This window comes from Typopeltis vanoorti, chromosome 1 (genome assembly GCF_054136105.1).
Source record: "Typopeltis vanoorti isolate ZY-2024b chromosome 1, IOZ_Tvanoo_1.0, whole genome shotgun sequence".
NCBI classification, from domain to species: domain Eukaryota; kingdom Metazoa; phylum Arthropoda; class Arachnida; order Uropygi; family Thelyphonidae; genus Typopeltis; species Typopeltis vanoorti.
Genome location: NC_143549.1, coordinates 165,319,464 through 165,391,552, shown reverse-complemented (window position 1 = coordinate 165,391,552; position 72,089 = coordinate 165,319,464). Strand labels below are relative to the sequence as shown.

At 33.5% G+C, this 72,089-nt stretch overlaps 1 protein-coding gene and 1 non-coding gene across 2 annotated transcripts; one reads left to right on the top strand and one right to left on the bottom strand.

Moving 5' to 3' along the window:
* The first annotated feature begins 22,557 nt into the window (after window positions 1-22,557).
* On the top strand, window positions 22,558-56,105 carry LOC150110604 (hephaestin-like protein). Its single transcript, XM_090402563.1, has 9 exons — window positions 22,558-22,618; window positions 23,061-23,232; window positions 29,877-30,124; window positions 30,332-30,484; window positions 35,711-35,923; window positions 40,062-40,299; window positions 47,335-47,798; window positions 50,592-50,750; window positions 55,501-56,105. Exons 1-9 carry the CDS (start codon window positions 22,558-22,560, stop codon window positions 55,797-55,799), a joined length of 2,007 nt encoding a protein of 668 aa, XP_090258689.1. The 3' UTR covers window positions 55,800-56,105.
* On the bottom strand, window positions 35,244-35,316 carry TRNAK-CUU (transfer RNA lysine (anticodon CUU)). Its single transcript has one exon. It is a non-coding gene; the product is annotated as a tRNA-Lys (tRNA).
* Window positions 56,106-72,089: the final 15,984 nt, after the last annotated feature.

The following is a 72,089-nucleotide window of genomic DNA, read 5'->3' as shown; positions in this document are numbered from 1 at the left end:
TGAAATTTTCGTCCTCCCCCAAGAAATTCATTAATTAAATAGCGAAGAACTATCTAAAATAGAAGCACAAATCTTCGAATAAAAATGAAAAATTAAATCCGAAATCCTCAATGAAATATTCCTTTCTTAACTATCGCTTCAGTTCTTCAATCGTGAGCCATTTAAGAACACTTGACATAAAAAGGATACACCTGGTGATTCATTCATTCATATGTGAATAAGAACAAAACTTGCTACTTAGTTACATCCGGAAGCCACGAAGTGTTACTTTATAATATAAATTACACTATCAAAATAGGCCACTTTTCTTGTTGCATTGTCAGCTAGGCTTGTAATAATTTTTAATTTTGTGTTTTCATTTGTGATAGTTATGGTTGAATTCGATAGATGGCAGCAGATACCACACCATAATTCAATGAAAGATTGGTAATGAACTGTGTTGAACTGTCTCCGTATATACTGTATATTAACCGAAATCAGCACTCTTTACATAATATGTAAAAAATAATGAATGACATCAGAGTTGTAAATATTTGTATATTTGTGTTTGAATTAAAGCTTAAGGTTGGCTGATAGTCTCTTGAAGTTGAGAAACATTGGCAGGAGACACATACAGTACCTTTTTGAAATTGTGCTCTGATAATATAACAAAATCCTTGATTTTTTTTTAAGTTTGTTTTTCCATTTTTGTAGAACAACTTGAGCAAAAAAATTTTCATTTTTTTTATATTATATATTTTAATTTTATTTATTTAAATTTTATCGCCTGAAATTCATCTACCACTTCTTCAATGATTTTTCTTTTACTTCGAGAAAATAGAATAATTGCTTTCAGCTATTATAAATTTAAGGATGGCTGCTGAAATCTTCCAGTATAAATATTTTACGACAAATTTTATCTTCTGGAATTTTTAAATTATTCGCTTACGATCCCCACGCCTTAATTGAATTTTCAGATGTGTCAAAAATACTTAAAACGAAGATGAGGTTATTGAGGCTTCTTCTTAGTCTGGAAACAAAAATATCAATTTAGATAATGTGATCAATTAAGTAATCGATTCAATATGTTCAAGTTTACATTTCTTTTCTGAGATAATGGCATTTATCTTCTTATACTGTCTCCTTTGAAAAGGTTTTAATGCTCTTTAACTCAACGAGCCAAAGACATTTGCAGAAGTCCTGTAATTTAACTGGGCAATATAACTTTTTTTTGTGTGTGTGTGTGTGTGTGTGTGTGTGTGTGTGTGTGTGTGTGTGTGTGTGTGTGTGTGTGTGTGTGTGTGTGTGTGTGTGTGTGTGTGTGTGTGTGTGTGTGTGTGTGTGTGTGTGTGTGGTTCCCACCCATGAAAGGTTATTACCGATAGTGCTAACCTACAGTACATTTTATACCGTGACAGGGTATGGAATTTTTTTTTAATTTTTACGTAGTCCGAAAACCGCACTCTAGAGACGAAATATAGAACTTTTTCAAGCCACTTCAAGTCTCCAGTAAGTGGAGAGGTGGTCTCACACAGGTCTCTGAAATTCATCTCCCACCTAAGGAAGGATTGAGGAAGTAAAAGTTGTGAATTTTCGAAAAAATCTCTCTTTTCTACAACATGAGTATTCGGGTGAAGACCAAGAGTTTCACTTTCCTGGACCACAAATATTCAGATGACGCCAGTGGTAGAGAAATCCATCTTCAGAGAGAAAACCTGCTTTTCTTTAAGCTCTTAAAAACAAGCGTTGTCGGGCTGAAAGATGAAAAAATATTTGGCAGCAATACTTTAATACTTTGAACGTGGAATGACTTTGCTTTTAACTTAAAACCAAAGTCATTCTACGGATCAACGTATGACAAATGAAGACAATAAGATTCCAAGTGGACAAAGGATCACGTTTACTTAATTTATTCATTAAACAAATGTCCGCATTTTTTTCTCTTTATTCCATTCATTCTTATTTATTTCATTCTTTCTGAAATGTTAAGTTTGTCCTATCATATCAGGTCTTTCCACCAGTAATCAGGACAGTTAAATGAATCTCTAAATAATTATTTTCCGTACGTTTAGTGGATTGCTTGAACTCTACAGTTTATGAAACTACTATTTTGAAGCCATTCGTAATCGATTGGCAAGCTTATGATTTGGGAACCACTCATTAATTTTTAAAGTTCCCTCGGGCGGGCCTAGTTTAAAGTTTGTAATTATTTCCTCTTTTTCACACCAATGTTCAATAAAAGAAAACATTTGCTCAAGTAAGGAATGCAAAAGTTCAAATTTAGAACCCATTAAATGTTTGAATTTAGAAAGAAAACGCCAGCTTCGGAGAAAACAATTAATGAGGGTCCCCGTTTTTCTTAAGAATGATAAACACGTCTAATTAGTAATATAATAAAAATAGTTAGGAACACATGAGGATATAGGGCTCATTTGGTTGGTTATCCTCAGTTCTAGATAGTAAGAGAAAAGGATGCCTAAGGATACTCATGTTCTTTCCCCTGTTTCTCACAGAACAAGCTCTAAAATTTGTTGCATTCCTCTAAAAAAGGAAGTTAATCCTCTTTGGATTTTTTTTTCTAGAATTAAGTTCCCAAAATTTAAAACGATGCAGCAAAAGAGGAACTTCCTGTAGGACACCTTTATGTATCTTTCTGGTAGAGAAATCGTCTAATAAGAGATCAGACGTTAACAAATATCTCACTGAATACTAATAAATGAACAGTATTCAGAAAATGCTTTTAATTAAAGGAAAAGTTAAAACTGGAATAGAACTCTAATTCAGTGTGTGATCTTAAAACTTGTTTATTGAGGAAGAGATGTGCTCAGTCTTTATTTATAGTCTCCTCTCTCTCTCTCTCTCTCTCTCTCTCTCTCTCTCTCTGTGGTGATCAGAAGTTTCATAACTAATTTAATAGGAATAAAATACATTTCAAATCAATAAATAAAGTGTTGAGAGGCTAGAGTAATAATTTTGGCACCAGTTTAAACGTTTTTAAGTGCTGTTTTGAACTCGAGAGTACTTCAAGTCCTATAATAAATATGAAATACAATTCAAACTAGAAAAAAATCTAGGTTTAAGGCTATTATTTTATGAACTCAGAATTGAAACAAGTAAAGCCTTAAGGGTTGAAATTCATTACAGTTTACGTAATATAAAAGGATTACTAATAACGCAAGTAAGGTTAGGCTTATTCGTATTGTATCCCATCAGTGCATATGTCCTCAGCCTGCGTTATCTTTTTTTTTTTTCATTTTTTAAAGAGGAAAAGAAGCAACTAAGGCTAGGCTTCCGTGTATCAGTGCATGTGTTCTTAAACTATTTTATCTCTTTTGTGAGAAGAAAGAAAGAAATTCTTCGGAAGGAAACGAAATCTGCACTTCTTTCTAGACAGGCAAATACAGTTGCAGTACTTGAAAATGTCAAAAAGTCCTTCCTTCCTCAATGAATGGGATGACTCACGTCATCCCATTCATATCAGGCGTTTGTTCTCTAATCGAACACTGTATTCAGTTAGTCTTCACTGAATTATTTTAATTTTTTCTTTTGATAGTGTGTTTCACTTTTTTATTGTAAAATTTGTTCAAATAACATGACATAATGTATTTAGTGTATGTGTTGTATGATGAATGCATATCTCTGATTATATATTTGAACATCTGAGTGAATCTAAAATTTTCTACGGGCACCAACCCCCCTCCCCTTCCCGTTGTTCGAAAATCTGCGTATAACTTTTGACTCTCCAAAAACTTTACTGCTAATAGCCCACTGTTGACCAGAGGCCTTACCGAGTCGATTAACACATGTGTTTGTATTATATGTGTGTGTATTATATACTATTTCTTACCATAAAGTAAGCTAGAGAAAAGAAAATCATGGGGAAGTGGAAATACATTTACAGTACTGTCCTGTATTTATCGATACCGTAAGTTTACGTCGTCTTGTATGTCTGTCAGTACCTGCATCAATATTGTCTTATATGATACAAAACAGTAGATTTTATACGTATTACTAACACTAGATATCAAAACTGAAAAGAAAATCTGAAAAAAGAACTCATATTTCTTTAAGGATATAACGATTCATGCATTGAAAACAAAGAAGCAGCAATTTGGTTGCTTCGCGGTAGTCTAGCCTGTACACTAATGAATAAATCGTTATAATGATTTTTTTTATTTTATCTTAATGAATTAATTTTACTATTAATTAACATAAAATTAGTTTAATAAAAATTAATTAATTAACATAAAATTAACTAATTTTATGCAGTTATGATTTAACACTGCATCTTTACGTTTGTTTGCATTTCCCTCGACTGCAAATGGCCATGTACGGTCTGTAAGTTTTTGTGTGCGTAAGTTTTGATAAATTTTAACTTTTTATAATCGATTTGTGTATACGTTTTAGCAGTAAATGATAAAATACAATAGTATCTACATATATTTTATGTATTTATGACATACCTAACCTTTTCTTAATTTTTCGATATTTTTAAGCTACGCGGTTGTCTGTGAGTTTTTTCAAATTGTCGCAAATTTCCAAAAAAATTTCCAATATATTCATCCAAAAAAAAAAAAAAAAAACGTGTATAAGTGTGGAACTGCGCAGTTCAAACCCGCGTTCTTCAAGGGTCAACTGTATATCGTTTCTATCGAAATTTCCATCTAACTTTCCTGTTTATACTGAAACTGTTAATAGTCACAGCCAAATTATTTACACATCCAAAACAAATTTTGAAAGGACCAAAATACAGGATTTTACTCGCTAGCGCAACACACTCATAAATGATAATAGACATTATTTGTTCTGTGGGTTTCGTGTTGAGTGAGACAGTGTTGATTGGTTGCTGCACGCATTTGGGTGCATTTGACAGAAGGTGAGGGGATTATTGATGCCTATTCTGATGAACAGAAGTATTTATAGAAGATGCTGATACTGAAAGCCTCTGTGAAAGTGAGCGGAATGTAAAAAATGGAAAAAGGGTCATCAATCAATCTGACTACTCTTTTCTGTATAGAATCCAGTATTCTTAGGGAGCTCTTAGGTTCACCACCCCAGATATCACAACAGTATTCAGTGGTCCGCGGATTGGAGTTAAAGTTACGCCTCGAGCGAAAGAGAAAACATACTTTTTTGTGGGTGCAGAGAAGCCAATATTTCTGATATGTTTGTACCAATAGAGATTTGGGTATTTTAAAGGGTAAGACAGGAAAAAGAAGGGTTATTTTTTATGGGAAATAATGCAGAAATGTTGATTCTAGCACGAAAGTTAACAAAGTTATCCAAATCCCATTTATAAATTATTTAAATTAAGGGGATATTTTATCCCACATTATTTCAAAACCGAATAAGAAAACTCTAAGATAGAAATCAAAGAGTTTCATTCCGAATATAGCAAACTATAAAAGTTCGGCGAGTGCAAACGTGAGCAAACACCTGGGTGGTACAATACCGGGCAACTCGTTGTAAAGGTGGATAACGGTACGATCGCTATTCTTAGTATTTGCCCTAATGTAAAACCCATCCCCTAGGAGATGTATGTTATTTTATATTAAGGGAGATAGGTCATTACCCAGACCGGGTTCAACCTTTATTAAGGTCTCATCAGTGGGTAGGTAGACCAAATAATACCAAGATTATAGTGATAATAGCTTTATACTTTACAGTACGAGTTGTTAAAAGGGTGCACAGCTATTATCGCTATAATCTTGGTATTATTTGGTCTATACCCACTGATGAGACCTCAATTAAGGTTGAAACCGGTCTGGGTAGTGACCTATCCCTTAATGTAAAACAACATACATCTCCTAGGGAATGAGTTTTACATCAGGACAAATACTAAGAATAGCGATCGTAGCTTTATCCACCTTTACAACGATTTTCCCGGTATTCTACCACCCAGGTGTTTGCTCACGCTTGGACTCGCAGAACTTTTATAGTTTGCTATATTTGGCATGAAACTCTTTGATTTCTATCTTAGAGTTTTCTTATTCGGCTTTGAAATAATGTGGGATAAAATATCCCCTTAATTTAAATAATTTTAACATCGCCGAAGTGAATCCTTTTGGCTCTTTATTTCATTTACCCATTTATAAATGTTTCGAAGATCCTAGTTTAAGGTCGTAGAGGCTAGAGTTCTGTATGTTGTGGTTATCTGTGCATTGCAGGGTTTGTCAAATTAAAAGGAGTGGGGTGTGTGCTGTCATCAGAAAAATTGGTGTGGCAGCCAGCTGGAACAGATCGTTTATAGAAGGAAGAGGGTGGGCAAGAGAACATAGTGACGTGGAACTGCAGCCTTGCATTAGTTATATAGATAGAAGATAAGGAACCACCCACCATCACTTGGAGTGAACGTCAGCCAGAAAGATGGCTATCCAATTGCTGAAGTCAAAAGTAGACTGAATGATGGTAGATTACTTAAAAGACCTTTGTGCCAAGCTCGGTCAAAATTAGATATATCAAGTAGTGTTTATCCGGAGATAGGTGACAGGTTAGTAGATCTCTTGTTGATCGGCACTGGCAGAATCTATATTGTCTCTCATTTATTAGAAGAGAATCTTCAAGGTAAATTAGAAGTTGGGCGATTCTATAATGGATGGTTCTATTACATCGTTTTCCCACAGAAAAAATAGCGAATCTTCTGAATTATTGATTGCATAATCTTGACCAAGTGTCTTCCTCCAATTGAAAGCGTGGAAAAATCAGTGTTGGCTTTGATTTTCATCTGGTGACTAATTTTTACCATCTGATTACCGTCCAAATAAACTCACTTCAACCCTTTCTAAAGTAATGGAGCCATTAGCACTCAACTTCGACACTACCTTGAAGTCTCTCAACTAAGAAATGCTCGGCAGTAAGGAAGTCACTACTGTTGACAACAGGAGTCTTCATGCTTATGAAGATCCGTTGTTATCGACCAATCATTGTTGGACTATATGTCATTGAAAGTTTTGCGACACTCAAAGTGTTTCTCTTAATATCGCTAAGATTATCATTGGATCAAAGATTGTTAAGTGATGCTGACTTCAGCATCTGAATTTCCAGCTTTCTTTCTGCTCATATGTTATTTGTGATGACGGATGAATTTTTGACTACAAACTTTCCAACTGGAGTTCCAAAAATTCAATCCTAGATTTGCTGAAGACAGTATTGTTTTCATTTGACAAGCCTTGCCTTGCACTGAATATATCAACAAAACTTTCGCGTTATAAGTTTTAGAACCCTAAATTTTAATATTCAAACCATTCTTTAATATGGTTCTAATAGTCTTGTTAATTTCATTGCTAGTAAACTCAATCCTGTTTTATTTCTCTCAAAAAAAAAATTCATTCTTACTTTTAACAAAATCCAGACAAGTCGATCCAAGATGAGCAGATGAGCTTTATCTTCTTACAATTACTCTAACCTCGATTCTCTTTTGCTATAAAAATACTCTTCACCGTCCGAGAAATTAGATTTTTCTGTTTCTCTGAAGGTGTTAATTTAACTCTGAATAGCTACTAACTTCATAAAATTCCAAAATCCGTCCGACCACTGAATACTTTCTCATATTTTGGGGTAGCGCCACTAAGAACTCCCTAAAAATATTTGGCTCAGTGCAGAACATTAATCAACCGAAAGAGCCATTCGGTTGATTAATGTTCTGTTTTTCCCAATTCACTCTGCTTTCTTTCACATAATCTTTCAGCCTTTAAGGAACTTCCTTACTACTTGCAGTTTCTACAGACATTTCCATTGACACTCTTCATCAGAACTGGCACTGCAATTCTGATGAATTCTCGCAAGTCTGGAAAAATACGTGCAGTAGCTATTTAAAACTGTTCCATAATTCAAATTCAACCTCGCAGAAATAATTTTTCTCCTTCTTATTGTTTCATTCGTTCTATTGCTGTCCTTTGGAACAACCTCTTCTCACATACGAGAGCCTGCGGAACTTGGTATCGGGGATACTATTCGGTTGGAAAGACCTAAGTTTAAATTCCAACCAGGACCAGAAAAATCATAATAAGAGATTCATTTATCTGAAGGAGATTAACAGGTCTCATACGGAGGTGGTGGTGGTTTTCCTTCTGGAAACTCGGTTTTTTCATCCTGGAAAGCCAGCAAACAGACCAGAAGAACACGCTCAGTCACTGGAGGTAGTATATGCAAGACAATCTTTCTTGTATCGCATTACCTAAAAATAAAATCTTAAGTTTTTCATTTTATTCATTATCTTTTTTTTTCATTAACTATTTAATATTTTTCTAGTAAATTGTTAGCAAATTTTTAGTCCTATCAGTTTGCAGTTTCATTGCAAATTATCGATTTTCCAAAATTAGCCTTGCTTAAACATAAAAGTCAAGCTTATATAAATTCAGTGGATATTAAATCCAACATTATTTCAAAGCCGAAATTTAGGCTTTGAAATGATGTTGGATTTAATATTCACTGAATTTATATAAGTTTGCATCGCCGAAATGAAGCCTGTTGGCTCTTTATTTTATAAATAAAAGTCAAACTTTTACTATTAAACAAGGATAAATGATATTTAACAAACACGTAGTGCAAATTAAATCTTTGAGTCCCTGAAAATTTAAGTTAGTGGTAGGGGGAATATTTTTTCTTACTTTAGTTAAAGTTACTCATCAAGATTTGCAATCAATATATGATTGATTATGCCCTTTTATTAGCACGACGACCCTCTTTACTAAATTGTAGTTGTTCAAGAAGAAAAAAAAAGAAATAAAACATTAGAAAACAAACATCGTTTTCGTTTAATCAAAGGAAAGAAAGAGAAACATATTATAGGATTCTACGATAATTTCTATTCATCAAATTAATCAAATTTCTATTCATCAAATTAATCAAATTTCTATTCATCAAAAAAATCAAATTAATGTAATGTTTTTCGGACTAAAAATCTTTCTACTGTTTCTTTATAGAGGCCCCTGTATGGGTGACTTTCTGGATATATTCAAATTATTATTTTCACAAATTTCACTCTCAGATATAATTCTATTTCCCAAGTTCCATTGCATAATCTGGATGTGACCAACTGTTGCAGTTATACGTATTCGGTATCATCAATTTCTTAGGACAGGAATCGTCACCTTTTCGCAGTATGAGCTGCTTTGAGTATCATCTGGGTTGAGATATAACATGGTCAAAACAGAATGTTTCTCTTTCACTTTCGTGTAACACGAAGCAACAACAGAAAACAAGTAATGGCGCCCTCTACTGTCAAACAACACTACTAATAATGATTAATGATTTTTCCAAAAATAATACCTATGATTATTGCATGTTGCAACTATGAGAGATAAAACAGTGACGTTGTTAAAAAAAATGAAAAAATAAAATATTTTGTTATTTTTTAAACAGAAAATACAACTTATTTTTCGTACCAGTCGCAAACTTTCCAGAAACACATTTTATGTTTAGATTTACCCAGGGCCGAATTAAGACCCATAGAGGCCCTAAGCACTTAAAAGATTTTGGTTCCCCATATATATGTAATTCAAAATATAAACAATAATAAACCATAAAATAAATTTTTATTTTCTAAAATGAAACAAAACTTATAGTAAGATGGAAAATAATGTTTATTTTTGTATACTTCAACTTTATTTAGATTTGAAAAGTTTTCTCCTACTTTTTTAAATTGCAAAGTCTTTGATCAGATCCTCAAAATTAATCTTACGTAACAAAACATCTGCTGCTATACTTAGTAGAGATAAGGCATTCAACCTGCCTTGCATAGTTGTTCTGATGGGATTTTTAATATACTTCAACTGAGAAAATGAACGTTCAGCTGCGCAATTTGTGACCATTAATGTTAAAAATATACGAAAGGCAATATCTACATTTGGAAAGGTACACTCAGTATTGTCTTCTACAATTATTTTATAAAGTTCAGCATGACTGAATCTTGTTTTTATATTTTTTGTTGCACCGAACTTATGGCGCACATATGAGTGAAACTGCTGAAGCTCAGCTGAGAAATTAGTGTTCAAGTCCTCTGGGTAAGCATCAATCAGCTTTTGATAACACTGAGAATACCTTTCGATTTCAGTAGATGATGAAGTCACTGAAGTAGCATTATGTGGCACATCACTTAGAAAAGAAAATTTCTCTGATATTTCTTTGTATATCTCTCCTCTTCTTCTCATCTCAGTTTCAAGTTTGTCAACAATTGTGTAAAAGTTGGTGATACGAAATTTATCTCTGGCATTCAGGTATACTTCTGGAGCATCTCCGTCATTGGGTACCTTCTTTCTGATACGTTTGCGCGTTTGAGCTGCCTTGTAATCTACATCTGGTAGCATTTCCTTTGTAGTTGCTTCATATCTTTCAAATTCATTTCGTGAAGTGCACAATTGGTCGGCTAATGATCCATACAGATCTGCACATGTTTTTAAGTTGACATCATCATTCTGTAGAACTTGGCTTACTCTATAAAAATTTTGCAAAATCTCATCCTAAAAATTCAACATAAAAATGAATTCTAGCTCTTGCATCTTATTTGCAATATTATCTGCTTCTCTTCTAGTGTCTTCCTTTGTGACTGGTCTTCGGCTATACAGTCTAACGCTTCTAAAATTTGAAGCAAAGATGTCAAAATTGCTGCTGTTGCCATAGCATGTTCCTCCCATCTGGTATCAGAGAGGGATTTTAAGATATTTTCATTTCCAATACAACCTTTAAGAATTGTCCACCGGATGGTTGAGACTGAAAAAAAATCTCCTTATAATGCCCAGCCATGTTAGCAGCGTTGTCATAAGACTGATCCCTACTTCAAAATGTAGGGATCAGTCTTATGAAAGTCTTTAGAAAAGAAAATTTCTCTGATATTTCTTTGTATATCTCTCCTCTTCTTAGTTTAGCTGACAAACTTTATGTAAGTACTGCAACACCTGATTTGCCATTTCCTCACCGGTATGGCTTTTCATTTCCAGAAAGGTTAAAAAGCGTTCAATAGGGTGTCCATCTTTTAAGTACCTAAGCACAACACTTAACTGGTCGATATGTGACAGATCTGGTGTTGAATCAACTGACAAACTAAAATAATCAGAAGATTTTACTTCATCAACAATAAGCACGTGGACCTTTTGAGCCATCAGTTGAATGAGTTCCACACAGGTGGCTTTGGACAGATAAGAAAGATTTCCTTTGCCACAATTTCCATATTTCGCAATGTGACCTGCTAAAAATGGATCAAACTGACTTATGAGCTCAAGCAGCCCTAAAAAGTTCCCATTTTGCAATGATCCAAATCTTTCTTCTGTTCCTCGAAAAGCCGAGCACGTTCATCTAACGTACGAATAACAGCTATGACACGCCTCAGGACATGTTCCCAGTAATCACACTCTTCCTGAATTTGCTTTTCCAACTGTTGTCCCAACCCTACATCTTGTCTGCGAGTTAAGTACGTTAGCACAGAGTCTCGGTGAGTAGTGCTTTTTTCATGTTGGTCAATTACAATAGTATTTCGCCAGTCACTGAACCCTTCTCTTGTAACAAAATGTGAGAAATTTTTAGGAGCAAACAGTTTACAAACAAAACAATAAACTGATCCCGTTGATGGTGAGTACAATAACCACTCTCTCTTGTATTCTTCACCATTGGCTTTTGTCCCAAAAAAAAGTTTCTGCGAACAGTATCTTACTGGTTTGCCACTACTGAAACTTTTTTTGGGACAAAAGCCAATGGTGAAGAATACAAGAGAGAGTGGTTATTGTACTCACCATCAACGGGATCAGTTTATTATTTTGTTTGTAAACTGTTTGCTCCTAAAAATTTCTCACATTTTGTTACAAGAGAAGGGTTCAGTGACTGGCGAAATACTATTGTAATTGACCAACATGAAAAAAGCACTACTCACCGAGATGCATTTGACAAGGCCATAAGACTTGTCAAATGGCCCATTGTGGTGTTGATAGTCACTGGGTCCACAAGCAGTCCAATAAACCACGTCATCAGCAGAGAAATCAAGCCACAACCCTGGATCTTTTGCTATATTACTTCATCTTTTGTAGACTGAATCATTTCACCACCATCACCACCATGGCGCACTAAACTTTCATTTTCAGCAATTATTTCAACCTCAGAATATTTTGTAAAGTAACTTGCATCAACATTTGCAGTAGAGATATCAAGAGAATTTACAGACAAAGTGAGGTCAATAGTGAAACATGTGCTAGATGAACCTGCTTGTGACACCTTGATGATTCGAACATCATCATATTCTGATTTTGAAGTGATCAAAGTGGTATTTGTGTCCAATTCTGATGACGGAGATTGGCTCCGATCAGGAATTGGTATATAATGTTGTGGAACTTGTGTGAAGAAATCAGTCAGCTTTGCAGTCTTGGAATCTAATTCCAAAGTCTCCTCTTGTTTCTTTCTTGATAGTTTTCGCTTTTGTGCACCACTTAACTGAACACGTTTCATCTTGGTTCTTGGGATCTGTTAAATACAGAAATAAAAAGATTATTTTGTTGAATATTATGTGGCAATCAACACGTATCACAGGCAAAATCATACGAACAATTTAATTTTCGGGTTACAGTTGAATCTTGCGCTTTCGTGCTTTAATTAACTCTTATTTTACCAGAGTCGCACTTCTGCGACAGCTAGACCTTTTACCGGAGGCGCGTTTCTGAGACAACCATGTGATTTGTTTTATATTTGCTTCTGGAGTCTTTTATAAGACATAATTTATTAAAACAAGGCCTAAAACAGACAGGAAAATAAAAAATAAAATGGTTACGTTAATTATAAAAAAAAATTACCTCATTTGACGCAATGGTAGTGCCAGAAAGCATCGTGAGCGATAATACGGTGTAAACGAACCGTCATTATTTATTGAAACAAAGTAGGTAACAGTAAGAAAAGATAAAAACAATGAAAAACTAATTAAAAGTTAATTTAAATTAAATTTGTCGTAAATTCTGTGGTGCCCCCCTTTCCATGATGCCCTAAGCAAGTGCTTATTTTGCTTAATGGTTAATCCAGCCTTGGATCTACCCCCCCCCCCCAAAAAAAAGGGTTGAAAGATCCTGTGAAAGTACCAGTGTTTTTCTGCGATCTCTGACATAATTAATTTTAGCGACAATTTCGAATCAAATTGAGCAATTTTCATACAGTGTTATCATTTCTCGTAGTTTAGACTGTAGCTCACTTTCAACTGAGCTCTTCATTTACGAAACACCTTAAAAACGGATACATTTCACACATACTGATATTGCTAATTTCAGTAAATCATGCTTTCTTAACCCATTTTTTTAAATATATTAATACAATTATTTTAATATAAACATTGCTTCGTTCATCCAAAAATTGTAGAAATCGTTACATTTTGGTGGGAGATGAAGTTCACCACCCGGTCTGAGACCACCACGCTCTGACTGAAGATCTAAAATGCCTTGAGACTAAGCAATCAAAATGTCCAATGGAAAAGGAATTATCTGCTCACAAAGAAATTCGCTGAATTTGTCTTTAGGTTTCTTAACAACTATTTAAGAAAACCCCTCATCTTAGTGCAATAAAAGCATGTATTTCGTTCTCTCTCTCTTTCTCTCTCTCTCTCTCTCTCTCTCTCTCTCTCATGTGTGTGTGTGTGTGTTGGATGGTTATGAACTTAATAATATCATTCGTCTTTTATAGGCGTCCAATCAGATGCATACAATTAATGGATATGCGTTCGGTAATCTTCCTGGCCTTGACATGTGTCTTGGAGATAGGATCAGCTGGCACATCGTTGGAATGGGTGACGTCATCGATATCCATACCGTGAATTTCGGAGGACATGTCATCTCATACAACGGACATAGGTTCGTCTAAATTCTTTAATGTTCTCTAAATGCTAATCTAGTGACTTTACCAAACACTAGAAATCAAGAAATTTCAAACTCTAAAAATGTAAAATGAATAACACCAAGATTCCCTCAAAAAAAAAAAAAAAAACACGAGCTGTTCTTTCATATTTAAAATGTATTTTTTCTTGTGATGTTTATAACCCCGGTTTCATTTTATTTTTTTATTTTTTTTTTGTTTTAAACAACACGTGTGTTATACTACAATCCAAAAGCTTCAATGAAAATCTAACTGAAACGAAACCCATGCTGATTTGTTATTGTGTTAGCGTTTATGAATGCTTTTTCTGGTGTTCCAACATCGTCGACACTCCTCTAAGAGGGAAGGGTTTCATTCCAAGGCGAACACGAGCGGCGTTTAAGATATAAGCAATTAAATTACATCAATGATAAATCGTTATAAGTGATAATTTAGGTCAAATGTACTAAGATTAATTACTCAGAAGCACGCCTATAACAATCTTAATGCATACAGATGGCCTGATGGGAAAGATAATCGTTTCTGTGCGTGTACATTATCTCCGGTTAAGCTGGAAGTTACATAAAAACTTTAAACAAACAAAAGAAGAAGGAAATCTCGTCATCAGTTTTGGTAAAATTAAAAGACTTTTTTTTGTATCTTAAAGATGAGTTATCATTAATGAATAGGTCATTAACTGACAAAGTTATTCATTCGAACGAACTTTGAATGCTGCTATAGCAGTAATTGGACAAAATAATAATAATAATAATAATAATAAATGAATGAACTATTGTTTTCCTTACTTTTGTCTTAAGTAATATTTGTTTTAATCTCCCAAATCTTAAATTTATGATCAGTGAAGTATAACCCTATGGAAATAGAGCTAACATCAATAGCGCAACGCTACTCGAAGAAAGAACTTTCTAAGTCACCTACTAGAGGAAATTTAACTAAGCCTTGCTGAAAGTTTTTCACTTGGTTATATTATAAATTAAAGATGCCAAGAAATGCTTGGTTTAATCCGTTATCCAAGTGTAGGCAAACAAAAGTTTGAGCTTGAAGTATCTTTCAGGACTGGGGCAACTCGTGGAAAATGTGGTATAACTTCTCATCACTCGCCTTAGTATCTTTAATTTATAATATAACCAAGTGAAAAACTTTCAACAACTATCTATCTCTAATCCAGAGTCTTTTAATAATAAGGTGTGACACCTTCTGGCAACTCGTACATGGAAATATTACTTCTGCATTACTTCAACCTTGGTAATCTCACCTCCGGATCTGACTCTCACTGATGAGACCTCAATAAAGGTCGAAACCGGTCTGGGTAGTGACCCTTCCCATAATGCATAGCATTATACATGTCTGCAAGTAGATGTGCTTTGCGTTATGGGATACTGAGGCAAGTGATGAGAACTTAGTCCACCTTTGCCACGAGTTGCCCCAGTCCTGAAAGATACTTCAGGAGCAAACTTTGCTTGCTTGCACTTGGATAATGGATTAAACCAAGTATATAATTGCTTGGTATATTTAATTTAACTAAGCCTTTTATCTACTGGTACTCTGGAATCAGTGGATCTCTGTTTTTTTTTTTTTTTTAATTTCGAAAACTGAAATTTTTTAATCCTCCGACTCAATAAAATCGATCGTAGAACCCACTATTTCAGACAATATATTACATTAGGGCAGTGAACATCACGAGATAGCGGCAGTTTTTTTTTTTTTTTTTGCATACTATCTTCACCAGATGCAATTTAAAATCATTAATAGTCATTCTCAGCTCATAGCTATCTCTATAGGCTATGTGGGCGAAGATTGACTGTCTCCCAATCACCAAAGGTTAGATAGGACTAAAACGTCCTCGCATCTCCCTTTGGGGAACAACAGGCGTTAGCGGATTTATTTTATTATTTATTTATTTATTTTACATAAATCTTAAGAAAATTATATAAAAATGAAAATTTTCACATTCACTACGTATGTGCTTCGCTTCTACCAGTATAAATTAATTAATTACTATTTTAGAACATTAAATTATAAATTTAATGTACCTTCACCCTTCATAAGCATTTATTGTTGCTTGTTTTTTTAATTTCCAACTATATTACAGTGAATCATCCGCGATAAGTTAATCGAAATATTTGTAAATGATATAATCACGTAATCACAAGAAAGATATTTATTTAACCAAATATTTCGGTCTGGAAATAGCAGACCATCGTCGGTGGTATTACAAGAACAGTTTAAAAAATATACAAGCTAGAATACTAACAATAGATCGTTGAAATTAGAACATGCCGCGTGATGTTATATCACTAAGTATGAAACGAAATATTTTGAAGTAGAAACATGATTGAATTTGCTATTAAAAAAAAAAAAAAAAAAAAAAAAAAAAAAAAAAAAAAAAAAAATTAATGAGTAATCTTGATTAGGCTTTCCCAGATTTTTGATATAGATATGCAGTCATTACGATTCAGGTTGGGATGATGGAGCAAGGCCTCCACGCTTTCCTTGAACAAACGTTCGAACCTGTAACGGGATCTATGTAAGAGGCGCGTCTTGGACCAAAGGATGCTGTGGTCAGTTTCAATCCCGTGTTGAGCCAAACCAGACTTTTCAGGTTTATTGTGAAGAATGGATGATTGATGTTCTTGGATTCTACCTCTTAAGGAAACTTTAAAACTACTTGCTGACATCTTTCCTCAAGATATTATAAAACTATTCGATTTCGTTATACATTCTGGTTATTTCATATGTCAAAACAAATTTTATAGCCAAGTAGAAGGAACAGCCATGGGAAGTCCTCTTTCTCCAGCTTTAGCCAACTTTTATTTAGAACATTTAGAAAAAGTCCTCTTCACATCTAGTTTCCCTCTACCATCTTTTTGGGTAAGATATATAGATGACATATTTGCTATTTGGCCTCACAGTAAAAACACTTTATCTTCCTTTTTAAACAGTATTAATTCCTTACATCATCGCATAAAGTTTACTATGGAATTAGAAGAAAACAACTAGTTATCTTTTTTAGACGTTCTCCTCATCCGATCATCTTCAAATATTCTTACAACTACAGTATACAGGAAACCAACATTCACAGGTCGTTATATTCTGAAAGAATCAGCCCATCATCCATGTCATAAAACAGGAATTATAAAATGTCTCATCAAAAGAGCCAAAACTAATTGTTCTACTTTTGATTATCTACAGAAAGAACTTTCTACTATCCAGCAACACATGAAACTCAATGGCTTTTCTGAAAAAAGTATTCAACGTCTTCTTACATCTTATAATCCTCCACAAAACAACAAAGATTCAATACGTCGAGTACCTATTCCTTATATCTCCGGTATTTCAGAACCTATCGCAAGAATTTTGAAGAAATATGATTTAACAGCTACGTATTCTCCTATTAACAAATTGTCTTCTCATTTTCCTTCTCCTAAAGACAAACGCTCAACTTTATCTCTTCCTGGAGTTTATCAAATTCCTTGCAACTGTGATCTCTCTTACTTTGGACAGACTGGACGTTCTCTTGAAAAAAGAATCCAAGAACATCAATCATCCATTCTTCACAATAAACCTGAAAAGTCTGGTTTGGCTCAACACGGGATTGAAACTGACCACAGCATCCTTTGGTCCAAGACGCGCCTCTTACATAGATCCCGTTACAGGTTCGAACGTTTGTTCAAGGAAAGCGTGGAGGCCTTGCTCCATCATCCCAACCTGAATCGTAATGACTGCATATCTATATCAAAAATCTGGGAAAGCCTAATCAAGATTACTCATTAATTTTTTTTTTTTTTTTTTTTTTTTTTTTTTTTTTTTAATAGCAAATTCAATCATGTTTCTACTTCAAAATATTTCGTTTCATACTTAGTGATATAACATCACGCGGCATGTTCTAATTTCAACGATCTATTGTTAGTATTCTAGCTTGTATATTTTTTAAACTGTTCTTGTAATACCACCGACGATGGTCTGCTATTTCCAGACCGAAATATTTGGTTAAATAAATATCTTTCTTGTGATTACGTGATTATATCATTCAGTCTTATGTCGCAAGTATCCTTAAAACAACGAAATATTTGTAGTCAATCTATCTTAAATAACTTTTTAACTGTATCTACGTGTAACTTATACAGAAATTCTAACAATGCCATTTTGTTATGCTAACAAAATGTTTTCCATTTTGTTTCTCTTAAGCCAACCCCACGCATGATTTTTTCTATTGGAACAAAGTCAGAATGAGTGCTCGTAAGTATGTGTGTGTGAAGGTGATAGGTTCATTTGCTTCTGCAGTAGCGGAGGAAACTGGAAAAAGGAACAACTTATTTCTTTTCTAATATGAGATTCGTTAAATTTCAACAAACTTTGGCACGATACAGATCGAAAACTCTACCTCCCCCGTACGAAATATGATAACTGACGCTCGGTTGAAAAAGAGCTCATAAAAGTTTTTCGCGTCTCTTACACAGGATCCAAACGCAGGTTTTCGAGATCGTCGAAACCGGCTGAGCTACTACGAATGGTTCCAACCACACTAACCTAACAAAGTATGTTTCTTTTAGACACTGAGAAAGATAGCAGTTTTATCAGTTGATATACGAACAGTAATTTGATAGTAGATTTGTTAGGACTTTTATTACCGTTAATATCTTTATGTAAAATATAAAATAATTTGCATTAATATATATAAAATTTAATTAATAATTTTAGTAAATTTTAATTTTACCTGTGAATCACGAAACACTTCTTGCACACCCTTAATTCAATATAAATAATTAGCTCAGGTTACAAGTAGCATTTCTGTGTAATGTAATCGCGTGTGTTACATTTCATAATGAACATATTCTTATAGATAGAAGGGCAGTACTAGCGAACAAATTAATCCGGACACTCACATTTTTAAGAGAAAATTTAATTTCGCAAAAAAATAAGTAAGAAATTAAACTCCAACTTTACGTAATAATTTATATGTGCCCCTTTATTCCTAATAAGTCCATTAATTCGCTTAAGCATGGACTCTATCAACGTGGAACATATTTTTCTTATTTCTGCATCTCGAAACCATACTTTTATAATGACTCTATTAAGTTATCCTTTGGATCACAATTTAATTTTCAAAGTCTTTTTTCACTATGGCCCACAAATTTTCTATTGGGTTAATGTTAGAAGATTTACCAGGCCACTGAAGCCTTTGGATATTATGATTTTGAGGAACGTTTTCACTTTTTTTTTTTTTTTTTTTTGAAGTGTAGCATGAACTGCAATCCTGTTGGAATTTTATGTACTGGTCACTTTTTATCAACAGGCATACCGTCAACAGGCATAAGTGATCCTGGATCCTCATCTGTAAAACAACGCCAGAACATATTTTTAGCTGGGTGTTTAGGAGCTTGTTTGAAGGTGGACAGCAGAATTCTTCTCAGCCACTGATTTGCAAATTCCTTGGACAAAGAAATGGCTCTTATCTGAGAATATGACCTTCTTCCATTTCTCAACAGTCCAATTTTTGTACATTTTTTCCCATTGGAGCCTCTTCTTCTGCATAGCTTTCGTCAACGATTGTTTCTTTTTTGGTCTGCAGGCTGTTCTACTGTTTCGAACAACCTTCGACGAACTGTCATGTCAGAACCATTAATTCTGAACATTTTACTTTTCCTAAGTAGCAAACGATAATGAGTAAGTAGATTTTTCATTTTTCGCCCACATTTTCCTTTTCTGAGGGAAAAAAATATACCTGTTTCAATAAACGTGTTTAAAATCGCATTAACAGTACCCAAACCAAACCACACTCATTGGCAATTTGTCTTTGAGTCATGGCTGTGTGCTAAGAAAGAGTACATATTTTTGAAAGCTTTCTTGTAGATGTATCCCGGTGGGTCGTACACTGCAGGGTATTTTATAGCTACACAAAATGAATAAAATACTACGAATTTCAACTTGTTTGCACTGTAAAAAACGCACAACACTATTAATAAACATCGTAGAGACAGTTAAAATACGCTTCACTCAACAAAAATATTGAACTAAAACCAATACTGAAAATAGTAAACCGAAACTCAAACCAAAATTATTGTAAACTAAAACAAAAACTTAACAAAAAATCGGCTTGTTCTGATTATTTTGTTCGATTCTGTGTCTCGAAGTGAAAATATAATGTCACAAAACAGCATTGAATATTGTACTTATAAACGTTTGACTTCGCAAAGTAGTTTTTTTTTTCTATTCATGAATTACTAAGCTCTTGAATAGAAAGATGTCACCTTAAAGATTATCATACGTTTATCCTCGAATCATTTAGTTGAATAGACACGATTATTCTCGGGCGGGATAGTGGGTCCCATCATCGCCATGAAAGTTTGTGAATGCCTTTATAGAATGATTTTAAAAAGGTCCTATGTTTTGTTTGGATTCAATTTATATTTGTTATATATATAAGAATTCAATCAGACAATTTGAGAGCTCCTAACTTTTGGTAACCGAGACAATCCAACGTTCAGTCAAGTTCTCATTGAGATATGCTGTTAGTGGATGTTGAGAAATCGGATTTTCTCTGACGTCTTCATTAAGCTGAGAACTTGAATAATTTTCCTAAAATATATCCAAGTAATTATTTCGATTTCAGTTTTGTTCAACAAAGAAAAAAAGGACAGAAAGCTTTATTATTGGACACGCGCATAGAAACATCGACCTACACAGTGTCTCGCTAATTCTGAGGTGTGTTTGTAACCTCAGTGTGATTGTTTCTGGCATCGTCAACTTCTTCCGCCCAGTTCGCAATTTCAGTAGTGGGGTTCAGTGCACGGGATTGCCATCTCTGTTTTTCTAAACGAATTCCTTAAATTAAGACAGGAAAACAAATTAATTAAATTTAGCTGCATGATTTTATTTATTTATTTATTTTTGGAGTACAATAATTAACGTGAATATATCTTAAGTGATTCGTGCGATCCTGACACTATTCATTCGAAAGTTTTTTGGAAAAATTAACAAAATTATTTTTGAATTTTAGAATTTAGATGAGCAAATTGAAGTGTTTCAGTATAGTTAAAAAATTAGATTCCAGTTTTATTAATAAGAAGATCATTCAGATATCCACAGAATCATTGAACGATTATCCAAAACTGGTGGAATTCGACTTCGGCTCTAAACACATTTTATGTACGTTGTAACTCATGCGATTCTCGTTCTAAGCAGAAAGCTCTAATAAGAAATCAGAAAAATACTACGAGTATGAATGAATCATTTGGTTTGGAATACTCAGTTTTGTTTTGTTTTGTTTTTCTCATCAAATATTTGGCATTGAGAAATTTTCATTTCTTCCTTCCTTTCTTTATTTTGTGAATTTTATTTATTGTTTAATTATTTTATTTTATTATTTTTTTGAATATCCACTCTATGTAAAGTATAATAGTGACATCCTTTGAAAGTCAAATATCGATGTAGCAAGAACAATGATCGTGGTTTCCATCCCCATCCTCAATCTTTATCTTTAAATTACGATATGATTATAATTTCATGTTATGTCTTGTAGTTTTATAAAATTTATAAATATTTTAAAATTATTGTCTATAACTACTGTACTTTATTGTAGCTTTCCACTGTAGTACTTTCTATTGTCTACGTGTCAGATAATATTCATGGAGTTTTCAGACCGCACTATTCATGAAAGCAGATTAATGTACGGCATTACATAAACAGATTGCTATTTTACACTTCGCAAGCTATATTGAGCTTTGCTGTGGAAAACTTTCCATTGGTTCTCATGTCTGCTGTGATCTGGATGATTTTATTTTTATTTTTATTTTTTCAAATAAAACTTGGGGATATAATTAGAGTCACTTATATGAAAACGTCTTACAGAATTGCTTCAGTCATTCTAAATGGTCTGAAGGTGATTAAATAGAATGTATCTCGTTTAAATTTGGGAATGTCAGAAATTTATGTTCTTCTTAACAATTTCGAAATATAAAAAACTATTTCCGGACAAGGGTCAATGAAATTTCGTTAATTAAATTTATGTACACGATTCCGATTTTTATTTTATTTTATTTATTTTTTTTTTCATTTATTTTTTATTCAAGAAACAAAAATAGGTGCAAAAGTCGAATTTGCTAGTTTTGGACGGCCATATTGTATCCGCCATTTTGAAACTTTATTGGACTTTTCCTATGGGTTTCGGTAAATATCTTTCATAACATGCCAATTTTACTTCGAGAAATTTACAAAAAGAAGTGAAATAAGATTCAAAATATTTTTAATTTCTTTTAATTTTATTAAATTATAATATTTATAATAATAATAGAATAAAAATAAAACAAGTATATGATAATAATAACAACTATTATTAAATAAATGTTATTTAAGAATAATGTTATACTGCAACTATGATAGTTGTATTAATGCAACTATGTTAACTGTTTAACATTCAATAATCAATATTAAATATGTTAGTATTTAATTTGAATTTAATATCGACATGCTTAACATAAAGATTCTTTAACACTCATTTTCAAAGAATCTTAGAAGGATGCGATTTATGTTTTTTTATTTTTTTAATGATAACACACGCAGTAACTTTAATAACTAAAGTGGTCTGCGCTGATAATGATCATTTGCAATTGTTCCATGATTCTTTGTGTGCAAATAAATATGAAAAACTGTTTTCATTAACAAGAATGTTTTAAGCCTGATTTGTTTCCGCACAGAACTGAAACCATCAGTTTGTATCCTGCGAAGTTTACCACCAGCTACATGACAGCAGCACAAGCAGGAACATGGCCCGTCCGCTGCGAGGTTGGATCCCATGCTCACTGTGAGTAACGCATCTTGAATTATCTTGATTGCTAGAAAAGAAAAAGGAGAAAATGAATAATAATTTTAAAATAAATATAAAAATATATAATAAAAGATAAACTAAACTACCATTAGTTCACTCATGTTATGATGAATGTAATATACGTTTCCAAAAACCTTTCATAAGTGGAAGCACATAAAAAAATGTTGAGAAGGAGATTCTTTGTCTACATATCCAAAGAAATAAATCACTTACTCTATAGAAATGTTCTTGAAGAAAAATATTCTCGATAATCTGTAAAGAGATATTAAACGTATTTAATCTGTGTGAATGCTTTTCTAAGAAAGCATAATGAAAAAGCGAAAACATGGATTTATCATATCATTATTTTGTAAATTAAATATTTATTTTTCTGTCTGCTGTTTAACCATTTCGGTTTTTTTTTTCCTTATTTTAACAGCGGGAATGGAAGGATTTTTTCGAGTGTGGGCGTGCAACAATAATCCTCCACAAGAACAGCAGGCATTCTCTGGTGTGGTGAGAGAACATTTCATAACTGCCGAAGAGGTGGAGTGGAACTACGCACCGTCTGGAGTGAATCGCATCACAGGAAAACCCCTCTCGCAGGATGAGTAAGTGTTTATCATTGATTTATTTTCTTGCTATATGCACTAGAACTCCATGATGCTAATGCCCGATGTCCACACACACACACACAAAGAAATTGTAGCTGATTACTAATACTGATAACAATTAACGATGATTACTAATAATTGAATGGCACTACTAGTTTGGTCCTGTCAAAAGACTTCGTTTTGTCTAAATAAACACAGCAGAAAAGATTCAGAGAAACACAGATATCAACATTACAAATAAAGTAACTGTCGTTACTGCAGATGGGATTACTCTTGTTCAAAATTGTTGTGTGCATGCTGGTTTAGTCGACTTTTGTCGAGTTTCATAGTTTACAATTAAAGTTCGCATTCTTATAGCTAGAATGGAGTATAATTTTCGTTTATTCTAGTGATAATATTGTCGGATGATGACTGTCGTTCCACTTTGTGTTTTGTAGTCTGGTTATCGTTTGACAGTCAAAAGATAATTTGACAGTCCAATCGTGAAACGGGATCTCCTATAAGTGATGTCTCTTATGTATTCTTATATATTAAGTATTTTTCTGTTTGTACCTAATACACCAAAGGCTGTAAACACTTGGGTATTTCATGAACCGTTTTCGGCTTCATCGATGGATGAAAGGATGGTAGCGTAGTGACAAATGAATGTGGTATGGATCACTTCCTGATGCAGTTGCTAAATATCCTTCTAAATAGAATTCCCACCTTCTCAGGCTACTGTTAATACCTGTACACTGGCCACCCGAACTTTTCGAATGTTTCAAGGCTACTCTGTCTGATCTGTGAAGGGGATCCGAGTTCCTGACCCCTCCTGAGACTGGAAATCTTATCTAAAGTTAAAAAGTCCTTATATTTGAGATACTTGTTCCCCTCACTTCACGAGAATTGAATCTATTTCCATTATTTACAAAAAGCACACCATATACTGTTCTTAAGACTTCTCTATAAAAATGTCTATACATCTGCTATTGTTGTTTGCTCATACTTATATTTATTTTGGACTGTTAAAAATTATTGAGCATTTTTAAAACAGGATTCTGGAGCATTAGGGAAAAAATATGATGACAACAAATGGAAATTAGAAGTAGTCAATTAGTAGTCAATTACTGTAATTGGTTAATAGTAGTGGAGACAGGGCCAAGTATCTGATAACTGTCCCGGCACTAAATTAAAAAGTCGCCCATTTGTAATAAATAAATAAATAATATAATAAAGATTAAAGAAAACACACAATAATAACACAAAACTTTTGTTGTTATTATTGCTGTTGTACTGACTTTAGAAAATTGATGACAATCACCCTGAGTAGCGAACACAGTATAAAAATTCGATTGTTGACGTAGTTATTGCTCCTCTCTGCCTGGGAAATATACGAAGGGGGGGGGGGGGGGTCCTGGAAAGTTCTGATAAACACCTAGAAACAAAAATGATATTAAAGCACCTGATATAATCACAAGAAAGAACATATCATAAAACCTTTTAACCTCCACATTTCTTTTTCTTTTAGGATATATAAGAATACATAAAATTAGTCAATTTTTGTTCTAGGTGTTTATCAGAATTTTTTAGCCCCCCCCCCCCCCTTCGTACAAATAAATTAGGACAAAAACAGAAAACTTCTGTACAAGGATGATACCAAATTCGAACATCATCGCATCAAACGTTCGTAAGTGTACTTTTGTAATTGTACAGCTTACAAAGGAAACACCATAATGTCTATAAAAAGTACAAAATATCCACAACATTTCCTTATAGACAAGACTCTCTTAACTTATCCAGGTAGAGTTTTGCTGATAGAAGCTTTGTGTTCTCAAGTACAGCTTCTGTGCCTTGACTTCTGGAACTGAGATGTTTTCATTTTCTAGGAAAAATCAGGCGTTGAAGAATCGCTGAAGTCGGCATAGCAGTTTTAATTGGCAGTTTGAAAGACCTTGGATGTGAAGAGTGTCTCGCCCATCTGACTCTTCTGTTCACATGAATAAAGAGCAGTGAACCACGTTTCAAATGTCTTTGACACTTCTGATGGAAAAGCATAATCAAGATTTAGGAATGATCTCATCACGGACACTCGGGGATTGTTTTGTATGAAAAACGAATGCATTATCCAGGATTAGAAATGACGTAAGAAGCATTATTGTTCATCACTTTTTCAAGACAATACAGAAAAGGAATGATTTTTTGCACTCATTTATGCATTCTATATTTCTGCAATTAATAATCCAATATTACTATTAAAACTTTTGTAGCAGTATAAAGTATAGTAAAATTTTACAATTTATCACACCGCGTGGTATATTTATTTCCGTGTATTGCGGGAAATAAAAGTGATTTTCTAATATTGCCAACAGATGGCAGTAGGGTAATGCATTGCTTTATTCTCGGACTAACTTAGGAAGCAAAGTGTGACAACCCTCTTTCTCATAACTTATCTTTATGTGAAAAAATACTTGGTAAAAAACCTCATAATTGCAATTTCAAAATATATTTGATCATGTAGAATAAAAGTATTTTTGCAATTTCAAATATTTAAGTTAATTTACTTTTTATTACTATAAACCTTACTATAATTCTTCTATAATCTACTCTTTCTCCCTTCAATATACCCTATTCCTCCTATGGGTTTAAATTTGGAAGAAGGCTAGTTCAGAAGCCTTAAGCTAGCAGCCCTACCACTGAACTATTCCATCATCAGGCTAGTCCCCTGACATGGAGAACATAATTCTACTTGTAAGCTGACAGAAAAAAGATAATCGGATTGAATCTATGGGAAACGACCCTGGAATGGAAAAGGGAAAACGAAAATGGAAATGACAAAATATAATACACATAGCAAACTGGAATGTTAGAGGAACAGCATATAAAGAAATAGAATTAGACTAACTATTAAATGAAAGAAACTTTAAAATAGCAGTAATCACTGAAACAAAAAAAAAAAAGAAATTAAAAGGAACTATGAGAACCGAAAATTTTAATGTGATATACAGTGGAGTCGACAGAGACCAAAGAGCACAAGCAGGAGTCATGATTTGGATTCCTAACTCCCTTTCAAAACAGTTAAAACATTATAAATTATGGAATGAAAGAATAATAGAAGCTAGAATAAAAATAGATAGAGGCTATTTAACAATAATTGGTTTATATGCCCAAGAAGAGGGAAGAGAACAGGATAATATTGATTTTTATTATCAGCTACAAAACATATATAATAAAATAAATAAAAATGATTACGTAATTTTAGCAGGAGACTTAAATGCAAGAATTGGAAACACAAAAATGAATAATAATATAGGAATACATAGAGAACATACTCTAAACAGTAATGGTAAAAAAAATTGATTGACTTTGTAGTTTATAATAACCTAAAAATAATGAATTCCTTCTATAAACATAAAGACATACATAAATATACTTGGGCAGCAAGAGGATGGAAATCAATATTAGATTACTTTATATTAAATGAAAAGACATCAAAATTTTCACTAGATGTTAGCGTTCACAGAGGATATGAAATAAGCAGTGACCACTTCCTTGTTAAAATAAAATTAAGATTACCACCTAAATGGTTACAAGTAATAAGAACAGAAAGAAAAATTGAAACATTTCTTTATAAAACTAGACTATTGAATGACACAAATGTACACTGGCTATATGAACAAAGAATTAACCAATATCTAGATAAAATAAAACAAAATAAAGAAATAGAAATAGAATGGCTTAATATAAAAACGATACTAAATGCAGCAGCAAATGAAAGCTTAGGAAAGACCAAACAATTCAATAAAAGGAAAAAAAACTGAAGATCTGCGATGATAGTCAAAGAAATAATCAAAAAGAAAAAAGAAGCCTATCACAAATGGTTAAGCAGTAAAAGATTAGAAGATGAAATAGAATATATAAAAGAATAAGAGTCATAGCTAAAAGCGAAGTCAGAAAAAGACATAGATAATCATTGAATAAATTTGTTTGTAATTTAAAACATGATTTATATAAAATAAGACCCAATGTATATAAGATTTTGAAACACTTAAATGCAGATACCAAAGAAAACATAAAATTAAACACCGAATTGAAATTAGAAGAATTTCTAAATTACTACACAGAATTGTGGACAGACAAATATTTTATAAAAGACAACCGGCAAATAATTAACGAAAATGAAAAGGAAATAACTAAAGAAGAATTAGAAATCAGCCTGAAAGAAACAAGAAACGGAAAATCACCTGGAGAAGATAAGCTAGGTTCAAAATTATATAAATACGCAGGAACAAGCTTCAAAGAAAGACTACTATTATTTTTAAATAAAATGTATTCAACTGATAACCCACCAATAGAATGGAAAAAAAGCAATTGTGATTCCTATCTTTAAAAAAAGGTAATAGAGATGACCCTAAAAACTATAAAGGTATCAGTATACTAAATTCCTGTTACAAAATATATAGCAGAATCTTAAATAGCAAACTAATGACATATTCCGAAAACTTTATTTTAGAAGTACAGAATGGATTTAGAAAAGGACGATCATGTATAGACCCGGCCTTTTGCCTAAAATTAATAATAGAGAAAAGAAGAGAATACAATTTAGAAACACGTATTGCATTTATTGACTTTGAAAAAGCATTTGACAAAGTTAAAAGAAAGATATTATTTAACATATTAAAAGAAAGACAAATACCAAATAATATCCTAAAAGCTATCACAAGTATATATGAAAATAATCAAATACAAATAAGATTAAATCACGAACTATCATATATGAGAGAGATAAACCAAGGAGTTCCGACAGGGATGTCCCCTCTCAGCACCTCTTTTTAATATCTACTTAAATGAAATAATAATAAAATGGAATAAAAATTTACATCAAGGAATTAAACTTTCTCGTACAGTAAACTTAAACACTCTCCTCTTTGCAGACGACCAAATAATAATTACAAATTCTGAAGGTAACTTACAGAAAGCTATTTTAGATCTAAATGAGATAGTCAAAGATTATGGTATGATAATATCAACGGAAAAATAAAAAACTATGGCCTTTAAAGGACAAGATCCAGCAAGAACTAAAATAGTAATAGATAACAAGATCTTAGAACAGTTGAATTCATTTAACTATCTAGGATGTATGATCACTTATGAAAATGAAAAAGATATAAACATAAAAATTGCAAAATATTTAAAAATAACAGGAGTAATTAACTCTATATTTAAACCAAACCTAGTTCAAAAACAAACCAAGCTAAAAGTATACAATACATTAGCCCTACCGGTCTTAATGTATGGAAGCGAAATCTGGACAATAAAACAAAAAGACAAACAAAGATTAACTACAGCAGAAATGAAGTTTATGAGAAAAACTGCAAAGTATACCCTATTTGATCACAAAAGTAACGAAGAAATTATGAAAGAATTAAACCAAGAACCAGTAATAGAAAAAATTAAAAAATATAAACATAAATGGATGGAATACGTTCAAAGAATGAAAACAGAAAGATTACCAGAACAAGCCTTAAAGTACAAGCCATTAGGAAAAAAGAAAACCAGGACGTCCTCTTAAACGATTCAACGATGACTTCTAAGGCCGGAGCAAGCCATGCTAGGCAAAATCCTTGATACGCATGATGATGATGATGATTTTTTTATTAAATAATTCGGCCTTTTTTATTTTAAAGATTAAAATTTGAAAAAATATTACCTTTAAAATATACTTGTATGCTTATTATTATTTATTTAACTCAAATAATTTAGTTAAGTTGCTATTTTTAATTTTCACAGGAAAGGTTAAATATTTCTTTTAATTTTTTATAAATTAAAAAAATCAAAGTAAAAATAATTTTAACAATAATATGTTTAATTCTCGTGTTGGAATGCATTTCAAATTCAATTTGCAGCATGCCAGCATTCTAAAATAATAGCAACCTGCAAACAAAAGTTGATATAGTATATTTATCGCCACTGTTATAAAACAACGATCTGAAATGTTCGATGAAAAAGACAGACGAATAAATTATGAAAAGATATCGGTTGGGTTTCAGCTACTAAAAAGAAGTGGTTATGTTGTAACTCCTATTTGCACTGGGAACGTCTGTTGTAATCCTTAGCTTTTCAATGATCGACAGCGGATTCAAATCCTACCGTGACAGGATTATCAAACATATAGAAAAAAATGTGTATCATATTATTTTCATTTACATAACAATCTACAGGATTGTATAAGAAAGATGTTCTAAAAATGGAATACTCTCTCTCTCTCTATGGTTTACCGAAATTCAATTAGTTTAACTGATTACGTAATATTGGGGATCATTAAATTTTCTGCTTCTATAAGGTTTTTGGACTCAAGCACATGAAACAGTCTGAAATGAATTTAAAACTGGATCAAAATTATGAAAATCATGGAACTTACAAGAAGGTCATCTATAAAGAATATATGGATGCCACAGTCTTTGCAGAGAGAATTTAAGTGCAAGATAAATGCAATGTATTTAAATTGATTGCCTGTCGTTCCCACTTGCTCCTACTGCAGTCTCCAAAATGTTGTGATTCATTGGAGCCAATTCCAATGGATAACTCTGTGGAATTATTACAATTAAAAATTAAGAGTTTCATTGAAGCCTTCTTCAAACTAATTAAGAATTTTATCGTTTCAGAGACAGCAGACAGTACTTTAACCAGTCAGCGCATCGTATTGGTGGAACTTACAAGAAGGTCATCTACAGAGAATATACAGATGCCACTTTTCAGAGACAAAAGACTAGGACGACGGATGAAGTGCATTTAGGAATTCTGGGACCTACAATCAGAGCCGAAATTGGAGACATTGTGAAAATAACTTTCTTTAACAAAGCTAGCAGACCGTATTCCATTCATACCCATGGCGCCTACTATCCTAAAGAAGGTGAGTTCAGATGATGCTTACTGAAACAAAAATACTTTTAATAAGTGGATGTAATGAATTATCCATTCTAAACTTAGCTTTTCTTATATACGAGACATTATTTTAAGTTTGTACATTATTTTAAGTTTGCAATAAAGCATGTAAAAAATTTAATTATTGTATTTAAAACTTCTAATATCGTTAATGGCTTCTTTTTGTCATTAATAGAAAACTTCACTAGTGTTCCTCCAGGAAAAACAGAAACTTATTTTTGGTTTATACTGGATCAATATGGACCAGGACGTCAGGATCCAGAATGTCTTGCGTGGAGATATTTTTCAGAACAAGATTTCAAAAGAGATGCGTATTCTGGACTCGCTGGTTTGTTCTTTACATGTCGACGTGGAGCTCTCGATACTAATGGGAAAAGGGTGTGTACAACACTGCTTATGCACACAGTTATTGCTCTAAGGATTGGTAGCTCTAAGAAAATTATCTGATAACAGTCAGTTGATATCATAATTATAATTTACTTAGATTTAATTAATTCAGTTTTAAGCGCTTTCTTATCATTGTATGTTCGTCTGCATGCACATAACAACGCCATCTGGTTCAAATTTCATCAAAGTCTTCCGGTTTAAAATGAAATTTAGTGTTTCGAATTTTAAAAATATCTAGAGGTTTTTGTTTGAGTTTAATTTCAGACAACTTTTACTATTTAACATATACAAAATTAAATGCTCGGGTATTGCGGCAATCCTCTAGCATGTTTAGTGTGCAGATAAAAAAGTAACTTAGTGATAATAACTGGATGAGCGTACTATCTATCTATCTCAATGGCTTTAACAGGCCTTTAAGGCCCACAACCCTCCAAGTATGCTTGGATTTCGTAACCGAAATACGAGGATAGAATGGTCACCCCTACGCCTCTAAGTATTCCTGGCTGTATCCCTGTGTGTTCAGGGGACCGATTTGCCTGCTTGCGGGATGAAAAACACCAGATAAACTGGCGGAAAAAACCCTGCTGCCCATGCCCAAGACCGGCTAACTTGGCTATGGCTGAGAAGAGCCTCAAGTTCCTCACGTCTTCGACGGGAATTGAACCTGGGACACTCCTTCCCCAATCATATGGTTGAGCGCAAATCCACTAGGCTAACTGCGCGGATTAAATGAGCGTACTGGTCTTGTAAAATACATGCAACTGACAGACTTGAAAAATACACTCCATAATCTTAACCATCCCCTCAGTAATTATAAATAAACCAATTTGTAGGGTGTCTAGAGCAGAGTTTTTTTATGTATTTATTTATTTTCGGAATGATATGCTATGATGGGGGAAAACGGGTTTTTTTTTTTTTTTTTGCAACATTGGTATTAAAAAATTATGCAGCATGTGCTGCAGTGATGATTTATTGGATTTTTTTATTTTGTTCCTTTACTTTTAACAGAGACACGTTGACAGAGAGTTTGTGCTGTTCTTCTCTGTCCTGGATGAAAACGAAAGTAATTATCTGGATGAAAACATCGAAAAATATGCTCTCTCACCTTCCACCCTCGATGATTTTGAACTTCAATTTCGATTATCAAATCGCAGGCATGGTACGTATTAACAGGAAACAGTATCACTCTTTTCTTGAAAATGAAGCTCATCTTATCAATGTCCCTACGGCGCATTTTATGTAGCGAGATTTCATGTCACCTGACATAAGTTTGTAACTTTCAAAAGTGACTAAAAGCAAAGCAAAATATCATTGTCAGTGACTGAAGCATTTAACTGTGCTAATGACATACAGCATTGCTTTTGTTTTCTAGAAGTAACTATCCCCCCCCATTAAAAAAATCAGTTTTGTTAATTATTTAGAAATCTGGACTTTAAAAAAATGGTGTATATTTCTAATTTACTTTTTCAGAAAAACGTTTTAATTTTTTTTGTTTATTTTATTTGGTTTTTATTTTATTTATTTTATTTTAGTTTTTATTTGTTGTTATTATTTATTATGTCTGTGTATTTCTTAAAAAAAACTAAAAACCATAGTTATTTTAATTTGAAAACCCAGAGAAATGTTCATTTCATTTCTACACTTCACGCCATCTTAGCTTAGCGACATTTTTTCCCCCATCGCCTATTCGACTAACTCACTCGACCATTGGTTAAAAGTTGGCTCAACTTTATAGAAGTTCAATTGTAATTTATTAGTAAACTACAATTTGCCATGTGCTGCCATCTGTTGAGCAACTCAAAATGCTTAAACGAACAATTGATTAAACAACCTAGTTACTATGTTACAAGTGACAGTTACATGTTTTTAGGACCTGTTAATGTAGGGATGGATTTCAAGAGTACTTTAATTTTTTATCAAGACTCACATGCATTACATTTCGACCTAAATTGTGTTTTATAACAGATATAAAATATAACAGAAGGTTAATATTATATATAAATTTACTAATAATTAAATACAGAAGGGAAACATTACGAAAAAAACGTCCATGAAAACTAGCATTTTTTTCCCTCGTTGTTACATTTTATGCCGGTTCTATCAAAAAGCGAGAGTTATGCTGAGAGAATTATAAATCGATTTGTGATTTTTATTTTATTATTTATTTTATTATTTATTTTATTTATTTTATTATTTACTTTATTATTATTATTTTATTTCTTTATTTTATTTACATTTTTGTTACCAAGTGATTTCAATGTTACCTCACATTTAATGATGTAAACTAAGAAAATGTTCTTAAATGATTTTTTTTTTTTTTTTTTTGAAGAAAGAGCAGGGAAAAGTAGATCTAAAATTGATATCAAACGAAAAGCCTTTTCAAAGAGAAAAATGTATAATATTTTTCAGGCTAAAAAAAAAAAAAACTGATATTAAAACTTTTTTTTTTTTTTTTTTGAAAACATCAAATATTGCTGAATACGAAAAAGTCGTTATTGATATGCGTGTTATGTTTCGAAATTTGATAGCGAGGATATCAACCTGTTTTTTTTTTTTTTTAATCATTTTTAAATCTGCAAAAATGCAAATAATTTCATTTGGAAAGATATAAAAACAGAGTTGCTTCGTTGGCACTTTTGATGCGAAGGACGTGAGGAAGATTTTTTTTTTATGAAAATAAAGCTTATTTGGTACTTTTGATAGGAAAAGTGAGTGAGCTTCTTTTAAGTCTTGAAAAAAAATGTCCCAAGAACACGAATTATTCAAGGATATTAAGAATTAATATTCTAGTATTGCTGATGCTACATCAAATATGTCTCACAGAGTCCACCTTGCTTCAACTATCAAGTACTGGAGAAGACGGGCATCCTGTGGAGTGTGCAAGTATTGACTGTAGATCCGTAGTGAAATTTGCTGGCACTTAAATTATTAATAATAATAATAAAATTACACAGCAATACTCTTGATGTTATAATAATATAATACAATATTCTAATTGATATAAGTAATAATAACATAAACAATAACAACAACAACAACAACAACAACTTACACAGCAATACTCTTGATGTTGCTAATTTCTAGAGATAATTTTACGATAAATATAGCAAAAATCGTGTAGCGATTTTTGCTATATTTATCGTAAAATTTTGCTATATTTATCGGGAAAAGAGTGAGTGAGCATGCAGCTAATATTAAGTAGTCAGAAGTCCAGATGTGTCTTTAGCGTGTTTGGCTCGTCTGCTGAATCTTGCTAGAACAAGCAACGCAGAGAGTTTCGAAATGCACTTCTTCGGTATCTTACTTGGTTATTTTATTATTATAAAATTCATAATTTTATAATTCAGATTTATAATTTCTTTGTAGCCAATGCGAAGTTTGGTCTACAGAAGAGTGTTACCTTAATCCTAGTAGTGTGCAGGGTTATAAATTGTCCGTTGAAGAGATTGTGACACTTTTTTTTTTTTAAGTAAATAAATAAATAATAAGAAATGACGCTTCGATGGTAAATTCTTCAGTCACATATTGCAACCAAATCTCACATTAAAATTATTAAAAACTTCATTAGAGAAGTGCTTGCAAATCTAGCGTCATACCACGGAATAATCAAACCTTCATTCGTTTCGGACATGTTATTATTACATATCCGAACTAATTTTAATATGCAATAACATGTTATGAAAGGTAAAAAGTATTTCAAAAATTTTAGAAATACTGAATTTTAACGAAAGCTGCTGTCGAATCATCAGTGGATAACGTTTCATTTTGTACAGGCCAACATCCGTTTTATCAAGATAATGCTGCTGCTGCACAGCAAAGTCTGCTTTGGCTTGGTTTTTGAGAATAACAATGTGAGAATAACACTTCTATTCCGACAACGCACACACACAAAGAGCATACGGAACACTATCACTTGTGTAAGAATAAATATGCCAATCATAGTTTGTTAACTGCAGGGTTTCTCATGTCTTGAATTCAAATGAACAAATGATGATTTCTCTCTCTCTCTCTCTCACGCGCACACACACACACACACACACACACACACACACACACACACACACACACACACACACACACACACACACACACACACACACACACACACACACACACACGCACAAATTTAATACACAACGCAGATAACTGAATATTACTTAAATTCTTTTTACTAATTTACGATAAACTATTACTTAAATTATTTTTAAAACAAGCGAATGCAACATCTTTCTCTTTTAATGTCTAAAAGTATGAATCTTACTAGTCTTACTAGTCTGAATGTAAACAGTTAAAAGTTACAGAATAGTGATTTGTATATATTTTGTATATAAAAACTTCTTCAAACCAATGTATTTGAATCTCGAAATTTAATTTATACACAAATTGGGAAGAGAAGACCAGCTAGACCTAAAGAGACTATTAGATTAAAAATGAGACTGGAATAGATCATAAGGTCCATACCGTATTATTATTATTATTATTATGTGACACCTCCAGGGTGTTCAAAGACTCATCGAGGGAGGGCACCTATTTTTACAACCCTCTTTCTCCACCACTCAATCCACCAATTACAACTACTAACCCAACTGCACCAACGACATCTACCGCGGCCACCACCATTAGTATTTTCTGGAGACCGGATACTCTCTTAAACACATACACAAAGGCAACAAAAATAAAAAAGTTGAAAAAAAATATAACGCCCAACGTGGGGCTCGAACCCACGACCCCGAGATTAAGAGTCTCGTGCTCTACCGACTGAGCTAGCCGGGCGCTTGTTGTTATGATTATGATGATGATAATTTGTAGATTAATGTTTTTGATTACTGATTATGTCACTCTGGCAAAAAAAGGAATTTCAACAAATTTTTACTTAAAGTCCCACAATTTGGAAAACATACTTGAGTTGTTCAGGTAAGGCAAGGAAAGTAATTTATGCAATCTGTTAACGATTAAAACTAACTAATGAGCATAAATTACTTAAGAACAAGTAATTTATATGATCTTCGTTTTGTATGGTCGTGACGGTGATAACTTATAAGTTTTTTCAATTGTTTGCAGTGATAACTTATAGTTTGCACCGCGAACAATTGAAATCGGTTTCTAATTCATATTGAAACTGCATTCATAAGGTGCTAATATTTTGCCACTAACATTTCTTTTTCAGCGATAAACGGACTGATGTACGGAAATCTGGAAGGCTTAAATATGTGTGTAGGCGAGAAAATCAGCTGGACTCTAGTTGGAGTGGGCAGATCCATAGACATCCACACAGCGTACTTCCACGGCAACACTTTCACTGTAGAAAGCATGTACAGAGACACGATAACTGTTGTTCCCAGCATTCATTACACCATCGACATGGTAGCAGAAAACCCAGGTGAGTAATTAGCCAAGAAGGTAAAAATTAAGTACGCTCCTAATTAGAATTTAATGAACATTTAAGTAGTAATCGAAACCCGACAGAAAAACACGCAACATTCTCTACCCCCACTAATGACCAAAACCTACGCTAAAATTAATGATTTCCATCAGTTTATTAATTAATATACTTCATATAAGCAAAAATAATTCTTTGCTTTCCTTCCTATAGTTATACTGTATTAACAGTGGATGCGACTTGCCAAAGGAAGAAGAGTTTGATTTTTTAATTAATGTTTTTCTTCTGTTAACTAACAATCTGCTGCTACTTAGTAACAAAAATTCATTCCAGAAAAAGCAAAAACAAAAAAAGCCCCTAATGGAAAAGAAACGCGCTCTTTTTAGCGAAGAAATGGAAAGGGTGTCCAAAGAGATATCATCACCAGCTTATTTGGAGACTGGACGCTGCACGAAAGAGATCTTATTTAGTTTATTCTGTTTATCTAACCCTTAGCTTGTCCACAATACTAATACATAGTAGGTTTCATCTTTTCCTGCATGGAGATTATAAAGATTTTCTATTCTGATTGAATATCCCCACTCACAGAAAAAATTGGCTTGAGATTATCGGTTACCATGATCTGTTGTTCCCAGCACTCATTACACCATTCAGAAAATATGAAATGCGCATAAACGAGAAGTCAGAATTGTAATAAAGCTATTCCTATAACCTTGCAACATCATTATGGACTGACGATCACTACACTCCAGAAATACCAGTGAAAATCAAAATAGTCTAGTTTGCATTTAAGAATCGTATATTGTGTGAGAATACGTTCTCGAGGTCATCAATAAGTCTAAATGTGTCTTCTTATGTTTTGCATCATGACAGTGCTAATCTTAATCAATCGATGATAAAAACTTTTTGCAACCAACTTTTGGAAGCTGAAGAGTCAATGGCGTTCATACTAGAAGTGAAAACACTCTAGTGAGGGACAATTTTTTGACTCATCTTTTTTTTTTTTTTTTTTTGAAGATTAAACTTTCGAATTCCATTTAAGTATTTTAAGCATTTCGAAAGTTAACACACGTTGATCGACGAATAGGATATCATGCTCTTCGCATTCTTTTAATTATAGCACTATCGCAGGTTCCGAAGGAAACGTTATACTTTTTTTCCCCGCTGATTGTGCGAGGGAGATAATGGAAAATGAGAGAAAACGTGATATTCTCAATTGGCAAATTGTTCATATTTCAGCTGTTGAAGAATTCTTGCCACGTAATACATTTGATCAAACGGTTCTGATCAATATTACATAACCTAATACTCGGTAAAACGCCTGAAAACAAATCCAATTATCTTTATTTTTCGATAATAATATTGATAACCAGTCATTTCTCTCCAAAAAGATTACTGCTTATTAGCGTATTTACTGTTTCGATCTTTAAATGGCAAACAGACTCCTTGATGTCAAACTTCGGCCAAAAATCATTGGTAGATTCGAGATCGCAAATGTATCCAACTCTAACAATCGTAGGTCGCAAGTATTTTTATTAAATCTTGGCTTTGTTAATAACCCTTCGGTTTTATCAATTTCAAAGCACCTTACGTTTCGTATTGAAAATATTGAATAATAATAAAATAAATAAATAAACTACACTGTAACATTTCCTTTTCCAAGGCACCTCCAATGAACAGTTATTATTATCACGCCCTACAACTTTTATTATTATTGCATGTCACATTCGGCATCCTAACTTATAATGACAAATAGATTATAATTGGACATTGAAGATTTCTAGTTGGGCAATCTAATCCTTGTTCTACTCTCTAAAGATCGCTTCCTTTGCTCTGGTTAAAAGATGGCACCGAGAGTACTCCTCGTAATCATTCTTCGCAACTCTTGAGGATGCGCATCTCTTCCGTGAGAGAGAGTTTTATTTTTCAAGAATCAGACTCTTGTTCTCTTTAATCCATTTAAATTACAAGCCTAATTCTGCACCTCGTCACAATAAGCATCTTGTCTCGTTTAATGTCGATCGAACTAATGATTAATTATTACACGAGAGGCCTGCACGGCCGCTTACCCTCTGTGGCTACAAGAGAAATCATCTGACCTAAGTAGCGTGTAACAATCGAATTCTGTGATAAATTTAACATTCTGCTTAACGATCGGATCGCAAAATAAGGTTATTGCGATTGTTATCGATATAAAAAGAAAGAGGAGGTCTTTAATATGTGAAGTGACCTGTATCTGCATTGATGTTACAAAAGCTTGATAGAAGCCTTTTACTTGATAGAAGCATGCAATGCATGTACATTTTTAGCAGCACTTTATATATATATATATATATATAAAACGACAAAATCCAAACATTAAAGAAAATGTTTTTTTTTTTTATTATTATTATTAAACTTCGGCAAGCAATTCTTTGTCGATTTAAAAATCATGAACAAAACTGGAAGAAACAGAGACAAAATAAAAGTTTAAAAAAAGCTACTTTGTAATATACGACAACACGAAGAGAAACAGAGACAAAATAAAAGTTTAAAAAAAGCTACTTTGTAATATACGACAACACGAAGAAAAACAGATTATTGCATGCGTGTCGTTTTAGTTCTCTCTCTGCATGTAAGTCTTGGTTGACCTGTCTCCGACCTCATTTTTTGCGATTATTAAACTTGATGGGGTTTTTTTCTGACAATCTGCTTGGATTTACATAAAGTGAAATATTAAGTATTCTTTTTTTTTTTTTTTTTTTCAATTTCCTCATTTGTTTTAACTAAATGTGAAATGGCCGATCTTATACGGAAGTGGAAGGAATTTTAACTTACGGAAACTCGGGTTTTTCATCTCTCGGAATAGACATATCGACCACAAAAATACACGCAGTTGACAGATGTAGGACAGAACAACCCCCAGCCTTAGTTGCTACGATTGTAATTCCAAATAACAACAGGCTCATTTGCTTAGCATAAGAAATTCGTGTTCTTTTAGTACGAAAAAATAAATAAATAGATACAAATAAATTTTCGATACAAATAAAATTTAGTGGAAGAGAGAGAAGGATACAAAAAAAAAAAAAAAATACCCATTGCAAAAAATCAAATTTTAAGTTTTCAAACATAGTACATGATCTTCCACTAATCAGATCGGTGAGTGTGTAAAATTTGTTTAATAAATCCAACTGTGCAAATTCATATAGCTGATAATCAAACAAATATTGACCTTTTTATTGTAAAAAATAATTGCATACATGCGTGACTGTTCCAGCTCTTCTCAAAGATGCTCTGTCAAGTTAATGTCAGATTCAGAGCTGCCTCTTCTTTAACCAACCGGGTCAGTCAAGCTCTCCCTTGATATGGCATTACATTTGGATACTCATTTGGGGATTTTAATTACAATTATCATATCGTATGGATTCTATTGCTAACTAGAAGAACCCCTCACACATTATCACCGCCATCACGTTTATGAGTGCGTTACTTTTAAGCTTATCACAATACAACAGGTAAAATAAATAAATAAATATTTTAATCCAACATTTCGCCTACAGTAGCTGAGATATATTTCAAGGATAATTATAGCAAAGGTGGAAAGAAAGAAAAATTTAATAGAAAATAGAATAGAATTTCAATCAAGAAACTGTCAAATATCTGAGAGAAGGTCATCATCCGTTGCAATAAAAAAAGAAATTAAAAAAAGTGGGTCGATTTGACTTTTTCCATTTTGCTTTGTTTACCTTACTTATTTTTTATCCTTGGAAATAATGCAATTATTACTGTAAGAGAGTTTTATTTATTTATTATTTTTGTACCTGTTGCGTCGGAATAAGCCATTTAAAAGTATCACACTAATATGTAGAACAAACATATTAGTATGATACATACAGAATGTACTTAGATGAAGCAAATCTAGAATCACAGTTATAAAGACTGAAAGATGTCCCCTACGATATCTTACTAAAGGACCGAAGGGGACATCTTTCAGTATTTATAGCTGTGTTTCTTGATTTGCTTCATCTATGTACATCCTGTGTATCATACTAATATGTTTGTAATTTAATTAACAGATGTTCATGACACTGCTTTATTTGTTTATTATTTCCTATTTAGTTACTTTATTTGTTGATTTATTCACTGGTTTCTTGAGTAGGCAATTGGCTTGTAGAATGCCGAACTAATTCTCATCTGAAGGGTGGTATGCGAACCTTTTATCATGTACAAGACTGTGATAATAGATTGAAGAATAAAAACACCGTCTACTATAAAACTTCAGGGACTGGATCAAACATCAACATCCGACAGTATTACATTGCCGCTGTGGAACAGGAATGGAACTATGCTCCCAAAGATATCTTCATCATAACTGGAGAGAGTCTCTTAGAAAATGAGTAAGTTCCTCTTCTTATATGTTTGATCATAACCTACGTCAATTCTTTTTTTTTTTTTTTTGTATTACCTCTTCATATGTCTGCATTTCTCACACATCTCAACTCGTAATTTGAGGGATTCAATTAATCAAATTAATCAAACATTAATATCAGAACGAAGTGCTCACCTATTTATTACTGGTATTAATAATTAGCAGAATTTATCCTTTGTGTGAAACAATGCCGCATCGTTAAATGAATAAATTGATCCTTCTTCTCTTTATCATCACAATGTAAAACACAGATTTATTCCATCTACCTCTCTGTCTTATACAAGATATCACATTATGAAAATGAACTAATTTTTCTTTTATGAAAGAATAGTTTGTAATACAAGGCATGAGGAGGAACAACTCTTCCATCATCTGTTCTTATATATTTTAGTTTATATGAAGTGAATATTTCGTTAAAACATATTCAATTTTTTGTAATTTATAATAATTATATAAAATTATAAATAATTTATTATATATGCAACATTTTCTTAATAATTAGTTAATTTATTTTTTATAATTTTTATTTTAATAAAATAAATTAAAACACCATTATTATTATTATTATTATTATTATTATTATTATTATTATTATTATTATATGACTATAATGGACGAAGAAATAGTCACCCACGAAATAAGAAAAACAGGCTGGGAACACCTGGCATCAGATTCAGCAGATACCTTATACAAAAACATTAAACTCACACTGGAGGAAATATATAAGAAAGCTACAAAGAAAGTCAGAATTCGTTCAAAAACAACACAAAATCCTTGGATAACACAAAACTTAATCCTTGAAATAAACAAAAAGAACGCATTATAGAAAGAATTAAAGCGATATCCAAATACCACAGCTTTAAAAACTGAATATAAGATAACAAGGAATCGCCTTACAACACAAATCAGAAATGCAAAAAGAAGCTACTACAGAGACAAAATAACCTCTGCACAAAACAACATGAAACAAACCTGGCATCTGATCAATGAGATACTAGATTTTGTTCCCAACTACCGCCTCCGAAACCATAAAACACATCTTCATGAAATACGCAAAACCTATCCAACAAACTTTGCAGAATCCATCCAAGAACTACACAGAAATATTCCCCCAATCACAAAACGTGACTCTCCATTTGGACCACAATCAAAACAGACATTATGGTTCCCAACCATAAAAGAAGCAGAACTTCTCTCTGCAATACATCAAATCAAACCAAACAAAGGCCCAGGAATTCATTGTATAAGACCTAAAGATATAAAGCTACATGCAACTAGTTTAAGTCCTATCCTACTAAAATTAATAAATAAAATATTTAAAACAGGACAGATACCAAGTATGCTAAAGACCGCAATAATTACACCCATATATAAACATGGAAAAAGAAATTTAATCAGCAATTACCGATCCATAGCAACATTACCAATTATCAATCAAATAATGGAGCGGATCATACTGAAGAAACTCACAGCATACACAGAGACCTTTCTTATTATCCCCAAAACACAATATGGTTTTCAGAAAAATAATGGAACAACAGCTCTCTTGGAAGACTTTACAGACGTAATTAATACTGCCTTAGACAAAAACAAAAATTGCCATGGGAGTCGTTATTGATCTAACTAAAGCATTCGATACACTCAGACATCAAACCTTGTTAGAAACACTGAGGCATATTAGAATAGACGGGCCTCTTCACAGGTGGTTTACAAACTACCTTCAAAATAGAAATCATATCACACGTATCGGGTCAAACCCAAGCAGAGAACTACCAGTAACCTGTGGAGTGTCACAGGGAGCTGTACTCTCCCCAACTCTATACAACATTTATACGCACGATATTAATCATCTGCCACTCAAAGGTAAGATATTCCAATACGCAGACGGTACAGCAATAATATCCATCCATAATAACGCAAGTATAGCCCAAACAAATATGCAACATGACATAAATCTGATCATAGACTGGTTCACGAAAAACTCCATACACCTAAACTCAGAAAAGACAAAATTAATGATATTCAGAAATCTACTGACTCGACCAGTTGATAACAAATATATAACCATCCAACATCCACTTTCCAACATAAAAAACACACAGAATAGCAAAACCACTACAATCACTCAGGTTGAAACAATACGATACCTTGGAATTTACTTCGATGCAGATATGAACTGGAATAGCCACATAAACCATCTACACAACAAACTCCCAACAATAAGTGGCAAACTCTACAGGTTAAAAGACATATTTCCCATATGCCTAAAAACACTAATGTACAAAGCACTATGCTAAAATATACTAAGATACGCTATAACAACGTATGCTTTCTGTGCACCTTACAAATTAAATAGATTAATGTCGCTACAGTACAAAATGATAAAACTGATCTTTTGGGAACAAAGAGAAAATAACGATCTTATATGCATTGCAATGTCAGAACACAAAATACTGACAGCAAAACATTTATGTCACTATGCAGCTTTGTTAAAACATTATTTCAATGCCAACTACAGGACAGTCAGAAATACATACCGTATAACAAGACCTCACACAACTAATTATATCACATATAAATACAATAATCACTACGGAAAGGCCACGCGAAACTTTTACATCCCAGACATGATAAACAAATTACCTTTTGAATACAGAAACCTTACAAACTACAATAGCCTGAAAAGAGCTCTAAGGACATACTATGAACAAGAAACACGCACCCAAAATACCATACAAACTTAATGAAACCCAATATATTCGTTCAGGCTTCCAGTTCAGCGACGCATCAATACATTCCGAGTTTGTTTATTATTTTGTGTGTGTGTGTGTGTGTGTGTGTGTGTGTGTGTGTGTGTGTGTGTGTGTGTGTGTGTGTGTGTGTGTGTGTGTGTGTGTGTGTGTGTGTGTGTGTGTGTGTGTGTGTGTGTGTGTGTGTGTGTGTGTGTGTGTGTGTGTGTGTGTGTGTGTGTGTGTGTGTGCGTGCGTGCGTGCGTGCGTGCGTGCGTGCGTGCGTGCGTGCGTTCGTACGTGTTTGTGCGTGCGTGTCTGTGTGTGTGTGTGCATGTGTGCGCGCAGCAAAAAAACCAATAAATTATAATCAACTGGTGTCATCCTCAGATAAGCTTACATTTAAGCTTCGAGGATGAAAGCAGAGAAATTAGTTCTCATCCGAGATGTATCATATGTAACCAAATACATGTAATGTACGTATCACATGTAAACCAATGTATGTAATGTATCATATGTAATCAAATGTATGTAATAACTGTAACAAAAGTATGCAATATAGAGGTGATTATATCCATTGATATTATATATATAGAGCGTAAAATTGGAAACAAACATCTGTAATAATCATCATTATGAATATTATAATAATATATGTTGTAAACAGTTATTGTTATTATTATTATTTAAAAAAACTTTATTTACGAGAAAGTATTTGTTATGCATAATTGTGTTCCTATAATGTATGTAATTTATCTGAGAAATAGTAAAAATGTTAAAAAAATTATTAGAATTATTATGGCATAATTACTACAATAACAAAATGATATATTTCGTAAACTAACTCTGACAGGATTGAGGTGTCTTCATACACTGGTGTAGAAACTCTCCAGATTTTTTTGTGATCCATAGTGCAAGTGATTCCGCTTTTACACGGATCAATCGTGCCGCCGAATGTCAAAATAGCAACTGTTTGTAGTAACAGCAGAAAGTGAAGTGTCGTAAGTCCTCGGTTCAAGAATTCAAGTTCTTGGTTGCTGTGCATAGGTAATTAGGTTAGAAATACAAACAGTAGCCAGTAAACGATGTACGAGTCGTATGTATATTATGCAGTGTATTATATATGGCATTGTCACTTTATACATATAAGATGAGGTTGTCATACATCGAATGATAAAGGATTTCATAAGATTTTTTTCAGAATAATTTTCCAGGAATGTACAATGTAAGCCTGAATTGGTTTGAAAAAAATCCCTTGAAAAAAAAAATAATAAAATAAATAAATAAATAAATACCTAAATTAAACTAAAAATTAGCAAAGATAGTACAGATCGTACTTCGACATTATTTGAATGAATATTCTTGGAAGACATCTGTTTCGGTTCATTGTCGTACATAAATTAAAATTATAAACATGTGAAATATGGAATAAAAGAAAGAAAAAGAAAAACTTTTCTCTTCAACATATATATATATATAAATTGTGTGGAATGGAGGAGCTAGTAACTTCTTATCATGAGTATATGGATAGTAAAATGTTGCCCTTAATGATATGTTTCTTGCACGTGTGAAATAAATAAATAAAAATAAATCCACGTATGCTTTATGCTTGCCATAGAAAGAGAGATCGTTTTAGTCCTAACTTCTGGAGATTGAGGCGCAGTCAATCTCCACAGGTAGCCCAAGACTATCACTAATTTTAAGCAACATCCAGTGAGTGAGAGAGAGAGAGAGAGAGTAGGGCAGACAAGTGCCACCATCTCGTAGTCATTAATCCTAACACGATATGTTATTGTCCGAAGTAGTGTGAAGTTCTACGTTCACTTTCTTCAGTGTTTATTCAGTATTTTTCAGATTTGTTGAAATCACTGTTAGAGGCAGAAGTAAGAATCAAGCAAGCGTGCTCTTTTAACCTCCTATTACTACTACTACTATATATTGTAGTAGTAGTAGCAGACGTATTGAATACTGATCATAATGCAAGTTTCGATCAGGTATAATTGAGATTATTTGTAATATTTAATAGAGAATAAAAATATCAGTCATGTGTCAGGTATCTCTCTAAAATTGTATCCTCTGATATACTTGCCTTCAGAGGATGCTTTTCCAATTATTCCATTTGATTTTCTTCGAAATTCAAATAAAAGTGACTAGAAATAAGCCCAACACAATATTATTAAACAGTTCCAAGTCAAAGACAGAACCTTTTCAGGCTGAATGTATTCCATCCCTTCCTGCAGTGAAACATTGTTTTTGTTTTTATTTGTTGTCATGATAATCACGTATTATCTGGAATTTTCGAAGAACTAAGATCCAACGAAAAATTGCATCTTCATCAGGCACCATCTTCGGCATAATTTATTTTTTATATAAATATATTGTTAATTGCATCTGTTAGGTTGAATTTAGTATAAAAGTTGCTCTGTCATTAATTTTACCAACACGTATATGTTAAGGTGTTGTCCATAACAAACTTCACAAGTTTCTTTTTTCTTTTCATCATCATCTCTCTCTCTCTCTGCCATGGTTATTCCCGTTTCTTTCTGTTTAACCTACCATGGATGGTAGAATTCAATCCCCGAGGATACATTTGCCATATGTCGGAAAACACTGATGCGGAAAACTTGGCCAAAGAATTCTTAACGAACTTAGCATGTGTGAACCCCGTCAGGCGAAGGAGGGGGAGGAGATCGCTCTGACTGTTTGAAGATCGCCGCCACAGTAAAAACATCACGCTCTTCTTACATTCCAGCCTGATTTTTTTTTCTTTTTTCTTTTTCTTTTTCTTTTTCTTTTTCTTTTTTCTTTTCTTTTTTTTTTTTTCTTCTGTTCTACATTGAGCGAGCTGTAGAGGTCTTCGGCTTTTCTGTGAGATAATATAAAGGGTACGGTTACACTTCACGTACCTAAAGGCACAGGGCGTTGTGCCGTGAAAACGATTATAAGTGTGACGAACTCATAAATACCCTGTATCAAACTGATCTACATACAAAAGAATCGTTATTGGTGCCATTCTTTTGCTGATGGACTCTCTATCTCTCTCTCTCTCTCTCTCTGCTGCTTACTTTAGTCATCACTGAAATTTCATGCTAGGGATAGGGTGCCTGACACACACAGTTATTTAAAATGTCCGATGTTTTAAACAAAATTCATCCAAGGTTTAAAATTTTACTCGGAAAATTTATGTTTCTAACGTTTCTTCCAAGCCAAAAAACCTTATGATTTTTAAGCAAGGATGCAATAAGAAGCCCGAAAGTTTTGGAAATATATTCATGAAACAGCTAGAACTATTCAAAGTTATCTCAATGTCTCTTCCTGCATTTTTAATACAGTGAGTTCATTAGTCTTTCCATGTCTGAAAACAAAGTTGCAATTCCAGTTGATGGATATCATTAGGATATCAAGTGACAGATTCTGTCGAATTTCTACTACTTTGTTAAAATGATGCCTTGTCAAGTTGATTTTTATTGTGGAAAACAAGAAAACAAACAAACAGACAGATTGTGCATGTACAGACGAATAGGGACATGGATAAGACGTATAGGGACATGGACATGAATAGGGACATGGACATGGATAAGACGAATGAGTGGGTGCATTGTCATGATGTGACCAGTCGCCGCTCTTTTCATTTCTGGATTTTATGCTTCATAGTATGTTCTTTCTCATTCATATTAAAACGTCTTTTTAAAAAAGTATGGTGGGGAAAAATCTTTATGAACAATCCCTTCTACACAGAAATGGAGGAAAGGGGGAAAATTCTTCTTTTTTAATCTCATTTGCCAAGCATTGAACAGACATGATATTTCGTTTCTTAATTTTGGGAATTTTACTATTTAACTTTACAGTAGTTTTTAAGTTAAACAGTAGCTAGCCCTCTAGCGGGCAAAATTTTGCAAAATGGCTCCTTCTACTCCTGATCTAGAGGCAATTAAAAACGAATTTTTGCCGATAGTGGTATAGTATTTAATTGGGTGGCATTTCGAAACTGTGTAATTTAATCTTTAACTAACTTTTGATATTTGGTTTTTCTTTATGTTTTATTATATGTGCATTTATATTAAAGTACAAATTTCATTTGTTAATAATGTACACCGTGTACTTATAATTCGTTACGTCGTTAATAACGAATAACTTTATAACATTATATCTTTACGATTTATTACACTAAGCGATTTAAGTTGATTACAGATTCTCTTTTCATCCGATCAAGTTCTTTTGAACAAATATCAGGGGCAATAATGTAATCAAACTGCCATCGTTTACTATTCTAGGGAAAGCCGAGTTTTTGTAGAGCGAGGTCCAACCCGAATAGGTGCCAAATATAAGAAGGCAGTGTTCAGAGAATACACGGATCCGCTTTTCCTCACACAGAAGGTACGCACCAGTGCAGAGAAGCATCTCGCCGTCATGGGACCTTTCATCAAAGCAGAAGTAGGTGATATCATCCGTGTAGTGTTCAAAAACCTGGCGTCGAGACCATATTCGTTGCACGCCCATGGAGTAGAGCTGAGACCTCCCAGCACAGGTAATGACATAGAGAATGAGGAAGCAGCAGTGAAACCTGGTAAGGTAATGGTATACGAGTGGAAGGTCACAGAAAGAGCAGGTCCAGGAAAGTCAGAATCCAATTGCACAGCTTGGGCTTACTATTCCAATCTGGATCCAATAAGGGATACGAATGCAGGCCTTATCGGGCCTCTAGTAGTATGCAGGAAAGGGATTTTAACGCCATCTGGTGAGTACTGCTTTTACTCTTTTCGTATAACAGCATACTGACTAAAATACGGTATTATTAAGAACAGTTAATAGTTTGATGACGTATGCGTAATATATTAACTTAAGGAGTTTCGACATTATCCTCAAAGCTGGATGAATATGGTGGATGAGTTTTATCTCTTTTTATTTAAGTTTTAATATCTCTTTCTGGGGCTTCTTTCAGCGGCTATTTCGTTCTCTACCCATTTGTCGCTGTCGCTATTATGACTTAACTTATAACATGACTGATGGTTTCCTAGCAACCAGCCATCCCTCTAAACACTTATCACAACTTATGTCTGACTGAACTGGTTTTACTAAAATTCAAACCTTAAGATCTTTTTCCAAAATTTTCGTTTAATTGGACCATTTGTACGAACGCAAGGAAACAAAACGTATAGAAATTATACAAAATAGCAACCCAATTCTGAACAGATAATTTAGCACTTAAGACCTATAGTAAACGTTTCCTTGGTATTTCCATTAGGCTAGACCATTTATAGGAGAAAATAAATCACTCGCAATTAACAAATTTACTCCGTACTATGCTCCACAGTACGGAGTGAGCTGCCTAGACGGAATTTAAATGAAATTTGGAATTGGTATTTATTTTTGGGGTATCTACTAAGATTTGGCAGCTCAGTTTCGATGTCTAAATCTGATGACATTAAACAAAACTATATCAAATCATATAGTAAAGTTGGCATTAAATAAAATATCTATAATTAATAAATAATCTCTGCAGCTCAGTTGGTATAAACGAAAACCATTTGGTTGGAAAGACCTGGGTTCCAATCCAATCTAAGACGCGAAGAGAATTTATCAGAACTTTTCAATTGAAGGTGAGTTTATCGATCTCATACTGTGGTCAAGGGATTTTTTAACACAGAAACTCGAATTTTTTGGTCTAGCACTCACACAGAGAGACAGACACACGCGAGACTACTCCACCATATAAATCGATAAGTTTTAATAAACCTCCCTTCAAAGTACTTTAGAAAGGTGCAGCATTTAAATTAATCGTAGAAATTACATCTCACGCAACAGTAATCACTATTTTTTAAACAAAAAAAGTTGTAATTTTAAAACCATTCTAGATTGTGCACAGATCATTCTTGTTACGATTTCAGTAATTGTGAAAAATTTAAATAAAGGGGAAAAAATTGTCTTTCTTTTGGTGTGTTCGATCACATAAAATCCTTATACGATCCTTATACGCATGCGTCTTCAGGACATTACTGGATCACCATCGCCTGCGATCGTGTTATTGTATTAAGTTGAAAGACCTAAAGTGTTGTGACACTTTTCATGTTCTGAACCGTTTTTAAGATCGAAAAGGAGGGGGAATTTAAACTCTCGGGAACATTTTTTTTTTCCCTTTCCAGAAAGAAAGAAAGAAAGAAAACCGGTCCGAAAACATTGGGAACTGATAGACATAGGAAAGAAAAGTAACCATAGAAAGATGTGGGGTGTTCCAAGTAGCGATTTCTCGGGGGGGGGGGCTATTGCAGGGATAACTTTGATAATAAGGAAACATTAAACAGCACATCCTTTCAAAAGTCACTATACTCTAAATAAATAAATATATCCAGTGGTTTTGTTTCGCTTTTATTTTTTCTAAAGCGAGCGCTGATTATTCCACTTTTCATTCTATCGTAGAATGGCTTCGAAACTACTTTCCCCACTCTGCAACTAGTCATCGTCGTTGTATTTTGCGTCCATTTACCGATTTTATTCTCCCTGTGCTGCTTTTTTATGGAGTCACATTAGAATGGTTGTTTTCAAAAATAGAGAGAAAACGATTCCATACTTGAAAGTTCACGTTCGGCACATGCCTCACGCGATCAATGAAACTTGTGGGCTAAACTATAGATAATTTTGCTAAGTGCAAATTGTGTGTACACTTCCAGAAAAAACAGACATTGTCAGCACGTGTTCTCATAAGAACTCTATGCTAGAATGCCTGTTCCGAATAAAAGTGGGAACTCAAATTTCATTTAACGAAATTTACTTTTATCATATCTGCGTCTCTCTTTTCTGGAGCATAGTACGGAAATTATCCGTACTATGAATTGTTCATTTTGGGAATTTTTTGAATAATAATAATAATAATAATAATATACGATAAAAAGCCAAGAGGCTATTTTTCCTGCGGCGTAAATGAAGTTAAGGGGATAATAAATCCCTCATTATTTTAAAGCCGGATACGAAACTCGGAGATCGAAATCTAAGAGTTTCATGCCGAAGAACTTAGGGATAGTGATGTTATTAAGGATAGTGATGGAGCTTGCTCCACCTTTTTCTCCGAGTTGCCCTAGTGTTGTACTACCCAAGTGTTGACTTACGCTTGGACTCGCCGATAGTTCTTCGGCATGAAACTCTTATATTTCGATAGATTTCGATCTCCGAGTTTCGTATCCGGCTTTAAAATAATGAGGGATTTATTATTCCCTTAACTTAATAATAATATACTGTAAGTAAATGCATAATTCTATTGTACATGTGTATCAAGAGAAGTATGGATATTGCTTCTAGATAATTTCAATAATTCATTCAAATGATAAAAAACATTTTTAAATAACATTTATTGGAAACTGGAAATAAATGGCTTTAGATATGATGCAAATGGTTGGAATTAATAGTCTGAATATACTTAAGGCTGATGTCAACTTAGGTTAAGTTTTCCCCTCTCCAATAATTTTGTGGGATATGATGACAACATTGTATCCCATATAATAGCAATAATTAATATTAAAATAATGTTTTGCATTAGGTATGCGACGTGATGCCGAACATGAGTTTGCAGTTTTGTATACAATATTTGACGAGAACCTTAGCTGGTATTTGCAGGACAACATCCTTACCTATTGTTCTAGGCCAGACTTAGTGAACAAGGAGGACAGGAAGTTCAAAACAAGCAACAGGATGCACGGTAAGTATTTCATGTAAATTGTTTACCTCACGACTTATTTCTGAATAAATATTCTAATAGATTTCTATAATTTTTTGCGAATTATTAATTAATCTGCTTTCGCTTAAATTCAACACACCCTTTATCATGGAAGTTGAATAGCAAAATTCTTAGCGCTGTAATGTCAGGGAGTTTGTGGTGTGTTTTTTCCGCGTTGCTAGCAACGCTATCATTAGCTGCTAGTTTTAAGACAGGACCGTTTTTAAGGATATATGTCGCCCTTATTTTCAAGAAAATATGTGATAGAAAAAAAAAAAAAAAAGGTGTTTTTATAGTTGCGATACAATTTTGTTGACTTTTACTAGCTAAGACTTTGAATATTCTGAGTCTTGTATATCTTTGTCTAAATTTGGTTTAAAGATATCAATAATCATGCCTATAATTTTGGTGAATTTATTAATTTTATGTTCTGAATATGTTTCTTAAATATGGATTATATTACACTCAAGATGATTAACATTACTGTCTTGTTCATTTGGTTTGTTTTTAGTCCTATTTTGCAAATTTAAAGTTTTGTCTTATCACAAGGGGATTAATATTATCCATATTAATGCCATTATTTCCTGTTTTTTTTTTTACTTTTTTTTTATTTTCTTTAGAATTTTATTTAAGTCATTGATTGTGATTTCTAACTTGTTCCAATTAATTATTATGTTAATGGCATTTAATCAATATCATTCCGTAAAATTTCTTAATAATTATTCCATTCTTTTTACTTGCAGAATTCTAGGATTTTATATGCCGATGTGTTCTAACTCACTGTTTTAAATTTTAAATGCACTTTCTGTTGGAAGTTTTATTCGTCTTCATCTTGAACTATTTTGGAGGTATCGATGTTTTCAACTGCATAATGATCTGTATCTAAACATAAACTTCTGTTAACTCTGATTTCTGTTATTAGGTTTGTTATTTTTAGATTTCCTATTGAAATTATGATACACTTGAGAATATCAGATAAGCTAGTAAGGCATGTAAGATTAACTATGGAAAATTCGGAAGCACAAGTCAAAATGCAAAATGATTTAATAGATCTCTTTCCAAGTAATTCAAGGTTTAAAACAAGCAGATGGTCTGGCTCCAATACTTTTTAACCAATTTTGAAATGCATTATTCGATCGTTGCCAATAGATACTATAGACACTATAATAAACAATTCAGTGCAGACTGTAGCATGTGCAGATGATATTAACATCATGTTCAAGAACCAAAAAAAAAAAAAAGCAGAAACTAAAAAAAATCAGCAAAAGAGATAGGACTAAAAATTAACCAACAGACAACCAAAAGAATGATTAATAGTTCAAAAGATATTCATTGGAAGACTAAAGTAAAAATATACAAATCGATAATATTGGATATTTGCGACAAGAGTGGAGAATTGGATTTTAGCTTTTGAAACGAAAATCCTTAAAAAATATTTGAACCAATGATTGATAATCGCTTTGGAGGATCAGAAATAACCATGAGTTATATCAACTTCATGAAAAACTCACAATATCCAGCGTAATCAACTTCAAAAAAATTGCAGTGGCCAAGATATGTTTTTCGTATGTTTCCATGACTGTAGTCTTATGAAGATAATCAAGAGTAATATTAATAGTTAAAGACCAAAAGGAAAACCTAGAACAAGATGGATAAACATCATTAGTTAAAATTGCAACAGCTTACCACAGTGTCCAAACTGGAGAAGTAAAGTTTTGGACGGACAGGGTTGGAGACAACAAATCCAGGAAACTAAGGCTCGATTTGGGCTGTAGGGCCATAAGAAGAAAAAGCATTGATTTGAAATATCTTGCTTCCGAGGTGTATGTGTGTATATCTTTAAGTCTATAAAAGGAATTTGCTATTTGTGATTGGTGAATACAGCAAAGTCAATGAGTGTTGGTACATTCTTATTTTGATGTGGTTCTTCATTATTTCTCATAGTCTTTAATTGGTTTTGTGACCTAGTCTTGCATTTAGATCACCTAAATCAATAAGCACAAATGAAAAAATGACTTTGTAGATTATAGATTGACTATGTAAATTATTTATTGAAGTTGTTTGTGAAATTTCTCCGATTCTTCTTCATTTTCTTCTAGACTCTAGAGTATAAACACTGAATGGTTCCTCCTTGTATTTTTAATTTTGCTTTTGCTATTCTTTCATTCCAGTATGTGTGTGTGGCAAACTATTTTATTTCTCTAGTCTTTTTATATCATTAGTATAGTTCCTGCTTTTCTTGTTTCAGATCTCTTTACTTCACTGTTTATTCCAATATAATTATTTATTTCTTTAATCCCTTTTGGTTTTCTTTTTATTTTATCTAATTTTTCTTTATGTGATATTCCAAGTTAAAATTCTCATGCTCAGGATGTATCATTTCTTCTTTTGAGTACCGTATCCTTTTTCGGTCCAGGGTTCATTTCTAATTCGCCCTTCCGGATTCTACTTACCCTGAGACAAGTAATAGATGAGTACTCTGATTTGGCTACCAGCCATAAGTGAGTAAGCCTGATGACTACGGTGCTATCCGTTGCACTCAGACTGAGCATGTAGAATAAGCATTTCTTCTCAACGTTCGACCAGTTATTCCGCTAAGACTTGGTCGTCATATCCCCGTTGGTTAAAACAGGCAATACTATATGCAGGTTGGATTAATATTTGGTTAGGCGAGGCTTTATCTTACACTTCACTAATACTTACAGTCAAAAAATATTGATATAATACTTTTAAAAAAAAATTAAATGATACATTTCGGAGACGACATATGTTTTCCTTTTTGGATCTATAAAAACAAATCATTTGTTTTTATTTAAGTGTTATGTCGATATGTTCCACGGTTTGCTGAATTATCTACTTCTCATATATTTCATAAATACAGTTCTCATTACTCAGCATAGTTTTTTTTTTTTTTAAAAGTATTGCTTAATCTGTAGCGGGCAGTGGATTGTGTCTTATAATAGCATCCGCATGCTCAAAATTATCACAGATTTGAGCCGGCAGTATACTCTATTCGCTTCCTTCGATCGACGGATTTAAGACTGACGGTGCAAAGCTGAATATTTGCACTAAAAAGACCAGCACTTATTGCTTAGCAATCAACAAACTGCTACTTTCAGGTAGTTTGGTGTTGCAACACTTTCATTTCGTTAGCATAGATCATCAATCTAAAAAGAAAAATTTACTTCAAGTAGACATTTAACAAATGATATTCGCCAAAAGCAAAATATATCCTGTCCTCTACCTAAAAAGCTGGTTGAAATATTTATTAAATAGGAAATAATCAATAAAATGTTACCACCCATGTACAGTGGCGCCTGAAAACCTCTTCTCTACCTCACTGGGCCACTGCATATAAATAAAATTATAGGTAATCAATGGGATATTTTAATAACCTTTCTGTTTAATTATAGCTGTTGCAGCACCAATTTATTGCTTGTAAGAGAACTCTCCGATTTTAATAAGTATTTCATGGCTCTCATGAAGGTCAGTCACTTCACCCTCCGAATAGTCACTATTAAAGTGAACATCTGACTGATTTACCACTTCTCAAACTGCTAATGAGAGTTCACGTTTTCCAACACAGCTGGTGTTAAACTGTTTCCCACAGAGCCCACATCCCTTACTTAAGTTTCTTAAGGTCACCTGACATCTCCTTCGAAATTTATGACTTTAGTTTCCTATCCCTCACTAGAATTTTGCACGCACACACACACACACACACACACAACTACTACAGAACTTCCCACCATCTTATGAGGTTTTCCTACTGATCTTCCCTTCCCCAACTCCAATTTCATTCATTGGTGACTTCTGATTGGTTTCTTTTGCTTCAGCTAATCTCCCTCTCTACTTCCACGCCGTTTTACCGATGCAGAGTGGGGTGATGATAATAAATGTACAGCTATAAGGCGAGAAGCAAAAGATTAACAGTAAACGACTTAAACAATGAATCCAGAGAGAGAGAGAGAGAGAGAGAGAGAAATAAGTAAATAAGCAATATTGAAATACACGCTGCGAAGAATTGAACTAAGCAAGGAATTATATCATTATAACTACTGCAATATTTTCTAATGTATGTTTGTTTTTAAAATATGCATTGTATTCCAGGAAGTGGAAACTTTTTTTTTTTTTTTGATCACCTAGTTATTGATTGTTATAATCAAGTTAATGATCGGAGATTAGCTTCTAAATTTCCTTGGAGTTTAATTCTGAATTGATTCCAATTTTATTTGTTTAGTTAATTCTTGCAACAATGCACCAATTATCATACTATCGTCTTGCGATACAACATGAATTAACACTTATCGTTCACACTTGAACTGTTATTATTCTACTGAAAATCAAGTCTTGGTTAGTCAAGTCAACACACAGGAACATATATTTGTGTTTCTCTGTCCTGACTACAAGAGGTGATGTAGAAAACATTATGTACATATAAACATATTAAAAATAAGTTTATTGTTGTTGTTATTGGTTTTATTTATCTAATTAATATTTTTTATGAACCGATTCTACCGAACTTGTCCCAGTTCACCAGGCAATTATGGTGATATTTTAAACCATTATCAAGATGTATCGACAAAGCCTTTTCGCACATTGGTACCAAAGAGAAGAAAAAAAAAAGTTTAATAATTGTTAAAATTAAAAAAAAAAAACATTAAGGAAAAAAATTAAAAAAAAGATACGCTTTCTCGGATGAAAACTAACTCCCAATGCTGTCTCATTTTAGCTGTCAACGGTAGGATCTATGGAACGCTGGAGGGGCTCGTGAGTCGAAACGCTACCAGGTCTGTCTGGTACGTCATAGGCATGGGATCAGAAGACGACTTGCACACGGCGCATTTCCACGGCCAGACTTTCATTCAACGAGGAGATACAGCCAGGAGGGGTGACGTCATCGATCTATTTCCTGGAGTGTTCCAAACAGTGGAGATGGTGAATGATAACCCCGGCACGTGGTTCCTCCACTGTCACGTTGATGATCACATGAGATACGGCATGTCTGCAGTGTTCACCGTTACACCGTGATGGATTAAACGCATTAAACGGCTCATTGAAGGGACTAGGGGAACAGGTAAATTATATCTTGGAAAGCCGAGTCATTGTAGTCACCATCACGCAGAAGGCTCTCTTCCACATACTGTAATCGCGCTCCCTCCGTCTCTCTTTCTTTCGATATTTTTCTTTTATTTTCACTCATTTTCTTCTTCGTTCTTCATTTCTAATTTTCGTGTTTCTCCTAATATTTTTTTTGCATCCATTATACTCCCTCTGTTGATCGTTGCCATGGAGACGAATAAAAATTGTGTGGAACAGCCGTTAAAAACTGCTGTATGTTACCCACAATGCCACAGTGTAAAGAAATAAACTAATTATATTTAAATTGTGTTTTTTATTATTTTTTTTTTCACATTCTCACCCGCATGCAGCACCTCAGTTAAGTAGGCGGAGCAAGGATATGACCAGAATCCTTTAAAACCAAGAGGAAATGGTTCCTAACACAGTACTAACTAACCTCTCGTTAATCAAGATAATCTTTTGCTATGCAGATCTCAAGGCATTTTTTTTTTTTTGAAAGTCAACTAGCACAAAAAGTGTGTGATGTCTCGGCACATACGTCTTGCTAAGTCGATACCATTTTAAGCTTCCTATCTAAATAGTTTTTTCCCTCATTAATAGTTCTCAGCTACAAAAACTCTTTTTCATTCTTTCTTCGGCAATTTCAATTCAAATGCTAATTACAAACATTTTTCTTTTGCTGCAAATGCTCTCTCTCTCTCTCTCTCTCTCTCTCTCTCTCTCTCTCTCTCTCTCTCTCTCTCTCTCTCTCTCTCTCTCTCTCTCTTTCTCTGGCGATTTCTAACAGGTTTTTCTATTTAAAAAGTAAACTGTTTTTGGTAATCTTACTCCTGTTCATATAATCATAAAGCCGTTCACTGCAATAATTAATCTTTCCTAAAATGAATTCTTTGCAAGAATACTTATATCACATGCATTTACTTTTTTTTTCTTTTCTGTAAAAACAAAGTTCCACTTGAATAACTTAACGTTTTGATGAGAATGTTTTTAGATGGATAATTAGCACACATTTTAATATCAAATTCCATTAAATTGGTGCCATCTGATGTAGATAAATTTACAATAATCTTGTTTGAAATCAGATAATCAGATAGGACTGATTTCCCCCCCCCCCTCCTCAATCGACCATTAATTAGGTTTCAATGAAGCCAAGTTACTTGGCTGTAACAAGCAATTAAGTCTAAAGCTCAAGGGAAAATGGGACAGGTCAGATTACAAGCAAACTCTAAAAAGAGGATCGTGTTATTCATTTCTAAAATTGGAGGACGGGGTTACCTAACAAAGGGGGGAAAACCGATACAAATATAGAAAACACCATAAGATTCCTATAACAGCAGAAACATTCTTATGTTAATTTCAGATTTCTCTAGTTATATTCTTGAGAAAAAAAATCAAATTTATATCGATAATACAACAGAAATTAAAACTAAAATAGAAGTAACAAAATTTTCGGCTGTTTGCCAATACACGTGTGTCATTGTTAAACAGTTACTATATGTAGTTTCATGGTTGCGAATGTTTGAATGTGCGCATGCGTGATCGTATCCTCGATGAGGTTTTTTGTATACTGTAAATAAAAATACATGCTTTTTTTTAACCTAATTTAGGCACTGAAGAGTAGGTTGTTCAGAAAAAGCACACACTCCCGTCAGTAAATGCGAAAGTGTTGACCAGATTAACGTTAGAACATCATCTCTTTATTAATAATCAAAAGTGACCTATTAATGCACTTTTAGTTTGCAAGGTTTTTTAGTCAATCTATGTACAAAGAAGTTATGAAAACAAGAGATTTCTGTCCAGTTAAAAATTTTAGGTAAGCTTTCATTGGAAAGAAAGCTCGCATCTTTCAAAATACACATTATTATTATTATTATTATTATTATTATTATTATTATTATTATTATTATTATTATTATTATTATTATTCCTGCAGCAGAGAAATTCATCAATGTTTTCGTAGTTGAACTAAATCTGAATACAATACGATCTTTAAGATCACAGTTTAATAATCACCTAGTATTTTCTTAACGAAGTCAAAAAAAAAAAGTCTAGTCAACAACCCCTATTCAAAGAATGGGAGACAGTTGTTGCTGGCTACAAAGTGTGATTGATTGATAGCAGCCTGATTTTCATCAACAACACCCGAAGCTTGAAGTTTGAAGATTGATGAGAACAATGCCTTCATTACCATGCTAGAAGAGTCGCATCTTTTTTTAAAAATCATCTTTGGTTAAGGATTTTTTTTTTTTTTTTTGCCTTCTCTTGCGAGCGTAGAGTTGTTTTTCTCTAGGAATTCCCATTGTACAGTTTTTAAGTTTTTGTTGTTTGGATCATCATCAAAGTCACGTGATCTTTATTTCTTAGTCTAGACTGTCATTTAAGCCCTACTATAGCATTAATATCTTTCGCTAGAGGACATCTGTTCATTTAAAAACAAAGAAACGACTTCAGAGAAATAAAAGAGGTGTTGAGTACCCAAGCTGGCTTAATCATCCTTTTCAGTGCTTTGTTTTAAACGCGTAGACAACAATACAGTAATTAAAATTCCAACGTTCTGAGAGTCAACAATTGCATTCTCTCAACACATATGACGTCATCCTTAGTTGGTGGACTACATTTAGGAATGTTTGGAATTAAAATAATACATAAGACATCATGCAACTACTAAGGAAACTTTGGGGACATCAGATAAATGAGTTATACTTAATGAACTCTCCTAACTTCCTTTACTGGTTCATTTCGGCTGGATCTTCACCCGCTGCTAAGAATCTAAGGCTCTTTTTCCTTTTTTAAAGCTGCTTCTAGCTAATAATTGTATGAAGCACTGAGAGAGTGACAGTGTGTTGCCCGTGTGACCGTGTATAAATAATGAGAAATTTCCTTGTGTTTTCCAAAAGCATTTAATGATTCATTTCCGGAAAGCTTCGTTATTAGGATTAATAACGTGTTTACACAATCAACACAGACAATTCCTTACAAGCCTACATTATGAGAAATACTACATCTGTATGGCGTTTTTGAATTATGCGCACGCACGCGCACAATATATTGAAAGAAAACTTGTGGGGCAAATGCAGGGTTTAAGCTTGTCTGTTTAGCTTCTGTTCTTCTCTTTAGCTAGAAGTCTAAACAGTACTGATAAAAAGTCCCAAAAATTACTGATAAAAGTAAGAAAAAGTATTGATAAAAAATCCGAACAGTACTGATAAAAGTTCAAAAAGTACTAATAAAAAGTCTAAAAAAGTACTCATAAAGAGTCTAAATATACTGATAAAATCTGAACAGTACTGATAAAAAGTCCAACAAAGTAAGAATAATGCTGATAAAAAGTCCAAAAACTATTAATAAAAAGTCCAAAATGTAGTGATAAAACGTCTGAAATTTACTGATAAAAAGTTTTCAAAAGTACTGATAAAGAAGTTATAAAAGCACTGATGAAAATGTTTCATGGGATGAAGAGAAATTTTAGATTTCTGTTTATCTTCCTTGCAATTCTTCCTGGTAACAAGCTTCCGGGACCCCTTGAGATATTCATATGAACTCATTTGCAGCTGTATAAGCCTTTGAATATTTTGTTTAGCTACCCACATTACGAGTTTTTTCGGTATAGTGGATATACCCTATAATACTTTTCTCGCAATGGCAACTCATATAACTGCCAACACACAGTTACTAATATATTACTAATGTGCAAAAGTTGATACCTTTCGTGGGTAAGATTCCCATAATAATAATAATAATAATAATAATAATAATGTAAGGTTAAATCTGTAAGGTTGTTGACATCTGAAATACCAAATATCTGTAGCTATGTTTCCTTGTCACCATTCGTCCCATCTCTGCAATTCATCCGATAACGTTTGGGTCTTGAAATAATTATGTAGGAGAAAGGGGGAAAAAACCTTGAATTTTTATTTGGAATTACTTTTCTATATTGTTTCGAACTTATTCTAAATTCACTTCCTGTCCATTTCAATGCAGCTGCGCATATATTTTAGTTTGCGAAACATCTGCAAACACGGAACTTGTGTCAATTGGCAGCATATGACTCACAACCAAACCGCCTACACGAAGACACGCCAAAAGGTAATGTTGCGTACGGCACTAAAAATAACCGGAAATAAATCGAGAAATCTATATTGCACGGTTCATCATAAAAAATCAACGTATCAAGCAGTGGGAGGTTTTCGTTACTATGACAACTGCAAGTGAGAGCTGATCTCGGAACACGTAAACATAGTCAGAACAACTGCATAAACTTGGCCGAAACGAAAATAACCAATAGTTATTTTAGTTTCGACTTTTGATCTTTTATATCGCAAAGGACAGTCGGCTCATATTGAAAATAAAAGGAAAGGAATCAATTTAAATGCTGGTCCAGGAATTTTACTGTCAGGTTCAATTCAAATCAGAATTTTTTCAGTTTTTTTTTTTTTTTTATATAATAAATATATAAACCGATGACATGCCTGAAGTCTAGTATAAAGTTTTCTTTTCTCTCTCTCTCTCTCCCCACCTCCATTTATCTCTTTCCTCTCTTTCTTTCTTCCTCTCTCTCTCTCTCTCTCTCTCTCTCTCTCTCTATTTATCTCTTCATTTTCTTTCCTTTTTTCTCTCTTATGCTCTCCCTCTCTTCTCTCTTCTCTCCCTCTTCCCCCCTCCCTCCTCTATTTATCTCTTCATTCTCTTTTTTTTCTCTCTTTATGCTCTCTCTCTCTCTCTCTCTCTCTCTCTCTCTCTCTCTCTCATACATTGGAACAAAGTAACAAACTATCTATCTTTTTCATACTTTCACTTTATTATTTCTGAATGAAATTATTCGCTTCTGGGCCAGTTATCAAGAGAGTGGTGGTAATTATGAATCGAAAATGTCCTGTTCGAGATAAAAACAGTTCAGCTGAACTCTGATTGGACAGAAGATTGCTAATTTTGTTTCTTATTTACTATAATAGAATAACGCAATAATTGCTGGCAAAATTATTTTTCTGTGTGATGTGTTGGCCCAGTAGTAGAAGTATCATAATTTTTTTACTTGTCTACTTCTGTTTGAGCCTCCGTAAATCTGTTGATTTCGACGAAGTCCTTTGATTATAAAGAACTGGGCTAGAATCTCGTCCATAACGTAAACAATCTTTATCAAAGTTTTCATTCAAAATCATGCGAAGGTGAATGAGTTTTCGACTCTTAAACAGGCAAACTGACCCAGTGAACACACATTTCTACAGGCACATACTACTACTACTACTGGACAAGGATGATAACTGGAAATCACCTTGTTCTAAAATAATTCCCTAGTAAATTAGCATTGCTACCCCACCGACCATTAGGTCGAGGAGACATACTTTTTGTTTACTCAAGTAGACAAAAGTTGAATTGCTGCAGACAAATATGAAAATAAATAAAAAAAAAATGAAATAAAAACCCAGTCCATGAGTTAACCAGGCCACTATCACAGGCTCTTCTTTTCTGCTACTTGAAGGTCGGTAGGATCAGGAGTAGGTTTGGTGGAATAACATCCGAAGCAATAAGCCAGTAATTTCGTATACTCCCGCTGTTTACATTATTACGAACTGAGCTATGGAAGTACTAAATAAAATGACATTAAAAATAAAAAGGGGAAAAAATTCAACAATGATTACAGTTGAAGGCAAAAAATAAATTCATTGACAAATCATAAAAAAAAAAAAAAATCACAGAAAACGAACTGAAAGGCAATTCATCAAAATATCGACTGATTTAAATTAACTTAATAAAATCTAAAGCAATTTATTTTATTTTTTAAAGTATTATATCAAAGGAAGAAAGTATAATTCAAGGACGAGTCCAAGCTTTAATTATAGCACAAGTGAATTGATTAGAAAGTTTGAAATTTCTTATTTTATTTCTTTATGTAATTTTTACTGAATATATTTATTTCAAAATGTCATCATCATCATGCATATCAAGGATTTAGGCCTAGCGTAGCTGTTCCGGCTTTAGAAGTCATCGTTGAATCGTTGAAAAGAAATCGTTACATTTCAAAATGTAATTTGTATTATTAAAAAACATACAGACGAAACACAAAAAATCACAAAACACCTGTTGTGTGATTTTATGGAAGATTCGTAATATATTTTGCTTTAATTTGTTTGAGGGAATAACCGACATTCTACCCCCCAACACACACACACACACACACACACACACATCTCCAATATCATATCACGGGCATAAATGAGTGATAGTAAATAAACGGAATTTCCTAATCCCATTTTTAAAAATCCTCTAAATCTTTTATTTAAAATAAAGAGCCGATAGGCGTCATTTCAGCGATGTAAACATTATTTAAATTAAGGGGATATTAAACCCCACATAGTTTTAAAACCGAATAAGAAACTCAAAGATCGGAATCAAAGAGTTTCATGCCAAATATAGTAACTATAAAAGTATCGGCGACTACTAGCGTAAGCTAAAGCACGTAGTTCAAGTACAAACTAGGGCAACTCGTAGCAAAGGTGGGTAAAGATCTGATTGCTATTCTTAGTATTTCCTATAATGTAAAACACATCTCCTAGGATATGTATGATGTTATACATTATGGTGTGAGGCCACTACCCAGACCGGTTTCGATCTCTTTGATCCCGATCTTTGAGTTTCTTATTCGGTTTTAAAACAATGTTGGATTTAATATCCCTTTAACTTATATAATTTTTACATCGCCGAAATGAAGCCTATTGGCTCTTTATTTTAAATAATTTATGGGTGCACCTGTTTTGACAACTCGTATAGCAGAGTATATAAGTTCTTTTCGCTATACCCTTAGTATTATGCAGAGCACTTAGCTCATAAACTTTTCCTCACACAGCAACCTTATCAAATAGCAGGGATTATAAAAGCATTTTGCTTCACCCTTATAGTCAGCAACGTCTTGCGTCTTGCCTTAGTATTATACTTGGTCTAGCCACTCACTGATGAGATCTCAATAAAGATCGAAACCGGTGGGGGGCTCCGTGAGGCTCTGCTTGGGGATAGGTTTTTGACTGTCTCTGAGTGGGGCCACCGTTGAGATTATGGCTCTGCTTGGTGGTGGGGGAAGCCTGCGACTAGGTAGAGCCAATACTGAGAAGTTCTTCTCGGTGACGGGGTGAGCCTGTCATTGAGTGGAGCAACGCAGAGTTGGGCGATCTTTCGGGATCGTCTTATTTTTAGAGCCCGTTTCACTTTTACATTCAATAAAGATCGAAACCGGTCTGGATAGTGACCTCCCCCCATAATGTATAACATCATATATCTCCTAGGAGATGTGTTTTACATTATAGGAAATACTAAGAACAGCGATCAGATCTTTACCCACCTTTGCTCGTAGTTTACCCACTTTTTTTTAAGCGGTACGCTAAATAAAGATTAGATTTATCATGCGAATGGTCATAATCCACTTTTACTTGTGTAGAAAAATATACAGTGGTTGATTACTTATAATTATCTTTTGCCGTATTCGATTATTATTTCGCTAGTCGTATAAACAACAACAAAAAAAAAGTGTGTACGGTAGTTCACCAGATGGCGCTAGTTTTCGTTCTGAACTCGTTTCCTTTTTCTAATGAGGAGAGAAAGTATAAGACATATAAGACATTCTGATGAAATGTCACATATGTCGATGTTATTCACAATCTTTCTTTCAAAGAAAGTAAAATTAGATTTTCTGAAAATTAGCATTTCTTCGCCTTTCACTTAGACATAAAATCAGGTGTCTATGTCATCTTATCTCCTGTCCATGTGGGATCCAATACTTTGAACAAATAGGAAGGACCACCATAAACGAAGAAAATAAAAAATATATTCGGTATGAACAATAATCAAACAAAGTGGACGTTCTCAATATGCCTTAAACAAACACCATTTCATGAGAGATATGAGAGATGTGAAAAGTGAAACTGCTACTACAAAAATCCCCATTTAAATCTCATAGACTATTCCTAGAAGAAACTAATGTGCTTCAAAACCCATTGAACTGTTAAGAACTGATGGTGTAATTCAACACAAATTTGGGAGCTTCGCCCTATCTGCTGTCAGCAATAATTACAAAACATCAGCGTAGATAGCGCCACCGTCGCTTTTCATACACCTGACTGTCCTTATTCTGGACGTTATTGTATTGCCAATCTCCTTCGAGTGTGTATCTTATAAATGCTTTTGATAATGCTAACTTCAGCTCGCGAAACGTCAGGTTATAAATATTTCATTTAGTAAATAAATTAGTTATTTCATTCCTGTATCTACGTGGTTTATTCCAAAAATTTCAACATGAATACTTATAGATAGTATTGAATATCATTAATATGCCAACTTTGTTGGTCAGCGTAACCACTCTCCAACCAACAGGTCCATGCCCAAGGCGGGTTCGAATCCTGCCTTGGGCATGGATGTTTGTGATGGTCTTCATTATATTGTCTTCATCTGACTACTGAAAAAATAATAATAAAATAACGTTCATTTTTAGTTCGATCACATAAATAATTAAAAAGAGAGAACTCGACTTAATAGTTTGTGCATTTGAATTCTGCTAACTTTACAAGCATACACTCCAATTCCACCGTAGTTCTCTTATTTAGTTGTTTACATTGAGCAATCAGAAAACACTTCCTGAAGATCTTTCCAGAATGTAAGTCTTCGGTAAGTTGAAAGATTCTACATAGCTTCGGGATAAAATCTTTATTAAACACCTCGTTAAGAGAATTTTCATTGATTAACTCTTCTCGTAAAAATAAATTTGAGAGTTCCAATAAAAAAAAAAGAGCTCCTAGTGATGCCCAATTATTCTGTACTCTACTCCTCTCAAATAGACAACAGTTCGTCCATCTTGATGTGAGTTTATAGCAAAGTTGCGTTTCTTTTGAGATTAAAAGGGTTGGTTATTGAAGAAATTTTTCAGAAACTTTCAGTTAATTGGTTTTTGAGTGCTTTTGTTGAGAGGTAAATTAATAAGAGATTTTGTCAGAATAAGTTTTTATTCCATCTGATTCTTGAATAGTTGAAATTTTCATTTTATTATTAAAATTAAAATATTGTGTGATTGTTTGATGCATTCTTATGTTCTCAGAAAACAATCTTAAATAGGCCTATTTCCAAAGTTCTAACGTGATTGCTTTGCATTGGAAATATATAAATAGATCTGTTCCACCTGTAGCTATTAAAATTTAGCATAACAAGAATTCTTGGGATCAAATTATTGCGTTATGTGCAATATTTTATTATTATTATTATTATTATTATTATTATTATTATTATTATTACATTAACTTGGAGTCAAAGACTCATTGAGGGGAGGGGAGGGGGGGAGGTTTATACCATTAACAATTGCATATTATATAAGAAACATACATCACATCACACTACAATGTGAAATAATGATACACATATTTCAAAAGACTTACGGAAAATCTCTCCTGCCTGTAACATTCAGTATCCACCACACCGAAGCTTAAAATCATTTACAACGTACTCAGGCAATGCATGCCAGTCTCCACGTACAAAAAAAAAATAAATCTCCCCTCTTATTTACCATTCCCTTGAGCAATTTCCAAGGATGGCCTCTAGTTTTTGCCACTTCCTTATTTTCCACAGTCTGGAAAAATCTCTCTTATCCATCAGGTAAATACCTATAAAGAGCTTAGTCTCGATCATCTCCATCGCCTTCTATCAGCCAAATTCTGCAGATTACATGACTTCAATCTCCCCTTAGAGCTAACATTCCACGGTCCTGAAATCATTTTCGTCAACTGCCTCTGCACCCTCTCTACAAAGTATCTTCATTCCCTCTAAACCCCGGTGACCCGATTTGAGCACAATAGTCCAGATGTGGCCTGACCAGAGCCTTATACAGTGGAATCACAACCATTTAGTCTCTGCTGATTAATGTTCATCTTAATATTGCAGTAATCTACTGAGTTGTCTTTATTACCTTTGAAACACGCCCCCGAAATTTCAAATTTTGATCCACCATAACCCTAAGATCCCATGCTTCCTCAATTTCCTCCAGTATACTTCCACGTATAGAGTATGCAGTATCCCATCTGCAAACCCCAAAAATTCAAAACTTTACATTTAGAAACGATAACCTGGCATCCCCATTTATTTGCCTCCCACATTTCCAGCGTATTCAGATCCTGAAATAAAGAGCCAGGAGGCTTCACTTCGGCGATGCAAAATTATACAATATCCACTTAATTTGTGTTATTCAGATCCTCCTAAAGAGCCACTGAATCAGCACTACACTCAATACCCTTCCCTAGCTTCACGTCATCTGCAAACACTGAATATCTCAATATTACAGTGACAACATCATTGCAGAGTACCAGCGCAGAGCCCTGTGGAACCTCGCTGGTAACTGTCCTTTTCCTTTATATTGTTCCTCCATACACGACCCTTTGATATATATATATATATATATATATACATATATCAAACAATCAATTGCCAATTTACTAAACCAGTGTTTCTCCAACTTCAGATATCTGTGTACAAGTTTTCATTGTTTCCAAGTACCCCCTTATTTTTTTAACATTTTATTTATCATCTTACAGAGTATTTACATATATACACATATTTATATATTAAATATATTTTTTTACAGTGAATTTCATACAAAGTTTTCCGTTTTTTCTATTCTAAAATGCGTTAATAATAGTTTCTATGGAAATAATTTATAGTTTGCAATTGGATAAGGTTACCAAAAGATAGCCATCCTTTCTACAAATAGTTTAGAATTTACAGCATACCCTGTTAATGCGGCATCAATTACATCGGACAGACATCTAGAAGTTTTGAAACAAGAACGAAAGAATACATTGGCTATGTAAGGAATAACAGACAAGATATATCAGGCCTTTCTTCCCACTTTGCCTCTACCAACCATAATATTGAATGGGATATGAGTCATATGTCCTACATATAAAAGAACTACCATTCCAGAACATTCAAAGAAGCTGCTCCGTTGAATGGGTAACTTAAATAAGAATCAAGGCCTAATCCTACCAGATATATGGAAAACTGAAATCAGATCATTTAACCAAAAAGAAATGAACTTTAATGAAAATTACAATAAATATCTCAATAAATAAAACGTTGTACTTGCGACAACTATTGTATCACGTTTCGTATTGTTATCACACACAGTGATAACTTTATATAATTTTTAGAATTGTCGGTTAGTTTCCTAGTTTTTGTTACTTTCTATTGCTCACCAGTGTATCCTTTGAAAATGCTGACAGATATTAGTCAGTGAAACGTCGGATATTAAAGTATTATTTACTTGACTAACATACAGAATTAAGTCTTTAATTTATTAATACCAGTGGTCAAGAAAAAGGTCATAATATGAATAAGGTTACATTTTTAACAGCATTTATAGTATAACAGTAAGTTATATATATTTTAACCAAAAAGAAATGAACTTTAAGAATTTTTGCTTTTTAATGTTTTTAACCACTATAACTACAGCACTTCAATGTAAAAATAATTCTTTTTTTTCCTTTCTGTTGATCTCAGTTGAGATGTAATGTAATGTCTCAGCTTGCATCCTCGAAGCTTTTTTAATGAGCTTATCTGAGGATGGCACCGGTTAAATATATGTATTTTATTTATTTATTTGATTGCTGTGTTGGAAGTAGGCCGATGTTTGGGAGGTCAAATGAATGATCTGAAAGGTCTAAGCAAAGTGAAATTGCTGGTGTTATTGGTGTTCGGGTGTTATTGCATCTGTCTTGGTGGTTCATATTCATTTTTATTGTGGTCTTCTTTTTGAACTAATTAGGAGACTTTTTTTTTTCACTGTGGCAGCCTTTCTATGTCTTCTGAGCTTTTAGTTTGTATCGGTTTCGAGGTTTGTGACGTCTTCAAGAATATCTTGGCATCTCTGAGCCACAAAAATTGGTAATTTTTTTCTATTTTTGCTTTTTTTGCTTGGTACAACAGATTCTGGTTGAATGGTGTTAAATATTCGGATAGAAATATTGGTGTGTTGTCTTGCAATGCGTTCAAGTCCTTGGCAACTGGTTTTTCATGTCGGCTGGCTTTTATGAGATTGTCTCTTGTGGCTTGTAAGATGAACTATGACTGGTGCAGGTCGTGGCAAGCCTTGATTTTTGCTCTTCCTAGGAATCCGATTTGCGATCTGAATGTCGTTAAGCTGCAGGGGGATGTCAGTTGCTTGGCATAATTTTAAAACTACGTCTCTGAAGTTTTCTGTAGGTGCAGTATCAGGAAGACCGTTTATGATAAGATCTTCTTTATGTTGTTGCTGATTTAAACATTGGTATTGTAGTTTTAGAGAATGAAGTTCTTGATGGAGTTCAGATGTCTCTTTCATCAAATTGTGTTGCCTGTCATTTAGTGAATTATTGCTGATTTTGATGACTTTTACCGTTTGCAACTGCAACACTTCTATCACTGCTAAATTATTATGTTTGACCAAATCTTCATATTCGCTAGATTTTTATTGTTATTTGTTCATTCTGTTTGTTGCACAGTTCTTGCACAAGATTTACTAAGCTGGCTTTTATAATCTCTAGACCATTTTCTATTAGTATATTTAAAGAGTTGAAATTGTCAGTTTATGAACAGACAAAGTTTTGTCTGTTCAGTTCATCATCTGATTTTGCCTCCGGTATAATCCACAGTATCGTAGGCGGCTGCCTTAGGTGCATTTCTTTGTTCCTCCTGCAGATTACACACTTCCGTTCCTCGTGTGTTGCATTGATTTTATGTTGCCAGGTTGTTTCTGAAAAGCCAGCACTTTTAAGTGTAGAATCCTACTGAATTTCGTACAGGTTATTTGATTTCCGTTGGACGATAAATCCTCCAGGCATTTGATACACTTCATGACTCACCTTTCTTCCCTTGAGCAATTGTGACGTGATTGCAAAGATGGCGACGTTCTTTGTTCTTCGCTCGTTATTGACCGCGGTCCTCTCTGTTCACTTTTCAACACTTCAAAATTTGGTTTCTTCTTAGCCGATTTCGGTGAATTTTATATCACTGTCTTCGGCGCGACTGGTAGAATTACTTGGGAACACTTTCGAATTAAAAACAGGAGTTGGAATCACTTTAAAACTATGAAAAAAACGGGGGCAGCGATATCACCATGCACCCTTTCGTATGCCTACATAGCGCCCTCTAATCGATATCATAATAATAATAATAATAATAATAATAATAATAATAATAATAATAAATAAAGAAGTATATTTGGTTATAAATGTCTATTTTATTTGAATTTAGATATACATTTAAACAAAAAAATATGATTTATTTTTAATAGAACAAAATTTATAAAGATACTATAAATTTTAATTAATTTAAATAATTTATTATCACTGAAAGGGATGCAATATCAACGTTTCCTTGTTGCTTACAGCTACTTGTATCTGCTGTATTGGTCTCTTTTGTGTGTTTTATAAATCCAGTCTTTAACCAATCATCCATACTTAAGAATTTGAAAGCTAAAAAAATTACCGTATTTACTCAAATATTACTTGCATTTTTTCCCAAACTTAAAGCAAAAAAATCGTGGTGCAAGATATATGCAGGCATTTTCGGAAACTAAAGTTTTCAGAAAAAAACTGAAAATGGGTATGACTTACCAAGAAGCGCCTATTCGCCATCACTACTTCTGGCCTCGAGAGCGGTTTCCTTGTGTGCATCGTCAAAGTCGTCTACCCAAATAGCGTCATCTTCTTTCCCATTATTTCAAACAAAAATTACTAGTAATTTCCAAGACTTAAGATACATAATGAACAATCCTTCACAAATGACTAATGAGAAGTGAAAGCAGAGCATGAAACGGACAGCAATGGTAGGCCAGTAGAGACAGAGCAGTTATGAAGACGTCCATATGATTGGTGTCAGTAGCACACTCAGGATTTAATCTTGGGAGGGGGGTGCAGTTGAGTAGACGATTTGAGGATACACAGTATGCATTGCATATACGACCTATGACTAAGCATCTGCAATGATCGCTAATTCATAAGTGGTATAGAAACAGAAGACACGGCACAACATAAATTAAAAACAATGAATTTTAATTAGGAAAAGAATTTTGAAAATTTTTCTACTGTTTTTTTCTCTTTTTCTTTGGGGGCCAGGGCCCTTTGGTCCCCTCTGGGTGCACCACTGACTGGTGCGGAATTAACAAAAGATCGCGCGACCCAAAGACAAAAGCAAGCCGACAATTGAGTTGACTCTCATTTCAACAATTGAGTTGAAATGCTAATTCTCTTCAACCGAATTCCATAATATCTGAAACACATTCACTATATATTTCTTAGTTTTAACACGTTCAAGACGTGGTGGTGTCAAACAAAACCATGATAAACAAAACAAAACCCATATGTTGCATTGGCAACATATGGGTTTTGTTTGAGTCTATACAGCAGTTTCTGTGGGATGGGACATGTGATTCATTAGTTAGTGCCGTTTTTATCTCAGTTGTCTCTAATTGCACTATTTGTTGAAAAATATATTACACAGCCTGCAAATGTCTCTGTACCTTATTCAGGGACATAATACAACTACTTGTTTTTCGTGCATCTGCAGTATAGTAGCTGTTGCAGAGGGCGTGTTGTTACCGCAAGGAGCGAGTTACTATAGTAACTCGCAATTTGAGTAAAAGAATTCATACGTAATATAATTTAATATTTTTCCCCCTCAATATATATAATTTATTAAGAAATATATACGTTTAAATTAATTCTTTTTTTTTCTTAGTAATGAATCCATGCGTCAATGATGCATAGCCGAAAATTGTCACGTACCCCCTGAAGACCTTTCACGTACCTCCGCGGAACGCGTCCCACATTTTGAAAAACACTGCAATAAACCAACTTAATATCCAAACCCATACGTTGCAGCTTAAACATCACTTTATCATGTGGTATCCTATCAAACGTCTTTGTAAAATCTAAAAAAAATTACAGTGTATGCGTTTCCCCCTCATCAACCACACTTGTTACTTTATCATAAAAGTTAACGAGATTACTGAAACAAGAAGGTCCCTTAACAAATCCGTGTTGACCTTAGCAGATAATATTATTTTCATCCCCAAGTTTGAATATAACTTCTTACCAATTTTTTCAATACCTTAACAACCACAGAAGTAATACAAACTGGTCTATAATTTTATGCTTCACTTCTTCTACCACCAGTACGCAGTGGCACTATCTTACCCTCCTTTCACTGTTCTAGTTGCAAGGCTTTCATTAAACAGCCAAGTCAAGGAAGCTGTTAGTTTTTAGCATTGTTTTAAGACTCGTGGTGAAATTTCATCCAGTCCACATCTTGCTGACATCCAGAGCAGTGGCGCACCCAGAGGGGAGACTAGGGAGCCCTGGCTTTCCCTCCCAAAAAAAAAGGAAAAAACACTAGAAAATTTTCCAAAAATCTTTTCCCAATTAAAATTCTTTTTTTTTAATACTTATGTTGTGTCGTGTCTTCTATTTCTATTATGAATTAGCGATCATTGCAGGTGCTCAGTCGTAGTCATATGCGATGCGTAGTGTGTATTCTCAAATCGTCTACTCAACTCTCCCCCTCCCCCCAAGATTAAATCCTGAGTGCGCTACTGATCCAGAGTAGTTATTATTGTAAATACATCCACTTCTGTTACTTTTAAGACGTTAATCCCCTTCATCCCCCTTTGGAATAATACTCTATATTAAAACCAAAGTTTCCTGAAAGGTTACAATATAGTAATTCTTACTGTAAGAAGTGTGACATATCAACTGTGCTGATTTTTTAATTATTTTTAAGACACTTCAGGCCTTTAGTGAGCAGGTGGTAAACTTACACCGAGCAATGAAAGTCGATAAAAATTCTCGACTATTCCATTTATGGTTTTGGATCTTTCTTTTTGACTTTTGTCATTTTTTTTAAAAAAATCTTTTGAAGTAAATAGCCAGATTATTATTTTTTTTTAATTTTAAAACTTTCTCATATATCCAATTTCATCCTGCTCAAAACTAAATGATGATCACTTCCTATTCAAAACCCACTGTATTCTTTTGTATTCTAAATCAGCTCTAAGATGTCGCTTTCGACAATAACAATGATGAAAGAGAGACTTTCCTACTTCTTATATCTTCTCTCCATCTCAATTTGTGCACGCATCTTTATGCTGAAACATGGTGTTAGTGATGAGTAGTCCAGCCGGTACTAACCATTATTATTTGCTTTGATCCTTTTCTCCAAATTTTCCCAACACATTTC

What these genes read in the sequence shown, in the direction of transcription:
- LOC150110604 (XM_090402563.1), top strand. Translation starts at nt 22,558, where the DNA reads ATGACAGCAGCACAAGCAGGAACATGGCCCGTCCGCTGCGAGGTTGGA. An exon ending in GGTTGGATCCCATGCTCACT is followed by an intron (nt 22,619 to 23,060) that starts GTGAGTAACGCA and finishes TTATTTTAACAG; the next exon opens with CGGGAATGGAAGGATTTTTT. An exon ending in AAACCCCTCTCGCAGGATGA is followed by an intron (nt 23,233 to 29,876) that starts GTAAGTGTTTAT and finishes TTATCGTTTCAG; the next exon opens with AGACAGCAGACAGTACTTTA.